Source organism: Zeus faber (assembly GCF_960531495.2).
Source record: "Zeus faber genome assembly, chromosome: 7".
In the NCBI taxonomy this organism is placed as follows: domain Eukaryota; kingdom Metazoa; phylum Chordata; class Actinopteri; order Zeiformes; family Zeidae; genus Zeus; species Zeus faber.
In genome coordinates, this window is record NC_137203.1 from 35,222,781 (window position 1) to 35,294,869 (window position 72,089).

A 72,089-nucleotide genomic window follows, 5' to 3' on the forward strand; every position below is an offset into this window, starting at 1 on the left:
ACGACATCCTCATGGACATCACCACAGTAGAAAATTGCCTCACGGCCACCAAATCCCTGCTACGGCGCATCGCAAAATGTGGCTACAAAATCAGGAAGGAAAAAGCACAGGTCTGCCGCACAGAAGTGGTATTCCTGGGAAAAAGGATCACGGGAGATAAGAGATACATCAACCCGGAAAGACAACAGGCAATGCTCCAGTACCCTAAACCCACCACCGTGCAGCAAATGCTAGCATTCCTGGGACTCACTGGCTATAGCAGACACCACATAGCTGATTATGTGGACCACACTGTTCCCCCACGCGAACCCATTGCGGAAGCTGGCCATCGGAACGTCAAGGCACCGCTCAACTGGACCACAAGTGCGGAGGAAGCGTTCATAAGATTGAAACAACTCATGGGGAAGGCCGAACACCTATGCACCCCAGACATCTCTTCCTCGTTCCATTTGGACGTTACTGAAAAGCACGGAATTGTCAAGCTGTGCTCTGGCAGCCTCGACACGGTGAGCGCGCGATCCTGGCTCACCACAGTTGCAAACTCGACACAGTGGAACATGGACTCTCCGGATGTGGACGACACACGGCTGCCATCGCACACGCCCTACGAGAACCGACCACATTACTTTCTACCACCCCACCATCGTGCATACCACTCATGGAGTCAAATCCTATCTCGATCAAACGGATTTCACCTTTACCACACCAAAACACAAGATGCGCTTGCATGTCACCCTGGAAAGAGACAATGTCTTGTACACAGCCGATGGAATCAACTTGGCCGGCGGACTACAGTATGCAGATGGCACCCATGACTGCGTACAGCTCATGAAACTGGAAGCAAAGGGCCGCACAGACTTGGATGGAACATCTGACCCCGATGCAGAAATTGTCCTGTTTATAGATGGTTGTTGTTTCAAAGAAGAAGAGGGAAATAGAGCATCATACGCAGCCATTCAACAAATTAATGGACACCACGTCACCCTAAGAAGTGGGATGATAGAACAACCAGCATCAGCACAAAAAGCAGAACTCGACGCCTCGGTGAAAGCATTAAAAATCTCAAAAAACAAAAATGCAAACATATTCACCGACTCAGCATACGCACACGCTGCAGCTCACGTGGATGTAGCCATATGGATGAAAAGAGGACTCCAAACGTCAGCAGGAGCCCCGGTAAAACACAAAGACCTCATACTCGCCCTCCTGGAAGCTATACATCTCCCCCGAAAAATCCAGATCATCAAATGCAAAGGACACTCCAAAGGAAATTCAAACGCAGCCGACACAGCAGCAAAAGAAGCAGGAGGGAACCTAAAAGAAAGCGCAGCAATGATGATTGTATTTACTGAAGACAACGCCCTCAATTTGTCAGAGGAACATCTGAAAGAAGTGCAGAAAGAAGCGAAATGGAACGAACACTCGCAGTGGCAGAAGAAAGGAGCCACATGCACCAGCGGCCTATGGAGAAGCCACGATGGGCGCCCAGTAGCACCAGCCGCACTCCTGGTCTACCTCATCAAGGATGCACATGGACAGACTCATGAAGGACCCAAAAGAACCACCAACAGGCTCAAACAGGACTGGTGGCATCCCTACCTGGAGGAAATGGTGGCCAACCATATTGCAGAATGCGTCGTCTGTCACGAGCTAAATAAGAAGACAGTCTACCAAAGACCTTTGGGAACATTCTCAGTGTCCCCCTACCCCTTCAGAGAAATATGCATAGATTACACCGGCATGGGCAGGGACAACAGAGTACAAGGGTACAGATACCTACTCGTGATGGTAGATCGATTCTCCAAATGGGTAGAAGCAGTCCCTTGCAAAAGAGAGGATGCAGTATCTGTGATTAAATGGTTATGGAAAAAACGCATTCCTCGGTGGGGTTACCCCACAGTTATCTGCTCGGACAATGGATCTCATTTTACCAGCGATAAAAAACTCAGCCAGGTAGAACAGGCATTAGGTATCTCCCATAGATCTGGTTCAGTCTATCACCCCCAGTCAAAAGGCCTAGTTGAAAGTGCAAACCAGACGTTGAAAGAAAAAATGGCCAAGGTGCTGATAGAGACAAAACAGCAACTCAGTATGTCTCTACAGAACATCACAAAAACGACTAAACTAACGTGGGTAGATGCCCTACCCCTAGCATTAATGTCCATGCGAGACCTCTCCCCATAGTCAAACACATCTTAGCCCACACGAGATATTAACAGGCCGCCCCATGCCAGGTCCTCACAACCTACCAGCTAAATCACCCGCTTTTGATGATTTCCAGGAAGGTTTACCTGAATATGTCAAAGCACTAACCGCAGTATCTCGAGTTTTGTATTCACAGGTCAAGAACACTGCCCCAGACTGCCCCACACCCTGGTGGTCAGCCCCGGAGACTGGGTCCACATCAAGGTCCACAAACAGAAGTGGCCTGAGCCAAGGTGGACTGGACCTTGGGAGGTAGTGTTGGCCACCTCACATGCAGTAAAGCTCAAAAATAAAACTGGTGCTCCCTGTCACCACCTCTCCCACTGCGCCCCTGTCACCCCACCCGCAAGAACTCTCACAGAAACAAGGATCCAGCTGAAAGACGTAAGCATTCTGTAATTAACCATGTAAAAAAAAATATATATTTTTTTTGTTTACCCTAGGAGAAGTCCTGGACCCTACACAGTATACATATTCTTACCAAGTGGGACCCCAATTATCGTATGACCAGTATATGACAAAGGTCAAAGAGTGGGGCCGAATGAAAGAAACAGTTCTTGTCATTTATGCCTATGAAGGACAAATCCTGGCATTCAATGTTGATTTCTGTTCCATAATAAAGTGTGATTCCACAGGGTAGGAGCAGTACCAGTGGAATGAGAAATATGCGTGGTCCACCAACCCTAGACTAACAAGTGACTGGTGGCTGGACGAGGTTTAAGGTACCCATATTGATTGTGGGGCATGGAGTAATGTGCTTATAAACACAGGAACCAGTAGGAGGAATTGCTACTCCACTCACGGAGCGTAGAACTAAAAGAAAATGCAGGAATGGATGATCACATCACTGGTTGGTTGGACTCTATGTTTTCCAAATGAAAAGGCCTCATTTTATCATGCATAATCAACGTTGCTATCATTGCTGCTCTGTTAATTGTATGTGGATGTTGTTGTATACCATGCATTTGTACTCTAGTGAAAAATGCATCATGACTGCGTTGGGAAAACCAGAAATACAAGCGTACATGGCATTGAGACAGAAGGAATGTGGCGACACCTATGTTGCTATAGGTATGGGCCTCCTTTCCCCAGCACCAGGACCCCGACATCCTCATCCACGATAACTGCATCTAGTTGATCATTTTGACACGCCCATGTATAGGACCCATAGAATATTGAATGCCACACTGGGACTGAAGAGTGTGCAAAGTTTTGCAATAATTTTGTAGTTTCTCAAGGCCCCAAAAGTCACGTAAACTGTTTTTTTTAACATAAAATTCAACGCGTTGCCACACCCGCATCGTGACGAAAAAAAAATGTTTTAATAACTTTTAATCCCCAATGAGTCTCAATCCAAAAAATCCCCCAGGAGAAGTTCACGAAAGTACAAAGCATAAAAAGTGGATAAAATATTACAAAAACACAGCTTTTTTTGGAACACGAAATCCAACGCTTTGCCACGGCCACATCGTGTGACAATTATAATTTTTTTTAATATCTTTTAATCGTGAAGGTGTCTTGTAGACACTCGCCAAGTTTGAAGCCAGATAAATGGCCTCGGAGGAGTTTACGAAAGTACAAAGCGAGAAAATGAACGGAAAGTGACTAAAATTACACATTTAATCCAAGAAGTTACAAAAGTGTCCCGAATTTTGTGAATTTCATGGTAAAAAGTGAATAGGTTTGATGTTTTGGCATTTTCAACAGGGTGTGTCGGGCCATTTTGCCACGCCCATGCAGGCAACTCATACAATATCAATTGCCACACTGGGACTAACAAGTGCGCAAAGTTTCGTGAATTAGTATCTTTGGAACATGAAATTTTACGTGTTGCCACGCCACCCTAGAAAATAAAATAATAATTTTCTGACCTATTCACCTTTTTCCACGTAAACTCCCAAAATTCGGTACACATTTGTAACCTCTCTAGACTTGGAAAAAATATATATTTCCGCCATGACGGAAACCCAACAGGAAGTCGGCCATTTTGAATTTTCCTGACTTTTTAGTCATATTTATGCTTTGTACTTTCGCGAAACTCCTCCTTGGCGATTTATCGGATCGACTTCAAACTTGACGAGTGTCTACAAGACACCTTCACAGCTAAAACTTATTAAAATACATATATATTTTGGCACACGGTGTGGGCGTGGCAACACGTACAATTTCATGTTCCAAAAGATACTTGGAAATTCACAAATCTTTGCACACTCGTCAGTCCCAGTGTGTCATTTGATATTCTAGTGGTGCCATGCATGGGCGTGTCAAAATGGCCGCCTATTATCTCCTACATATTAGACATTGTGATAATATTATTCTGTTGTTACACGAGTGTGCATACATTCATTTTTGTACTGAGCCTGTAGTCTGCTATTCAACTATTTAACGCCCATTTAACAATCTTGGACCTATACCAAACAATGTTGTCAAAATGTGTCTCTCACCCAAGTGTTTAAGTCTATGTGCCCAGGTCAAAGCAGCCCTACCCGTCCCACTTGAAGGACCTCTACACGGCCGCTGACCAGGTGAATGGGTGGTGATCGCGACTTACAGAGGAAAAGCTGGAACTCTGCCAGATTCCTAGGACCTTTCCAGCAGGGTTAGGGACCACTGCAGCAGCAGTTAAGGTGGTAGAACGACCAATATGGATACACGTATCTCATCGCAAGAAAGTTCCTACTCCCCTCTAGGTACTCGTTGAGGAGACAACGTGAGTGTACGCTGAACGCTGCTCACCCTGCAACTGCGATGGAACCACTTCAACCATACCTACATAGGCTACTTGGGTTACTGCCATTCCCCTTACCACAGCCGAAGAAATGTGTGTTTTGGAAGCAGTTATCGAAGGGGCTTTCTACACCAACATTGGCGCCCCACAGACGGCTCCACCGCTGGACTTCTGCTTCACATTTGATTACACCTGGCCACTTCCCACCTTGTTATATGGTCATCATTTTCCTTGGCCCCTCCATCAAAAGGACACAGATAAAACAATATCTCTGTATAAATGTATTGTACTCAATTTATACATCATTTTCTGATCCCTTTGCCTCAATTATATTATACTTAAGCATTATTGCATTTTCCTTTTGTATCATTCCACTGGGAACAACAGAAGGGAGTGTGAGAGAAAAATGATGATCAATGTTAATGAATGATATAATTCTACCACCAAGTGATGTCTGAATGCTGAGGCATATGTTTGTTTGGTGACGCCCGACTCTTTCACAGGAGATCTTACATTCCTGTATATCACTGTCACGAAAGTTTTAGTCGTTATCTCAGTTTTTCTAGATCGTAAAAGGACCATTTGTGTAAACACTCAACGTATGCTTTCCCGGCACTGAAAGTGTTCTACGTTTTTCTTTGTTAAAAAATGTTCTCAGCTATCACCTGTTCCGCTGATAGAAGTGACATCAATTGTTCCCATGACAGAACTGCTAGCGTCAAGCTCTGCTGCAACATCAGAAAACACTGTAGCACTCTCCATATCAGGATAATAAGGAGCAGCATCACTCTGACCTTTGACAAATGTTTGAGAGCGCTGCTATTCCTTCACAAGAACTGGCACATCACTGGCAGGTGTGGCTTTGAAGACACCTCCACAACGGTTGGTGCTGCCTTCCCCTAAAAAAAAGCAAGAGAATGAAATGCATGGACAAAATAAAACTAAAATGAAGTACTACTATCAAAAATGTCATTGAAAAAAGAAGAAAAACAACGAACAAAGCAAACCTGCTCCGTTCCCAGTGTCCTCTTGGAGGCAGTAGCTTTCTGCCAATGTCCCACCGTGGCTTTCCCATGTAAGCAAAGCAAAATTTTCTTGATATAAAATTGATATACAATTGTTGATATAAAAACAATATAAAATTCTCCACACTGGACAGCGCTAGAAAGATGCGATGGAACAAGTTGATAACGGGATGAATCATTCCGGCGACGCTACTGGTGTTGTGTCCACCTGTGAAATCATAGAGCAAAATGTCGATTTAAGACAATGTCTTGACAAAAGGCCAACTACACACATAACAAACATATTAAAATTGTTTAATGAAAATCGGTACACTTTGAGTGAATATCAGAGACTATCACAGTTTCCAGAGGGTCTTACCCCAACAATAACAGTGTGCAACCGATTATCTTTCTGCCCCTTCCAACCAGTCTCCACTCAAAAGGGTTAGGTGAAGGATGAGGCACGATGAGCTCTCCCTTCACAACCACTTTTGGAGAGAATGTTGGAAGTGACCTGCCGGGAGAAACCTTTGACTTTCGTGCTGTTGGCGGCGCTGTTGTCTCCAGTTGGCGATAAGCAGCATTTCACAGCAATGTCACAGGGCCATGGTTTCACAACATAGCAAAGTTATTCATAAAATAGCCATCACGTGACATGACAACAAATTGTACAATTGTACTTACACCATCTCTGCTTCACAGCTCTGGGTGGTTCAATGGGAAGTGGTTGGCTGCAGAAAAGTACTTGATGCCTTAAAACGATTAGGACGAATAGAAATATGCATACATAGATGTCAACTTTGTTCATTAGAAATATTTATTGAATTGGTTTGTCTAAAAATATATACTCCGTTATACATTTAACTGTACTAAAATTAAAATATGCTTCCCATGCATGCCGCCACAGGATGGTATTCCTCACGGAGCAAATAGTCAGACGCGGAAGGAAGTCCAGGACAAACACCTATACAAACACACAAAAAAAAAAAGGTGTTTATTACAGTACATTTGTTTTCAAAATGTAAAATATGTTCTGCAGAGCTCACAAAGCAAAAGTATTAATAGTACCAATACTACCAAAAATGTACTAAACATGAAGCGTAACTTTGGCCAGCGACTGCAGACACTGACCAGGAGGCTGCGAAAGTCTACTGCTGCCTCGTCGATGGTCCTGCTGGCCGTCAAGTCGCTGCTAGGGGCTACAACACAAACTGCGTCAGGTCTCCGAGACAAAAAAGCATTCAGTACCTCGGTCCCCTGGCATCTTCACAAATCCATCCACAATGCTCCGTAGATGGGAGTCACCAACAAGAAGTACAAACTAGAAACATAGAAAGTCTTTTTTTTTCATGAAAATCACAACTTTTGTCTTCAAGTATTGTTCATAAATAATCAAACAAAAATACCTTCTTATCTGGAGACTCTGCTGTAATGACCAGCTTGTGGCTTCGTCCAGTCACGGTGGAAATTGGCTACAGGCGCACTTTCTGGTGATCACCTGTTTCTTAACAGACAAAAACCCAAAATAAATACTACTGACTTTCCACGAGGCTTCTAAAAGTGTTGAGGCACAATAGATAAATAAGAACAGCACAAGACACTAATTCGACAATAACATTTTGAAATGGCTCCATAACTTAGAAACTGATCATTTTCTAGAACAAGTGTACTGCAATTTAAAGCATCCAAAAACCTTACTGCTGGCTGTAAAGGTGAAACTATTTTTTCTATTGATTGGTCTATAGACCATCATATCGGTTAGTCAATTAACTCTACAAGTACCAGCAGAATGTAGAGAAATAGCTGTAGCTTGAATGTTATTCTCCCTTGTAAGTCGCTTTGGATAAAAGCATCTGCTAAATGACTAAATGTAAATGTAAATGTAAATAACAAGAATATAAACAATTAACAAAATGCGGACAAATAATAGACAGGAATACGAAGGTACGCCCCCCATTGCATGCTGGGGTTTTCACGTGGCATAGCCCATGCTAACGCGTCCTTGTGTCTCGTAAAATGTTTAGTGTTGAGTACATAAATCACGGATCATTTTTTGATGATACAAAAACTACTTTAAAAAATGATAACCCTCAAAAAGATTTTAGACCTGAATTTTTGAGCCTCATGGGAACCCCACCTGACTTTTTGATTACACAGGGGACCCACCATGTTATGGTCTATTGACATGCAAACTTTGACACTGAACACTTTTTTTAATCAATAGGTCAGATTCTGATTGAAAAATATAAACCTTCCAAAAGTATAATTATTAATTTGAAAGGATATACAACCAATTTAAGAAATCAGGCCTCAGGCCAACACCACTTAAACATATCAAAAATTGGAAAGTAAAGATTATTTTTCTACCTAAGCACGCTGTAAGTAAATGTAGTAAATTTGAGCATATTATGCAGATCATTTTCGACTTAAATACCGGTTCATCAATTGATTTCCAGATAAGTATGACAAATACCACATATACTTTAAAAGAGAGCACAGAATCAATTGTTATTGAATTTGATGGTTTTGACAGTATAATATTTTCTTCCAAACTTAATCGAACGGGGAATAAACCTACACCCACTGTACAAAAGGTAGATAAAAAATTACAATTATTTATTATAAAATAAAAAGGAGCAGATGGCACAAGAAAACAAACAAGGGCTCACACAGGGCTTAGTAAGTCTCCTGATATGCTTTGTAACAAAGAAAAAGTGCAATGTATTCACGCGGGGGAAGAGTAGTATGGTGGTAAACCCTGACCTTTGGCCTTTGCCTGCACCTAACTATCCATTTTCAATTAATCTGCTGATAAAAACCTACCCTACGGTGGTCGGCACGAAAACTCACTGCAAATAGACAAAACACAAGCAAATTCAGAAAACATCATCATCAATTTGACAACACAGGCAAGAGATGCAAAACAATGGAAACATTTGCACAGAAACAAACTTAAAAGCAATTCACCACGGACACTTCATTTGGGGAATATATCAGATATGATACACAAACATTTCTTGATGTTTTTATTTTAAGTTTGTTCCTTCGTGAACTTTTCCATTGTGTTGTGCCTGTGTTGTCAAATTGATGATGACATTTTCTAAATTTGCTTGCGTTTTGTCTATTTACATGTATTTTCTTTAGTTGCAGAGTTTTCCCGTTGGCCACCGTAGAGTCAGTTGTTATCAGCAGATGAATTGACTTGCGGCCTTTGACTGCACCTAACTACTAATTATCAATGTTTTCGCCTGATAAAATCAATAACTAGTTGAACTCCAGTGTATACCTGGGTACTCAGGATGCCAACGAACAACACAAACATCATCAAAAATGAAGTTGCATCAAATGAACCAACATTTTTGAGCAACGTGAACCAACATGTTTGAGCAAATGCTTTAACAACTCTATTAATAAATTCTTCTCGCACTTTCGCATTGGATGGCAGTGATACGATTTTTTACATAGTACTTCAATGCAGTCCAGCTTCGCTGGTTTAGAGCTTCAGGTGAAGCTCTAATACATGCATCACACTCAGTCCTTCCCGGCACTTTACCACTTTCAATGAAAGCCTTCAGGTTCTTTTCCACCGCATGGACCTCCTCAGGTAACCACCTCCTTCTCTCAGAGATTTCTAAGATAGAAATAGAAATGTAAAAGGACAAATACAATTAGGAGTGTAGACCAGGTCTTTCAATCGCTGTATCTTTTGGTTACTCTATTCTCAATTCAGAATCAGAAATGGAAAAAATGGGGTATGAGTGGTTTTCAAATTTTGCTTTTTTGGAGATACAAAAATCAAAATTGAAAAATTATTTTTCCATTTCATGACCAAAGGATGAGTGAAATTTAAAATCAGGTTTGACTTTCATTTTTTTTTATTTCAATAGAAAAAAATAAAATCACAACAACATCATACAACAACATACACACCGATCAGCCACAACATTAGAACCAGTTACAACTATTTAGGACTCCAAAATTCAGTGGTACATTTCTCATGCTGCTAAATCACCTCCATACAGCAATGTGTATGAACCAGCAAAATGGGATGCTGTGATTGTTCCAGATCTCCCACATGATCGCGACTTTATAAATGTTATCTTTTACTGTTTATCCTTAAAGTCAGGCACTGCCCGAGGATAACAGATATCATTGCAGAAAATATTCTATTTCAGCAGGCAACCACTTGTACAGCCGGCCCACCCAAATGACAGAGAGCACATATTGCTTTCATAAGTTAAAAAACAAAAAAACAAAATGCACAGCACAAACACAGTAAATATGAAAAAAAAATCGATAAGCCACGAACAACGTGCACACACGATGTAGGTCGCCCGCTGACTGACGCCGACGCGCCAACTACAAATTTCCACGGTCGTATCTTGGAGCAGTCAGTCGTAAGACGATGCTAATTTTCACGACTATCGTATCTTGGATTAGTAAGTAGATGCAGTCATAAGTCGAGGTACCATTGTACCTTCAAATAAAGTCTAAACTGGCAAAAAACAGTCCGGACTCTCTCAGCACGCTTTGGTGGAGAACCGATCAAGTGAAACTTAGCTAGCGGGTCCGTCTGTCTGTTTGAAAACCGTCTCTCTCTCACAGTACCGTCTCCCTGCCCCAACACACAGTAAACTAAATCTAAATGCTAGTTAACACTCCACTCCAACACACATTTAACTAAAGCTAGATACTGTGCATGTTAAAAACGGCTTTATAAAATAAAACAAAGTCATTAACTTTTGCATGCATAATCTCTCCGTGTTATATCGTGTTATAACACAAAACCTGCTAGCATTTAACAGCAAAAACGTGTAACAATTGAAAAGTTAACTTTCTAAAACATTTTTTTTTCGTGCACTTACTCTATATCCATTTTATTGCCCCCGTTCTTCTTCTGCTGTTTCAATATTGGGCACAGTCACGGCATGAGGAGATAGGGTAAATATAGTGTGCTTCTCTCAGACGTTCTCCTCCCGCAATGCGGAAGCTTCTCCAAAAAATTACTCCATCCAAATAAATTATTTTAATATATTTTAATAATGCATTCCCAAAATTATTATTACATCATGCTAATGTGATCGTACAAAATATACCATTAAGATATTAAAAAAAACGTCTATAATGACGCATTTTGATAACCAAATTATTATTTATTATTATGAATACGTGGATTATTCTTTGTAAAGAAGAACGATTGGGCATTAATTTAATGAGATTAAGTTTATCGCTGTTCGGCATAATTATTAAAATTACTACTATTCATTGTAGGATAAGATAGTAATCTTTATTAATGAGGGCATCAGACTCCCTGGACTCCTGCCGAAACGCTGACGGAGGGAGAGCGAGGGGTAACGCAGGTAGCCGAGCTCGCTAATGATCCTTCCCCGTAAACACCCCGTGGAGGTGATTTAGCTACGTCGCCTTCAGCCGTGCGCCACATTTCCCGGCCCCGCTCCTTGTAAAGCTCTGAGTCTGCCTACCCCCACCACCCGACTCCACTACCGCCGCCAAGCTTGCACGTCAATGCCGGGCTTCGTCATCGTCGACAGGTGAACCCAACTTGGCCCCTGTAACCCGTGAGATTGTTCCGCCACACACACACTTTGTTTATCCCCCCTATTATAAAAAAAAAACAACACAACGGGCCGTGTCGGCCAGGGGATGTGTGCAGCGGTGGACTCTGGCCACACACAGAAGCAGGATGGCAAGCTCCCTGCTAAAGGGGGGGGGGGGGGGTCAGAAGGACCCTGGATGGCAGGGGAGCTCGGAGGGTGGGGGCAAACGAGCGTCCGCCCGCTGAACGTTGACAGCCTTTAGCAGCAGAACAACTGCACGGCAGCTCTGCTGGGACACGAGGAGCTGCTGGAGAGCTACTGGAGAGCTGAAGGCTGCGGCATGAGAGGAATTCATAACACAAGGCGGCTTCAGCTGTGTTGATATGACTTGCATCATTGTGTGTGTGTGTGTGTGTATGTGTGCCGGGACGGTTTGTTATGTGAATGTGTGTGGTGGGAGAGGATATACACAGTGCTGTGAGTGCATATGGGTAGTACGTAGTCCTGTTTAAACCACAGTGTATAGGTTAACATGACTGTGTGTGTATACATACTGGATGTACTGTCACGACCAGAACAGGGAGGAACCCAAACGCACGACACAGGGACACGGGAGGCAGGCAAATAATAAAGTGATGTTTATTAACCGGGACGGTGGAGCTGGCCGGGGGGACCTGGTCGGGGGGGGATGGAGCAGGGCAGGACAGGGACGATGATGACCAGGAGATGGGGTCCAGGATCCGGGTGGAGAGACGGGGAACCAGGCTGGGTGGAGAGTCCTGGTCGACCAGCGGAGACAGACAGGTGAAGGGAAGGCGAGACAACAAGACATAAACTAGGAACTTGGAACTTGGAACTGGGAACTAGGAACTAGGAAGGGAGCCAATCGCTGATGCGGCTGACGCGGCTGACGCGGCGATGCAACTCGGGGAAAGCTAGTTGCTAACCTCCCGTTAATTAGGGCCTGGAAGACCGCTGGGGCATTTGACAGCCCAAAGGGCATAACAAGGTACTCAAAGTGACCGAGCGGGGTGTTAAAGGCAGTCTTCCACTCGTCCCCTTTGCGGATGCGGACCAGGTGGTAAGCGTTGCGGAGGTCCAGCTTGGAAAAGTGGGTGGCCCCCTGGATGGGGACGAAGACTGAATCCATCAGGGGCAAGGGGTACTTGTCTTTGATCGTGATATCGTTCAGTCCCCTGAAATCGACGCAAGGACGGAGGGTCTTGTCCTTCTCCGCAACAAAGAAGAACCCTGCGCCTAGCGGAGAAAACGAGGGACGAGTAATCCTGGCAGCGAGAGAGTCGCGGATGTGAGTCTCCATGGCCTCCTGTTCAGACCGGGAGACGTTATACAGGCGACTGCAGGGGAGGGGGGCGCCTGGCAGGAGGTTGATTGCGCAGTCATAGGGGCGATGACGTGGTAAGGAGCGGCCGGAGCGTAGCCCTACCGAGGAGTCGCCCTCTCGTGGCCGGACCGGGCAGGTGGCTCAGAGGTGTCCCAGCCGACCGCAATACAGAGAGGCACCGGTCTGTAGGCGGCGTGCTCGCTCCTCTGGGTAGATCAGGGAGCGACCAAGCTGCATTGGCTCGGCATCGGAGAGAGTCGGGGGACTTGTGCGGCGCCCGAGAGTAGCGGGCGCTGGAGACTGGGGCGTGGCCGCCCAGGCGGGAGGCACGGACTGGAGGCTCGCCCCCTCCCTCTCGCGATGGCGCTCCCGTAGCCGGTTGTCCAGGCGGATTGAGGTCTCCACTAGTTGGTCCAGGTCCGTGGGCTCGTCCCGCCGTGCCAGCTCGTCCCGCAACTCGTCGTTCAGGGCACGCTGGAACACGTCCTGCAGGGCTCCGTCATTCCAGCCGCTTTCCGCGGCTAGAGTCCGGAACTCGACGACGAGGGAGGCGACGCTACGGGAACCCTGGCGGAGGGAGAGGAGTCTTCTGGCGGCCTCCTTGCCGCAAACTGGGTGGTCGAAGACTCTCCTCATTTCGCGGGTAAACAGATCGTAGGAGAGACTCACGGGACCCCCCTGACTCCAAACCGCGGAACCCCAGCCGAGAGCCGCCCCTCTCAGGCAGGAGATGAGGAACGCGATGTGGGCACTATCGGAGTCGTACGACGACAGCCGCTGTTGGAAAACCACCGCGCACTGCACAAGGAAGGCGCGGCAGGTGCCGAAATCGCCGTCGTAAGGCGCTGGAGCCGGAACGTGGGGCTCAGGGGGAACGAGAGAGGCGCTGGGAGCCCTGGTGGGGGAAGGAGGGCAGGTCGGAGGAGCAGGGGAGGCCACGGGGGCCGGAGGGCCCTGCAGGCTGCTGACGGCCGCAGAGATGGTCCGGAGGTGTTCCGCGATGTCCCGGAGGACCCGGTCATGTTGCCCAAGCAACACTCCTCTGTCCCGGAGTGCGCGGCGGAGCCCTTCTGTGTCGGCTGGGTCCATGTTTTCCTGGCCAGACCGTACTGTCACGACCCGAACAGGGAGGAACCCAAACGCACGACACAGGGACACGGGAGGCAGGCAAGGGATGTTTATTAACTGGGACGGTGGAGCTGGCCGGGGGGACCTGGTCGGGAGGGGATGGAGCAGGGCAGGGCAGGGACGATGATGACCAGGAGATGGGGTCCAGGATCCAGGTGGAGAGACGGGGAACCAGGCTGGGTGGAGAGTCCTGGTCGACAAGCGGAGACAGACAGGTGAAGGGAAGGCGAGACAACAAGACATAAACTAGGAACTTGGAACTGGGAACTGGGAACTAGGAACTAGGAACTAGGAAGGGAGCCAATCGCGATGCAACTCGGGGAAAGCTAGTTGACGGTCTGGCAAGGAATGGCTAGGAAGCTGGGGCTAAATACAGTGCGGGTAATTGATCCCAGGTGTGTGCAATTGGGTCTGAGTAGGGAGCTGCAGATGGGGCAAGGGCGGCCTCTAGTGGCGCTGGGAGGCCGTGGGCCTAACATGTACGGGTACATTTATTCCTGTGCTAGTGTGTGTGTGTGTGTGTGTGTGTGTGCATGTACGCGTGTGTGTGGGTGTTGGGAGGATTGGTCATGTGAATGTGTGTGGGGTGGGAGGGGAGAGATGCAAGTGTGTATGGCATTTAATCCATAGGACAAATGATTTTTTAAAAGTGACTAGTACTCATTTTTTTTTAATCTTTCTTTCAATCTTTGTTTCTTTCAATCTTATTTTCAATCTTTCTTTCAATCTTATCATAGAACAATAAACACAATGGGGTTGTGCTGATGTTAATGGATCAACCTTTCTTTCGTTCTCCTTTATTTCAATCGTTCTTTCAATCTTTCTTTCAATCTTTCAATCTTTCTTTCAATCTTTCTTTCATTCTTTCTTTCAGTCTTTCAATATTTCTTTCAATCTCTCTTTCAATCTATCTTTCAATCTTTCTTTCATTCTTTCTTTCAGTCGTTCAATCTTTCTTTCAATCTTTCTTTCAATCTTTCTTTTTTCAATCTTTCTTTCAATCTTTCAATCTTTCTTTCATTCTTTCTTTCAATCTTTCTTACTTTCAATCTTTCTTTCTTTCAATATTTCTTTCAATCTTTCTTTCAATCTTTCTTTCATTCTTTCTTTCATTCTTTCATTCCTTCTTTCAATCTTTCATTCTTTCTTTCAATCTTTCTTTCTTTCAATCTTTCTTTCAATCTTTCAATCATTCAATCTTTCTTTCATTCTTTCTTTCAATCTTTCTTACTTTTAATCTTTCTCTCTTTCAATATTTCTTTCAATATTTCAATCTTTCTTTAAATCTTTCTTTCAAACTTTCAATCTTTCTTTCAATCTTTCTTTCAATCTTTCAATCTTTCAATCGATCTTTCAATCTTTCATTCAATCTTTCAATCTCTCTTTCATTCTTTCTTTCAATCTTTCAATCTTTCTTTCAATGTTTCTTTCAATCTTTCATTCTTTCTTTCAATCTTTCAATCGTTCTTTCAATCTTTCTTTTATTCTTTCTTTCAATCTTTCATTTTTTCAATCTTTCTTTCAATCTTTCAATCTTTCTTTCAATCTTTCATTCTTTCTTTCAATCTTTCAATCGTTCTTTCTTTCAATATTTCTTTCAATCTTTCAATCTTTCTTTCATTCTTTCATTCCTTCCTTTAATCTTTGTTTCATTCTTTCTTTCAATCTTTCAATCGTTCTTTCAATCTTTCTTTTATTCTTTCTTTCAATCTTTCATTTTTTCAATCTTTCTTTCAATCTTTCAATCTTTCTTTCAATCTTTCATTCTTTCTTTCAATCTTTCAATTGTTCTTTCTTTCAATATTTCTTTCAATCTTTCTTTCATTCTTTCATTCCTTCTTTCAATCTTTCTTTCATTATTTATTTCAATCTTTCTTTCATTCTTTCAATCTTTCTTTTATTCTTTTTTTCAATCTTTCAATCCTTCTTTCAATATTTCTTTCAATCTTTTTTACTTTCAATCTTTCTTTCTTTAAAACTTTCTTTCAATCTTTCTTTCAAACTTTCATTCTTTATTTCAATATTTCAATCGTCCAATCTTTCTTTCATTCTTTCTTTCAATCTTTCTTTCAATCTTTCAATCTTTCTTTCAATCTTTCATTCTTTCTTTCAATCTTTCAATTGTTCTTTCTTTCAATATTTCTTTCAATCTTTCAATCTTTCTTTCATTCTTTCATTCCTTCTTTCAATCTTTCTTTCATTATTTATTTCAATCTTTCTTTCTTTCTTTAAAACTTTCTTTCAATCTTTCTTTCAAACTTTCATTCTTTATTTCAATATTTCAATCGTTCAATCTTTCTTTCATTCTTTCTTTCAATCTTTCTTTCAATCTTTCAATCTTTCTTTCAATATTTCTTTCAATCTTTCTTTCTTTAAATCTTTCTTTCAATCTTTCTTTCAAACTTTCAATCTTTCTTTCAATCTCTCTTTCTTTCAATATTTCTTTCAATTTTTCAATCTTTCTTTCATTCTTTCTTTCAATATTTCAATCTTTCAATCTTTCAATCTTTCTTTCATTCTTTCTTTCAATCCTTCAATCTTTCTTTAATTCTTTTTTTCAATCTTTCTTTCTTTCAATTTTTCTATCTTTCAATATTTCTTCCAATCTTTCAATCTTTCTTTCATTCTTTCTTTCAATCTTTCAATCTTTCTTTCATTATTTCTTTCAATCTTTCTTACTTTCAATTTTTCTATCTTTCAATATTTCTTCCAATCGTTCAATCTTTCTTTCATTATTTCTTTCAATCTTTCTTTTTTCAATCTTTCTTGCAATCTTTCTTTCAATTGTTTAATCTTTCAATCTTTCTTTCATTCTTTCTTTCAATATTTCTTTCAATCTTTCTTTAATTCTTTTATTCTTTCTTTCAAACTTTCAATCTTTCTTTCATTCTTTCTTTCAGTCTTTCAATCTTTCTTTCAATCTTTCTTTCAAACTTTCAATCTTTCTTTCAATCTCTCTTTCTTTCAATATTTCTTTCAATCTTTCAATCTTTCTTTCATTCTTTCTTTCAATATTTCAATCTTTCAATCTTTCAATCTTTCTTTCATTCTTTCTTTCAATCTTTCAATCTTTCTTTAATTCTTTTTTTCAATCTTTCTTTCTTTCAATTTTTCTATCTTTCAATATTTCTTCCAATCTTTCAATCTTTCTTTCATTCTTTCTTTCAATCTTTCAATCTTTCTTTCATTATTTCTTTCAATCTTTCTTACTTTCAATTTTTCTATCTTTCAATATTTCTTCCAATCGTTCAATCTATCTTTCATTATTTCTTTCAATCTTTCTTTTTTCAATCTTTCTTGCAATCTTTCTTTCAATTGTTTAATCTTTCAATCTTTCTTTCATTCTTTCTTTCAATATTTCTTTCAATCTTTCTTTAATTCTTTTATTCTTTCTTTCAAACTTTCAATCTTTCTTTAATTCTTTCTTTCAGTCTTTCAATCTTTCTTTCAATCTTTCTTTCAATCTTTCTTTCTTTCTTTATTTCAATCTTTGTTTCATTCTTTCTTACAATCTTTCTTTCTTTCAATCTTTCTTTCAATCTTTCTTTCAATCGTTCTTTCTTTCTTTTAGTCTTTCTTTCAATCTTTCAATTTTTCAATCTTTCTTTCATTCTTTCTTTTAATCTTTCAATCTTTCTTTCATTGAATCTTTCAATCTTTCTTTCTTTTTTCAATCTTTCTTGCAATCTTTCTTTCAGTCTTTCAATATTTCTTTCAAACTTTCAATCTTTCTTTCAATCTTTCAATCTTTCAATCTTTCTTTCAATTTTTCTTTCAATATTTCACTCTTTCTTTCATTCTTTCTTTCAATCTTTCAATCTTTCAATCTTTCTTTCATTCTTTCTTTCATTCTTTCTTTCAATCTTTCAATCTTTCTTTCAATATTTCTTTCAATCTTTCTTACTTTCAATCTTTCTTTCATTCAATCTTTCTTTCCATCTTTCTTTCATTCTTTCCTTCAGTCTTTCAGTATTTCTTTCAATCTTTCTTTCAATTTTTCTTTTTGTTCAATCCTTTTTCAATCTTTCTTTCATTCTTTCTTTCAATCTTTCAATATTTCTTTCAATCTTTCTTTCTTTTTTCAATCTTTCTTTCATTCTTTCTATAAATCTTTCTTTCTTTCAACCTTTCTTTCAATCTTTCAATCTTTCAATCTTTCTTTAATTCTTTTATTCATTCTTTCTTTCAGTCTTTCAATCTTTCTTTCAATCTTTCTTTCAATCTTTCTTTCAATCTATCAATCTTTCAATTTTTCTTTCATTCTTTCTTTCAATCTTTATTACTTTCAATCTTTCTTTCAATCTTTCTTACTTTCATTCTCTCTTTCTTTCAATATTTCTTCCAATCTTTCAATCTTTCTTTCATTCTTTCTTTCAATCTTTCAATCTTTCTTTCATTATTTCTTTCAATCTTTCTTACTTTAAATTTTTCTATCTTTCAATATTTCTTCCAATCGTTCAATCTATCTTTCATTATTTCTTTCAATCTTTCTTTTTTCAATCTTTCTTGCAATCTTTCTTTCAATTGTTTAATCTTTCAATCTTTCTTTCATTCTTTCTTTCAATATTTCTTTCAATCTTTCTTTCATTCTTTCTTTCAATATTTCTTTCAATCTTTCTTTAATTCTTTTATTCTTTCTTTCAAACTTTCAATCTTTCTTTAATTCTTTCTTTCAGTCTTTCAATCTTTCTTTCAATCTTTCTTTCAATCTTTCTTTCTTTCTTTATTTCAATCTTTGTTTCATTCTTTCTTACAATCTTTCTTTCTTTCAATCTTTCTTTCAATCTTTCTTTCAATCGTTCTTTCTTTCTTTTAGTCTTTCTTTCAATCTTTCAATTTTTCAATCTTTCTTTCATTCTTTCTTTTAATCTTTCAATCTTTCTTTCATTGAATCTTTCAATCTTTCTTTCTTTTTTCAATCTTTCTTGCAATCTTTCTTTCAGTCTTTCAATATTTCTTTCAAACTTTCAATCTTTCTTTCAATCTTTCAATCTTTCAATCTTTCTTTCAATTTTTCTTTCAATCTTTCACTCTTTCTTTCATTCTTTCTTTCAATCTTTCAATCTTTCAATCTTTCTTTCATTCTTTATTTCATTCTTTCTTTCAATCTTTCAATCTTTCTTTCAATATTTCTTTCAATCTTTCTTACTTTCAATCTTTCTTTCATTCAATCTTTCTTTCCATCTTTCTTTCATTCTTTCCTTCAGTCTTTCAGTATTTCTTTCAATCTTTCTTTCAATTTTTCTTTTTTTCAATCTTTTTTCAATCTTTCTTTCATTCTTTCTTTCAATCTTTCAATATTTCTTTCAATCTTTCTTTCTTTTTTCAATCTTTCTTTCATTCTTTCTATAAATCTTTCTTTCTTTCAACCTTTCTTTAAATCTTTCAATCTTTCAATCTTTCTTTAATTCTTTTATTCATTCTTTCTTTCAGTCTTTCAATCTTTCTTTCAATCTTTCTTTCAATCTTTCTTTCAATCTATCAATCTTTCAATTTTTCTTTCATTCTTTCTTTCAATCTTTATTACTTTCAATCTTTCTTTCAATCTTTCTTACTTTCATTCTCTCTTTCTTTCAATATTTCTTTCAATCTTTCAATCTTTCTTTCATTCTTTCATTCCTTCCTTTAATCTTTCTTTCATTCTTTCTTTCAATCTTTCAATTGTTCTTTCAATCTTTCTTTTATTCTTTCTTTCAATCTTTCATTTTTTCAATCTTTCTTTCAATCTTTCAATCTTTCTTTCAATCTTTCATTCTTTCTTTCAATCTTTCAATCGTTCTTTCTTTCAATATTTCTTTCAATCTTTCAATCTTTCTTTCATTCTTTCATTCCTTCTTTCAATCTTTCTTTCATTCTTTCAATCTTTCTTTTATTCTTTTTTTCAATCTTTCAATCTTTCTTTCAATATTTCTTTCAATCTTTTTTACTTTCAATCTTTCTGTCTTTAAAACTTTCTTTCAATCTTTCTTTCAAACTTTCATTCTTTATTTCAATATTTCAATCGTTCAATCTTTCTTTCATTCTTTCTTTCAATCTTTCTTTCAATCTTTCAATCTTTCTTTCAATATTTCTTTCAATCTTTCTTTCTTTAAATCTTTCTTTCAATCTTTCTTTCAAACTTTCAATCTTTCTTTCAATCTTTCAATCTTTCTTTCATTCTATCTTTCAATATTTCAATCTTTCAATCTTTCTTTCATTCTTTCTTTCAATCTTTCAATCTTTCTTTCATTATTTCTTTCAATCTTTCTTACTTTCAATTTTTCTATCTTTCAATATTTCTTCCAATCGTTCAATCTTTCTTTCATTATTTCTTTCAATCTTTCTTTTTTCAATCTTTCTTGCAATCTTTCTTTCAATTGTTTAATCTTTCAATCTTTCTTTCATTCTTTCTTTCAATATTTCTTTCAATCTTTCTTTAATTCTTTCATTCTTTCTTTCAAACTTTCAATCTTTCTTTCATTCTTTCTTTCAGTCTTTCAATCTTTCTTTCAATATTTCTTTCAATCTTTCTTTCTTTAAATCTTTCTTTCAATCTTTCTTTCAAACTTTCAATCTTTCTTTCAATCTCTCTTTCTTTCAATATTTCTTTCAATTTTTCAATCTTTCTTTCATTCTTTCTTTCAATATTTCAATCTTTCAATCTTTCAATCTTTCTTTCATTCTTTCTTTCAATCCTTCAATCTTTCTTTAATTCTTTTTTTCAATCTTTCTTTCTTTCAATTTTTCTATCTTTCAATATTTCTTCCAATCTTTCAATCTTTCTTTCATTCTTTCTTTCAATCTTTCAATCTTTCTTTCATTATTTCTTTCAATCTTTCTTACTTTCAATTTTTCTATCTTTCAATATTTCTTCCAATCGTTCAATCTTTCTTTCATTATTTCTTTCAATCTTTCTTTTTTCAATCTTTCTTGCAATCTTTCTTTCAATTGTTTAATCTTTCAATCTTTCTTTCATTCTTTCTTTCAATATTTCTTTCAATCTTTCTTTAATTCTTTTATTCTTTCTTTCAAACTTTCAATCTTTCTTTCATTCTTTCTTTCAGTCTTTCAATCTTTCTTTCAATCTTTCTTTCAAACTTTCAATCTTTCTTTCAATCTCTCTTTCTTTCAATATTTCTTTCAATCTTTCAATCTTTCTTTCATTCTTTCTTTCAATATTTCAATCTTTCAATCTTTCAATCTTTCTTTCATTCTTTCTTTCAATCTTTCAATCTTTCTTTAATTCTTTTTTTCAATCTTTCTTTCTTTCAATTTTTCTATCTTTCAATATTTCTTCCAATCTTTCAATCTTTCTTTCATTCTTTCTTTCAATCTTTCAATCTTTCTTTCATTATTTCTTTCAATCTTTCTTACTTTCAATTTTTCTATCTTTCAATATTTCTTCCAATCGTTCAATCTATCTTTCATTATTTCTTTCAATCTTTCTTTTTTCAATCTTTCTTGCAATCTTTCTTTCAATTGTTTAATCTTTCAATCTTTCTTTCATTCTTTCTTTCAATATTTCTTTCAATCTTTCTTTAATTCTTTTATTCTTTCTTTCAAACTTTCAATCTTTCTTTAATTCTTTCTTTCAGTCTTTCAATCTTTCTTTCAATCTTTCTTTCAATCTTTCTTTCTTTCTTTATTTCAATCTTTGTTTCATTCTTTCTTACAATCTTTCTTTCTTTCAATCTTTCTTTCAATCTTTCTTTCAATCGTTCTTTCTTTCTTTTAGTCTTTCTTTCAATCTTTCAATTTTTCAATCTTTCTTTCATTCTTTCTTTTAATCTTTCAATCTTTCTTTCATTGAATCTTTCAATCTTTCTTTCTTTTTTCAATCTTTCTTGCAATCTTTCTTTCAGTCTTTCAATATTTCTTTCAAACTTTCAATCTTTCTTTCAATCTTTCAATCTTTCAATCTTTCTTTCAATTTTTCTTTCAATCTTTCACTCTTTCTTTCATTCTTTCTTTCAATCTTTCAATCTTTCAATCTTTCTTTCATTCTTTCTTTCATTCTTTCTTTCAATCTTTCAATCTTTCTTTCAATATTTCTTTCAATCTTTCTTACTTTCAATCTTTCTTTCATTCAATCTTTCTTTCCATCTTTCTTTCATTCTTTCCTTCAGTCTTTCAGTATTTCTTTCAATCTTTCTTTCAATTTTTCTTTTTGTTCAATCCTTTTTCAATCTTTCTTTCATTCTTTCTTTCAATCTTTCAATATTTCTTTCAATCTTTCTTTCTTTTTTCAATCTTTCTTTCATTCTTTCTATAAATATTTCTTTCTTTCAACCTTTCTTTCAATCTTTCAATCTTTCAATCTTTCTTTAATTCTTTTATTCATTCTTTCTTTCAGTCTTTCAATCTTTCTTTCAATCTTTCTTTCAATCTTTCTTTCAATCTATCAATCTTTCAATTTTTCTTTCATTCTTTCTTTCAATCTTTATTACTTTCAATCTTTCTTTCAATCTTTCTTACTTTCATTCTCTCTTTCTTTCAATATTTCTTCCAATCTTTCAATCTTTCTTTCATTCTTTCTTTCAATCTTTCAATCTTTCTTTCATTATTTCTTTCAATCTTTCTTACTTTAAATTTTTCTATCTTTCAATATTTCTTCCAATCGTTCAATCTATCTTTCATTATTTCTTTCAATCTTTCTTTTTTCAATCTTTCTTGCAATCTTTCTTTCAATTGTTTAATTTTTCAATCTTTCTTTCATTCTTTCTTTCAATATTTCTTTCAATCTTTCTTTCATTCTTTCTTTCAATATTTCTTTCAATCTTTCTTTAGTTCTTTTATTCTTTCTTTCAAACTTTCAATCTTTCTTTAATTCTTTCTTTCAGTCTTTCAATCTTTCTTTCAATCTTTCTTTCAATCTTTCTTTCTTTCTTTATTTCAATCTTTGTTTCATTCTTTCTTACAATCTTTCTTTCTTTCAATCTTTCTTTCAATCTTTCTTTCAATCGTTCTTTCTTTCTTTTAGTCTTTCTTTCAATCTTTCAATTTTTCAATCTTTCTTTCATTCTTTCTTTTAATCTTTCAATCTTTCTTTCATTGAATCTTTCAATCTTTCTTTCTTTTTTCAATCTTTCTTGCAATCTTTCTTTCAGTCTTTCAATATTTCTTTCAAACTTTCAATCTTTCTTTCAATCTTTCATCTTGTTGTTTGTCAAACAGTTTTAGACCCAAATAAAATGTATTTGTCGAGTTATGATCATTTTCATCATAGTGTGCACATGTGGGAAAAAACGCATTTTCAGCCGATTTAAACGTCGAAAAGGCGAATTGGTTATAAGCTACAGTCATTACTCTGTGTGACAGTGACAGACAGTTTAAAAACAATGATGAACTAGTATATGCTGCTAAAGTGTTGTTGGTCAAACAGTAAAATGTATTTTTCGAGTTATGATCATTTTCAGAACTTTGGACGATTTGCGGTCTAGCTGAATTAGAGAAACACCGAACCTTTGTCTCTTTATAGGTGAATGATTCAGAATGCTGCCGTACACCATTGAAATCTAATATGAGGAACTATTATGTGCTTCTTAAGTGTTTCTCACAGACCTCTAGGCCCATCTAACATGTATTTGTGGAGTTTTGATCACGTCAGAACTTTGGACGGTTTGCTGTCTAGCTGAATTAGAGAAACACTGAACCATTGTCTCATCAAAGGTGAATGGTTCGGAATGCTGCAGTACAGCATAGAAATTTGATTAATATGATGAACTATTATGTGGTCCATAAGTGTTTCTCACAGAGTTTTAAGCCCATCTAACATGAATTTTTCGAGTTATGATAATTTTCAGAACTTTGGACGGTTTGCTGTCTAACTGAATTAGAGAAACACCGACCCATTGTCTCTTCAGAGGTGAATGATTCAGAATGCTGCAGTACAGCATAGAAATTAAATTAATATGATGAACTATTATGTGCTTCTTAAATGTTTCTCACAGATTTCTATGCCCATCTAACATGTATTTGTGGAGTTATGATCATTTTCAGAACTTTTGACGGTTTGCTGTCTAGCTGAATTAGAGAAACACCGAACCATTGTCTCTTCAGAGGTGAATGATTCAGAATGCTGCAGTACAGCATAGAAATTTTATTAATATGATGAACCATTATGTGCTTCTTAAGTGTTTCTCACAGACTTCTAGGCCCATCCCACATGTATTTGTGGAGTTATGATCATTTTCATCATAGTGTGCACATGTGGGAAAAAATGCATTTTCAGCCGATTTAAACGTCGAAAAGGCGAATTGGTTAAAAGCTACAGTCATTACTCTGTGTGACAGTGACAGATAGGAATTATGTAGTTTTTGGGATGTTTTTTGGTGTTGTATATTTTGACGTTCTTCGACCTAGTATTATGTAGTTTTTGGGATATTTTTTGGCGTTGTATTTTTTGACGTTTTTCGACATAGTAATAAATTGTTTTTGGGATATTTCTCAGGGTTGTATATTTTGACGTTTTAGGGACATATTTTGGCGTTGTATATTTTGACGTTTTTCGACATAGTATTATGTCGTTTTTGGGATATTTTTTGGTGTTGTATATTTTGACTTTTTTCGACGTAACAAGTATGTCGTTCTTGGGATTTTTATCTGGGTTGTATATTTTGACGTCTTTGGACATATTTTGGCGTTGTATATTTTGACTTTTTTCGACGTAACAAGTATGTCGTTTTTGGAATATTTATCTGGGTTGTATACTTTGAAGTATTTGTGACATTTTTCGGCGTTGTATATTTTGACATTTTTCGACATAGTATTCTCTAGTTTTTGGGATATTTTTTGGAGTTGTATATTTTGACTTTTTTCGACATAGTATAATATGTAGTTTTTGGGATATTTTTCGGCGTTTTATATTTTGACGTTTTTCGACATGGTATTATGTCATTTTTGGGATATTTTTTGGCGTTGTATATATAGACGTTTTTCGACATAGTGTAATAGGTCGTTTTTGGGATATTTTTTGGCCTTGTATATTTTGACTTTTTTTCGACTTTTTTTGGATGTCGTTTTTGGCTTATTTATCTGAGTTGTATAATTTGAAGTATTTGTGATATTTTTCAGCGTTGTATATTTTTACGTTTTTTGACATAGTATTATGTAGTTTTTGGGATATTTATCTGGGTTGTATATTTTGACGTTTTTCGATATAGTATTATGTCGATTTTGGGATATTTTTTGGCGTTGTATGTTTTGACTTTTTTCTACTTTTTCCGTATGTCGTTTTTGGGATATTTATCTGGGTTGTAAATTTTGAAGTATTTGTGATATTTTTCGGCATGGTATATTTTTTTACGTTTTTTGACATAGTATTATGTAGTTTTTGGGATATTTTTTGGTGTTGTGTATGTTGACTTTTTTCGACATAGTATATTATGTCCTTTTTTGGGATATTTATCTGGGTTGTATATTTTGACGTTTTTGGACATATTTTGGCGCTGTATATTTTGGCTTTTTTCGACATAGTTTAGTATGTCATTTTTGGAATATTTATCTGGGTTGTATATTTTTACGTTATTGTGATATTTTTCGACGTGGTATATTTTGACGTTTTTCGACATAGTATTATGCAGTTTTTGGGATATTTTTTGGCGTTGTATATTTTGACGTTTTTCGACATGGTAATAAATCGTTTTTGGGATTTTTATCTGGGTTGTATATTTTGACGTTTTTGGGACATTTTTTGGCGCTGTATATTTTGACTTTTTTTGACAAATATAGTATGTCGTTTTTGGGATATTTTTCGGCATTTTATATTTTGATGTTTTTCGACATGGTATTATGTCATTTTTGGGATATTTTTTGGCGTTGTATATATAGAAGTTTTTTGACATAGTGTCGTACTTTGGGATACATATGACATACTGGTCGTTTTTGGGATATTTTTTGTTCTTGTATATTTGGACTTTTTTCGACTTTTTTTGGATGTCGTTTTTGGATTATTTATCTGAGTTGTATATTTTGAAGTATTTGTGATATTTTTCAGCGTTGTATATTTTGACGTTTTTCGACATAGTAATATATCGTTTTTGGGATTTTTATCTGGGTTGTATATTTTGACGTTTTTGGGCATAGTATCATGTCATTTTTGGAATATTTATCTGGGTTGTAAATTTTGAAGTATTTGTGATATTTTTCGGCGTTGTATATTTTGACGTTTTTCGACAGAGTATTATGTAGTTTTTGGGATATTTTTTGGTGTTGTATATTTTGACGTTCTTCGACATAGTATTATGTAGTTTTTGGGATATTTTTTGGCGTTGTATTTTTTGACGTTTTTCGACATAGTAATATATTGTTTTTGGGATATTTATCTGGGTTGTATATTGTGACGTTTTTGGGACATATTTTGGCGTTGTATATTTTGACGTTTTTCGACATGTAGTTTTTGGGATATTTTTTGGTGTTGTATATTTTGCCTTTTTTCGACATAACAAGTATGTCGTTCTTGGGATATTTATCTGGGTTGTATATTTTGACGTCTTTGGACATATTTTGGCATTGTATATTTTGACTTTTTTCGACGTAACAAGTATGTCGTTTTTGGAATATTTATCTGGGTTGTATATTTTTACGTTATTGTGATATTTTTCGACGTGGTATATTTTGACGTTTTTCAACATAGTATTATGTCGTTTTTGGGAAATTTTTTCGTGTTGTATATTTGGACGTTTTTTGACATAGTATTATGTCGTTTTTGGGATATTTCTCTGGGTTGTATATTTTGACGTTTTTGGGACATATTTGGCGTTGTATATTTTGACTTTTTTCGACATAGTATAATGTAGTTTCTGGGATATTTTTTGGCGTTGTATATTTTGACGTTTTTCGACATAGTAATATATCGTTTTTGGGATTTTTTTTCTGGGTTGTATATTTTGACGTTTTTGGGACATTTTTTGGTGTTGTATATGTTGACTTTTTTCGACATCGTATATTATGTCGTTTTTTGGGATATTTATCTGGGTTGTATATTTTTACGTTATTGTGATATTTTTCGACGTGGTATATTTTGATGTTTTTCGACATAGTATTATGTAGTTTTTGGGATATTTTTTGGCGTTGTATATTTTGACGTTTTTCGACATAGTTTTATATCGTCTTTGGGATATTACCTGGGTTGTATATTTTGACGTTTTTGGGACATTTTTTGGCGTTGTGTATTTTGACGTTTTTCGACATTTTCCGTAAGTCGTTTTTGGGATATTTATCTGGGTTGAAAATTTTGAAGTATTTGTGATATTTTTCGGCGTTGTATATTTTGAAGTTTTTCGACTCGACAAATACATGTTGTATGGGACTAAAACTGTTTGACAAACAACACTTTAGCAGCATATACTAGTTCACCATTGTATTTAAACTGTCTGACACTGTCACACAGAGTAATGACTGAAGCGTTTAACCAATTCCCCTTTTCGACGTTTAAATCGGCTGAAAATGCGTTTTTTCCCACATGTGCACACAATGATGAAAATGATCCTAACTCCACAAATACATGTGAGATGGGCATAGAAATCTGAGAGAAAAACATAGGAAGCACATAATAGTTCATCATATTAATTAAATTTCTATGCTGTACTGCAGCTTTCTCAATCATTCACCTCTGAAGAGACAATGGTTCGGTGTTTCTCTAATTAAGCTAGACAGCAAACCGTCACAAGTTCTGAAAATGATCATAACTCCAGAAATACATGTTAGATGGGCATAGAAATCTGAGAGAAAAACTTAGGAAGCACATAATAGTTCATCATATTAATTAAATTTCAATGCTGTACTGCAGCATTCTGAATCATTCACCTCTGAAGAGACAATGGTTCGGTGTTTCTCTAATTCAGCTAGACAGCAAACCGTCACAAGTTCTGAAAATAATCATAACTCCAGAAATACATGTTAGATGGGCATAGAAATCTGAGAGAAAAACTTAGGAAGCACATAATAGTTCATCATATTAATTAAATTTCAATGCTGTACTGCAGCATTCTGAATCATTCACCTCTGAAGAGACAATGGTTCGGTGTTTCTCTAATTCAGCTAGACAGCAAACCGTCCAATGTTCTGAAAATGCTCATACCTCGACAAATACATGTTGTATGGGCCTAAAACTGTTTGACAAACAACGCTTTAGCAGCATATACTAGTTCACCATTGTATTTAAACTGTCTGACACTGTCACACAGAGTAATGACTGAAGCGTTTAAGCGATTCCCCTTTTCGACGTTTTAAATCGGCTGAAAATGCGTTTTTTCCCACATGTACACATAATGATGAAAATGATCATAACTCGACAAATACATGTTAGATGGGCCTAAAACTGGTTGACAAACAACACTTTAGCAGCATATACTAGTTCACCATTGTATTTAAACTGTCTGACACTGTCACACAGAGTAATGACTGAAGCGTTTAACCAATTCCCCTTTTCGACGTTTAAATCGGCTGAAAATGCGTTTTTTCCCACATGTGCACACAATGATGAAAATAATCATAACTCGACAAATACATTTTACATGGGCCTAAAACTGTTTGACAAACAACACTTTAGCAGCATATACTAGTTCACCATTGTATTTAAACTGTCTGACACTGTCACACAGAGTAATGACTGAAGCGTTTAACCAATTCCCCTTTTCGACGTTTAAATCGGCTGAAAATGCGTTTTTTCCCACATGTACACATAATGATGAAAATGATCATAACTCGACAAATACATGTTAGATGGGCCTAAAGCTTGTTGACAAACAACACTTTAGCAGCATATACTAGTTCACCATTGTATTTAAACTGTCTGACACTGTCACACAGAGTAATGACTGAAGCGTTTAACCAATTCCCCTTTTCGACGTTTAAATCGCCTGAAAATGCGTTTTTTCCCACATGTGCACACAATGATGAAAATAATCATAACTCGACAAATACATTTTACATGGGCCTAAAACTGTTTGACAAACAACACTTTAGCAGCATATACTAGTTCACCATTGTATTTAAACTGTCTGACACTGTCACACAGAGTAATGACTGAAGCGTTTAACCAATTCCCCTTTTCGACGTTTAAATCGCCTGAAAATGCGTTTTTTCCCACATGTGCACACAATGATGAGAATGATCATAACTCCACAAATACATGTTAGATGGGCCTAGAAATCTGTGAGAAACACTTAAGAAGCACATAATAGTTCATCATATTAATTAAATTTCTATGCTGTACTGCAGCATTCTGAATCATTCACCTCTGAAGAGACAATGATTCGGTGTTTCTCTAATTCAGTTAGACACCAAACCGTCACAAGTTCTGAAAATGATCATAACTCCAGAAATACATGTTAGATGGGCATAGTAATCTGAGAGAAAAACTTAGGAAGCACATAATAGTTCATCATATTAATAAAATTTCTATGCTGTACTGCAGCATTCTGAATCATTCACCTCTGAAGAGACAATGGTTCGGTGTTTCTCTAATTCAGCTAGACAGCAAACCGTCCAATGTTCTGAAAATGCTCATACCTCGACAAATACATGTTGTTTGGGCATTAAACTGTTTGACAAACAACACTTTAGCAGCATATACTAGTTCACCATTGTATTTAAACTGTCTGACACTGTCACACAGAGTTATGACTGAAGCGTTTAACCAATTCCCCTTTTCGACGTTTAAATCGGCTGAAAATGCGTTTTTTCCCACATGTGCACACAATGATGAAAATAATCATAACTCGACAAATACATTTTACATGGGCCTAAAACTGTTTGACAAACAACACTTTAGCAGCATATACTAGTTCACCATTGTATTTAAACTGTCTGACACTGTCACACAGAGTAATGACTGAAGCGTTTAACCAATTCCCCTTTTCGACGTTTAAATCGGCTGAAAATGCGTTTTTTCCCACATGTACACATAATGATGAAAATGATCATAACTCGACAAATACATGTTAGATGGGCCTAAAACTTGTTGACAAACAACACTTTAGCAGCATATACTAGTTCACCATTGTATTTAAACTGTCTGACACTGTCACACAGAGTAATGACTGAAGCGTTTAACCAATTCCCCTTTTCGACGTTTAAATCGCCTGAAAATGCGTTTTTTCCCACGTGTGCACACAATGATGAAAATAATCATAACTCGACAAATACATGTTGTTTGGGCCTAAAACTGTTTGACAAACAACACTTTAGCAGCATATACTAGTTCACCATTGTATTTAAACTGTCTGACACTGTCACACAGAGTAATGACTGAAGCGTTTAACCAGTTCCCCTTTTCGACGTTTAAATCGGCTGAAAATGCGTTTTTTCCCACATGTGCACACAATGATGAGAATGATCATAACTCCACAAATACATGTTAGATGGGCCTAGAAATCTGTGAGAAACACTTAAGAAGCACATAATAGTTCATCATATTAATTAAATTTCTATGCTGTACTGCAGCATTCTGAATCATTCACCTCTGAAGAGACAATGGTTCGGTGTTTCTCTAATTCAGCTAGACAGCAAACCGTCCAATGTTCTGAAAATGCTCATACCTCGACAAATACATGTTGTTTGGGCCTAAAACTGTTTGACAAACAACACTTTAGCAGCATATACTAGTTCACCATTGTATTTAAACTGTCTGACACTGTCACACAGAGTTATGACTGAAGCGTTTAACCAATTCCCCTTTTCGACGTTTAAATCGGCTGAAAATGCGTTTTTTCCCACATGTGCACACAATGATGAAAATGATCATAACTCGACAAATACATTTTACATGGGCCTAAAACTTTTTGACAAACAACACTTTAGCAGCATATACTAGTTCACCATTGTATTTAAACTGTCTGACACTGTCACACAGAGTAATGACTGAAGCGTTTAACCAATTCCCCTTTTCGACGTTTAAATCGGCTGAAAATGCGTTTTTTCCCACATGTGCACACTATGATGAAAATGATCATAACTCCAGAAATACATGTTAGATGGGCATAGAAATCTGAGAGAAAAACTTAGGAAGCACATAATAGTTCATCATATTAATTAAATTTCAATGCTCTACTGCAGCATTCTGAATCATTCACCGCTGAAGAGACAATGGTTCGGTGTTTCTCTAATTCAGCTAGACAGCAAACCGTCCAATGTTCTGAAAATGCTCATACCTCGACAAATACATGTTGTATGGGCCTAAAACTGTTTGACAAACAACGCTTTAGCAGCATATACTAGTTCACCATTGTATTTAAACTGTCTGACACTGTCACACAGAGTAATGACTGAAGCGTTTAAGCAATTCCCCTTTTCGACGTTTAAATCGCCTGAAAATGCGTTTTTTCCCACATGTACACATAATGATGAAAATGATCATAACTCGACAAATACATGTTAGATGGGCCTAAAACTGGTTGACAAACAACACCTTAGCAGCATATACTAGTTCACCATTGTATTTAAACTGTCTGACACTGTCACACAGAGTAATGACTGAAGCGTTTAACCAATTCCCCTTTTCGACGTTTAAATCGGCTGAAAATGCGTTTTTTCCCACATGTGCACACAATGATGAGAATGATCATAACTCCACAAATACATGTTAGATGGGCCTAGAAATCTGTGAGAAACACTTAAGAAGCACATAATAGTTCATCATATTAATTAAATTTCTATGCTGTACTGCAGCATTCTGAATCATTCACCTCTGAAGAGACAATGGTTCGGTGTTTCTCAAATTCAGCTAGACAGCAAACCGTCACAAGTTCTGAAAATGATCATAACCCCAGAAATACATGTTAGATGGGCATAGAAATCTGAGAGAAAAACTTAGGAAGCACATAATAGTTCATCATATTAATACAATTTCAATGCTTTACTGCAGCATTCTGAATCATTCACCTCTGAAGAGACAATGGTTCGGTGTTTCTCTAATTCAGCTAGACAGCAAACCGTCCAATGTTCTGAAAATGCTCATACCTCGACAAATACATGTTGTATGGGCCTAAAACTGTTTGACAAACAACGCTTCAGCAGCATATACTAGTTCACCATTGTATTTAAACTGTCTGACACTGTCACACAGAGTACTGACTGAAGCGTTCAAGCAATTCCCCTTTTCGACGTTTAAATCGGCTGAAAATGCGTTTTTTCCCACATGTACACATAATGATGAAAATGATCATAACTCGACAAATACATGTTAGATGGGCCTAAAACTTGTTGACAAACAACACTTTAGCAGCATATACTAGTTCACCATTGTATTTAAACTGTCTGACACTGTCACACAGAGTAATGACTGAAGCGTTTAACCAATTCCCCTTTTCGACGTTTAAATCGGCTGAAAATGCGTTTTTTCCCACATGTGCACACAATGATGAGAATGATCATAACTCCACAAATACATGTTAGATGGGCCTAGAAATCTGTGAGAAACACTTAAGAAGCACATAATAGTTCATCATATTAATTAAATTTCTATGCTGTACTGCAGCATTCTGAATCATTCACCTCTGAAGAGACAATGGTTCGGTGTTTCTCTAATTCAGTTAGACAGCAAACCGTCACAAGTTCTGAAAATGATCATAACTCCAGAAATACATGTTAGATGGGCATAGAAATCTGAGAGAAAAACTTAGGAAGCACATAATAGTTCATCATATTAATAAAATTTCTATGCTGTACTGCAGCATTCTGAATCATTCACCTCTGAAGGGACAATGGTTCGGTGTTTCTCTAATTCAGCTAGACAGCAAACCGTCCAATGTTCTGAAAATGCTCATACATCGACAAATACATGTTGTATGGGCCTAAAACTGTTTGACAAACAACGCTTTAGCGGCATATACTAGTTCACCATTGTATTTAAACTGCCTGACACTGTCACACAGAGTAATGACTGAAGCGTTTAAGCAATTCCCCTTTTCGACGTTTAAATCGGCTGAAAATGCGTTTTTTCCCACACGTACACATAATGATGAAAATGATCATAACTCGACAAATACATGTTAGATGGGCCTAAAACTGGTTGACAAACAACACTTTAGCAGCATATACTAGTTCACCATTGTATTTAAACTGTCTGACACTGTCACACAGAGTAATGACTGAAGCGTTTAACCAATTCCCTTTTCGACGTTTAAATCGGCTGAAAATGCGTTTTTTCCCACATGTGCACACAATGATGAAAATGATCATAACTCAACAAATACATGTTAGATGGGCCTAGAAATCTGTGAGAAACACTTAAGAAGCACATAATAGTTCATCATATTAATTAAATTTCTATGCTGTACTGCAGCATTCTGAATCATTCACCTCTGAAGAGACAATGGTTCGGTGTTTCTCTAATTCAGTTAGACAGCAAACCGTCACAAGTTCTGAAAATGATCATAACTCCAGAAATACATGTTAGATGGGCATAGAAATCTGAGAGAAAAACTTAGGAAGCACATAATAGTTCATCACATTAATTAAATTTCAATGCTGTACTGCAGCATTCTGAATCATTCACCTCTGAAGAGACAATGGTTCGGTGTTTCTCTATTTCAGCTAGACAGCAAACCGTCCAATGTTCTGAAAATGATCATAACTCGACAAATAAATGTTAGATGGGCCTAAAACTGTTTGACAAACAACACTTTAGCAGCATATACTAGTTCACCATTGTATTTAAACTGTCTGACACTGTCACACAGAGTAATGACTGAAGCGTTTAACCAATTCTCCTTCTCGACGTTTAAATCGGCTGAAAATGCGTTTTTTCCCACATGTGCACATAATGATGAAAATGATCATAACTCGACAAATACATGTTAGATGGGCCTAAAACTGTTTGACAAACAACACTTTAGCAGCATATACCAGTTCACCATTGTATTTAAACTGTTTGACACTGTCACACAGAGTAATGACTGAAGCGTTTAACCAATTCCCCTTTTCGACGTTTAAATCGGCTGAAAATGCGTTTTTTCCCACATGTGCACACAATGATGAAAATGATCATAACTCGACAAATACATTTTACATGGGCCTAAAACTGTTTGACAAACAACACTTTAGCAGCATATACTAGTTCACCATTGTATTTAAACTGTCTGACACTGTCACACAGAGTAATGACTGAAGCGTTTAACCAATTCCCCTTTTCGACGTTTAAATCGGCTGAAAATGCGTTTTTTCCCACATGTGCACACTATGATGAAAATGATCATAACTCCACAAATACATGTTAGATGGGCCTAGAAATCTGTGAGAAACACTTAAGAAGCACATAATAGTTCATCATATTAATTAAATTTCTATGCTGTACTGCAGCATTCTGAATCATTCACCTCTGAAGAGACAATGGTTCGGTGTTTCTCAAATTCAGCTAGACAGCAAACCGTCACAAGTTCTGAAAATGATCATAACCCCAGAAATACATGTTAGATGGGCATAGAAATCTGAGAGAAACACTTAAGAAGCACATAATAGTTCATCATATTAATTAAATTTCTATGCTGTACTGCAGCATTCTGAATCATTCACCTCTGAAGAGACAATGGTTCGGTGTTTCTCTAATTCAGCTAGACAGCAAACCGTCCAATGTTCTGAAAATGCTCATACATCGACAAATACATGTTGTATGGGCCTAAAACTGTTTGACAAACAACGCTTTAGCGGCATATACTAGTTCACCATTGTATTTAAACTGCCTGACACTGTCACACAGAGTAATGACTGAAGCGTTTAAGCAATTCCCCTTTTCGACGTTTAAATCGGCTGAAAATGCGTTTTTTCCCACACGTACACATAATGATGAAAATGATCATAACTCGACAAATACATGTTAGATGGGCCTTAAACTGGTTGACAAACAACACTTTAGCAGCATATACTAGTTCACCATTGTATTTAAACTGTCTGACACTGTCACACAGAGTAAATACTGAAGCGTTTAACCAATTCCCTTTTCGACGTTTAAATCGGCTGAAAATGCGTTTTTTCCCACATGTGCACACAATGATGAAAATGATCATAACTCCACAAATACATGTTAGATGGGCCTAGAAATCTGTGAGAAACACTTAAGAAGCACATAATAGTTCATCATATTAATTAAATTTCTATGCTGTACTGCAGCATTCTGAATCATTCACCTCTGAAGAGACAATGGTTCGGTGTTTCTCAAATTCAGCTAGACAGCAAACCGTCACAAGTTCTGAAAATGATCATAACCCCAGAAATACATGTTAGATGGGCATAGAAATCTGAGAGAAAAACTTAGGAAGCACATAATAGTTCATCATATTAATACAATTTCAATGCTTTACTGCAGCATTCTGAATCATTCACCTCTGAAGAGACAATGGTTCGGTGTTTCTCTAATTCAGCTAGACAGCAAACCGTCCAATGTTCTGAAAATGCTCATACCTCGACAAATACATGTTGTTTGGGCCTAAAACTGTTTGACAAACAACGCTTTAGCAGCATATACTAGTTCACCATTGTATTTAAACTGTCTGACACTGTCACACAGAGTTATGACTGAAGCGTTTAACCAATTCCCCTTTTCGACGTTTAAATCGGCTGAAAATGCGTTTTTTCCCACATGTGCACACAATGATGAAAATGATCATAACTCGACAAATACATTTTACATGGGCCTAAAACTGTTTGACAAACAAAACTTTAGCAGCTTATACTAGTTCACCATTGTATTTAAACTGTCTGACACTGTCACACAGAGTAATGACTGAGGCGTTTAACCAATTCCCCTTTTCGACGTTTAAATCGGCTGAAAATGCGTTTTTTCCCACATGTGCACACAATGATGAAAATGATCATAACTCCACAAATACATGTTAGATGGGCCTAGAAATCTGTGAGAAACACTTAAGAAGCACATAATAGTTCATCATATTAATTAAATTTCTATGCTGTACTGCAGCATTCTGAATCATTCACCTCTGAAGAGACAATGGTTCGGTGTTTCTCTAATTCAGTTAGACAGCAAACCGTCACAAGTTCTGAAAATGATCATAACTCCAGAAATACATGTTAGATGGGCATAGAAATCTGAGAGAAAAACTTAGGAAGCACATAATAGTTCATCACATTAATTAAATTTCAATGCTGTACTGCAGCATTCTGAATCATTCAACTCTGAAGAGACAATGGTTCGGTGTTTCTCTAATTCAGCTTGACAGCAAACCGTCCAATGTTCTGAAAATTATCATAACTCGACAAATACATGTTAGATGGGCCTAAAACTGTTTGACAAACAACACTTTAGCAGCATATACTAGTTCACCATTGTATTTAAACTGTCTGACACTGTCACACAGAGTAATGACTGAAGCGTTTAACCAATTCCCCTTTTCGACGTTTAAATCGGCTGAAAATGCGTTTTTTCCCACATGTGCACACAATGATGAGAATGATCATAACTCCACAAATACATGTTAGATGGGCCTAGAAATCTGTGAGAAACACTTAAGAAGCACATAATAGTTCATCATATTAATTAAATTTCTATGCTGTACTGCAGCATTCTGAATCATTCACCTCTGAAGAGACAATGGTTCGGTGTTTCTCTAATTCAGTTAGACAGCAAACCGTCACAAGTTCTGAAAATGATCATAACTCCAGAAATACATGTTAGATGGGCATAGAAATCTGAGAGAAAAACTTAGGAAGCACATAATAGTTCATCACATTAATTAAATTTCAATGCTGTACTGCAGCATTCTGAATCATTCACCTCTGAAGAGACAATGGTTCGGTGTTTCTCTAATTCAGCTAGACAGCAAACCGTCCAATGTTCTGAAAATGATCATAACTCGACAAATACATGTTAGATGGGCCTAAAACTGTTTGACAAACAACACTTTAGCAGCATATACTAGTTCACCATTGTATTTAAACTGTCTGACACTGTCACACAGAGTAATGACTGAAGCGTTTAACCAATTCTCCTTCTCGACGTTTAAATCGGCTGAAAATGCGTTTTTTCCCACATGTGCACATAATGATGAAAATGATCATAACTCGACAAATACATGTTAGATGGGCCTAAAACTGTTTGACAAACAACACTTTAGCAGCATATACCAGTTCACCATTGTATTTAAACTGTTTGACACTGTCACACAGAGTAATGACTGAAGCGTTTAACCAATTCCCCTTTTCGACGTTTAAATCGGCTGAAAATGCGTTTTTTCCCACATGTGCACACAATGATGAAAATGATCATAACTCCACAAATACATGTTAGATGGGCCTAGAAATCTGTGAGAAACACTTAAGAAGCACATAATAGTTCATCATATTAATTAAATTTCTATGCTGTACTGCAGCATTCTGAATCATTCACCTCTGAAGAGACAATGGTTCGGTGTTTCTCTAATTCAGTTAGACAGCAAACCGTCACAAGTTCTGAAAATGATCATAACTCCAGAAATACATGTTAGATGGGCATAGAAATCTGAGAGAAAAACTTAGGAAGCACATAATAGTTCATCACATTAATTAAATTTCAATGCTGTACTGCAGCATTCTGAATCATTCAACTCTGAAGAGACAATGGTTCGGTGTTTCTCTAATTCAGCTAGACAGCAAACCGTCCAATGTTCTGAAAATTATCATAACTCGACAAATACATGTTAGATGGGCCTAAAACTGTTTGACAAACAACACTTTAGCAGCATATACTAGTTCACCATTGTATTTAAACTTTCTGACACTGTCACACAGAGTAATGACTGAAGCGTTTAACCAATTCCCCTTTTCGACGTTTAAATCGGCTGAAAATGCGTTTTTTCCCACATGTGCACACAATGATGAAAATAATCATAACTCGACAAATACATTTTACATGGGCCTAAAACTGTTTGACAAACAACACTTTAGCAGCATATACTAGTTCACCATTGTATTTAAACTGTCTGACACTGTCACACAGAGTAATGACTGAAGCGTTTAACCAATTCCCCTTTTCGACGTTTAAATCGGCTGAAAATGCGTTTTTTCCCACATGTGCACACAATGATGAGAATGATCATAACTCCACAAATACATGTTAGATGGGCCTAGAAATCTGTGAGAAACACTTAAGAAGCACATAATAGTTCATCATATTAATTAAATTTCTATGCTGTACTGCAGCATTCTGAATCATTCACCTCTGAAGAGACAATGGTTCGGTGTTTCTCTAATTCAGTTAGACAGCAAACCGTCACAAGTTCTGAAAATGATCATAACTCCAGAAATACATGTTAGATGGGCATAGAAATCTGAGAGAAAAACTTAGGAAGCACATAATAGTTCATCACATTAATTAAATTTCAATGCTGTACTGCAGCATTCTGAATCATTCACCTCTGAAGAGACAATGGTTCGGTGTTTCTCTAATTCAGCTAGACAGCAAACCGTCCAATGTTCTGAAAATGATCATAACTCGACAAATACATGTTAGATGGGCCTAAAACTGTTTGACAAACAACACTTTAGCAGCATATACTAGTTCACCATTGTATTTAAACTGTCTGACACTGTCACACAGAGTAATGACTGAAGCGTTTAACCAATTCTCCTTCTCGACGTTTAAATCGGCTGAAAATGCGTTTTTTCCCACATGTGCACATAATGATGAAAATGATCATAACTCGACAAATACATGTTAGATGGGCCTAAAACTGTTTGACAAACAACACTTTAGCAGCATATACCAGTTCACCATTGTATTTAAACTGTTTGACACTGTCACACAGAGTAATGACTGAAGCGTTTAACCAATTCCCCTTTTCGACGTTTAAATCGACTGAAAATGCGTTTTTTTCCCACATGTGCACACAATGATGAAAATGATCATAACTCCACAAATACATGTTAGATGGGCCTAGAAATCTGTGAGAAACACTTAAGAAGCACATAATAGTTCATCATATTAATTAAATTTCTATGCTGTACTACAGCATTCTGAATCATTCACCTCTGAAGAGACAATGGTTCGGTGTTTCTCTAATTCAGTTAGACAGCAAACCGTCACAAGTTCTGAAAATGATCATAACTCCAGAAATACATGTTAGATGGGCATAGAAATCTGAGAGAAAAACTTAGGAAGCACATAATAGTTCATCACATTAATTAAATTTCAATGCTGTACTGCAGCATTCTGAATCATTCAACTCTGAAGAGACAATGGTTCGGTGTTTCTCTAATTCAGCTAGACAGCAAACCGTCCAATGTTCTGAAAATTATCATAACTCGACAAATACATGTTAGATGGGCCTAAAACTGTTTGACAAACAACACTTTAGCAGCATATACTAGTTCACCATTGTATTTAAACTGTCTGACACTGTCACACAGAGTAATGACTGAAGCGTTTAACCAATTCCCCTTTTCGACGTTTAAATCGGCTGAAAATGCATTTTTTCCCACATGTGCACACAATGATGAAAATAATCATAACTCGACAAATACATTGTACATGGGCCTAAAACTGTTTGACAAACAACACTTTAGCAGCATATACTAGTTCACCATTGTATTTAAACTGTCTGACACTGTCACACAGAGTAATGACTGAAGCGTTTAACCAATTCCCCTTTTCGACGTTTAAATCGGCTGAAAATGCGTTTTTTCCCACATGCGTTTTTTCCCTATGATGAAAATGATCCTAACTCCACAAATACATGTTAGATGGGCATAGAAATCTGAGAGAAAAACTTAGGAAGCACATAATAGTTCATCATATTAATAAAATTTCTATGCTGTACTGCAGCATTCTGAATTATTCACCTCTGAAGAGACAATGGTTCGGTGTTTCTCTAATTCAGCTAGACAGCAAACCGTCCAATGTTCTGAAAATGCTCATACCTCGACAAATACATGTTGTATGGGCCTAAAACTGGTTGACAAACAACGCTTTAGCAGCATATACTAGTTCACCATTGTATTTAAACTGTCTGACACTGTCACACAGAGTTATGACTGAAGCGTTTAACCAATTCCCCTTTTCGACGTTTAAATCGGCTGAAAATGCGTTTTTTCCCACATGTACACATAATGATGAAAATGATCATAACTCGACAAATACATGTTAGATGGGCCTAAAACTGGTTGACAAACAACACTTTAGCAGCATATACTAGTTCACCATTGTATTTAAACTGTCTGACACTGTCACACAGAGTAATGACTGAAGCGTTTAACCAATTCCCCTTTTCGACGTTTAAATCGGCTGAAAATGCGTTTTTTCCCACATGTGCACACAATGATGAAAATAATCATAACTCGACAAATACATTGTACATGGGCCTAAAACTGTTTGACAAACAACACTTTAGCAGCATATACTAGTTCACCATAGTATTTAAACTGTCTGACACTGTCACACAGAGTAATGACTGAAGCGTTTAACCAATTCCCCTTTTCGACGTTTAAATCGGCTGAAAATGCGTTTTTTCCCACATGTGCACACAATGATGAAAATGATCATAACTCCACAAATACATGTTAGATGGGCCTAGAAATCTGTGAGAAACACTTAAGAAGCACATAATAGTTAATCATATTAATTAAATTTCTATGCTGTACTGCAGCATTCTGAATCATTCACCTCTGAAGAGACAATGGTTCGGTGTTTCTCTAATTCAGCTAGACAGCAAACCGTCAAAAGTTCTGAAAATGATCATAACTCCACAAATACATGTTAGATGGGCATAGAAATCTGAGAGAAACACTTAGGAAGCACATAATAGTTCATCATATTAATTAAATTTCTATGCTGTACAGCAGCATTCTGAATCATTCACCTCTGAAGAGACAATGGTTCGGTGTTTCTCTAATTCAGCTAGACAGCAAACCGTCCAATGTTATGAAAATGCTCATACCTCGACAAATACATTTTATATGGGCCTAAAACTGGTTGACAAACAACACTTTAGCAGCACGTACTAGTTAATCATTGTATTTAAACTGTCTGACACTGTCACACAGAGTAATGACTGAAGTGTTTAACCAATACGCCTTTTCGACGTTTAAATCGGCTGAAAATGCGTTTTTTTCCACATGTGCACACTATGATGAAAATGATCATAACTCGACAAATACATTTTCTATGGGACTAAAACTGTTTGATAAACAACACTTTAGCAGCACATACTAGTTCATCATTGTATTTAAACTGTCTGATACTGTCACACAGAGTAATGACTGAAGCGTTTAACCAATTCGCCTTTTCGACGTTTAAATCGGCTGAAAATGCGTTTTTTCCCTCATGTGCACACTATGATGAAAATGATCATAACTCAACAAATACATTTTTTTTTTTTAATATAAAAATACAGAATCATCAACAGTAACAATTATGCCAAGAAAACATTTTTAAACACTTGGGAAATACATGTTTTCCCTTTTTCTCCCTTCTCTATCCTATCAGAATGCGAAGGAGAGAGAGTGGCATTCAGTTTCCTGGAGTAGGGTAGGTTGTTGCATAAATTGGATTACAAAAAGGTCTTTGTTTCCTCCATTTAGCAACAATAGGTGGGCCTTTAGTGAGTTTCCAAAGAGGCTTTGTATGCTTACGTCTCTACCCTCATATAGTGCCAAGTTCCTTCTTGTCCATGTTGCGCGCCTGGCAAATGCCAGCACAGTGTTTATCAGTAAGTTTACCGTTGGGCTCATTGTTTTGGGGGGGGGGGCAAACATGTAGGCCCAGTCCCATGTAAGCCCTGTTAGTCTCCTAAGGCCACAATGTTCCACCAGTAGGCTCTTGACCCTCTCCCTATAGTTTGTGAGGGCCGTGCACCTAAGGAACAGGTGCTCAATGTCTTCTGCTTCTTCCATGCAGACCACACACTCCCTTTTGTGCAAGTCTTTGTGTTATTGATGCAGGATGATGCCAGTAAAAATCCTCCTGTGCCTTATCTTGAAATCCAGGTGGAAGATGGCTGATGTGGCAAAAGGGATTTCCATGTTGTTCCATATATTTCTAATTGAATAGCCAGGAAATATCCTTGACCAGGCCTTTTCTGAAGCTGGAATTGTCACAATCTTTGAAATGAGTAATCTATACCAGTCTCTGGTTTTCACTGATTGGATGGTGGGGAATTTTCCTCTAAGGCACAGGAGGAAGTTCAGGGCATCATCCTGCACCTTGGTTCCTTTCTCTTTGAGCATGCCTCGCCACTCAGGTAGTAGGCTTTGATCAAATTTTTCCCCGAAAGAGACAATCAGTTTTTCCCTGTATTGCACCTTCCATCTGTCTAATTCCCATAGTACATTCCCTATATCAAAGTTCCCTTTGTGGTCGGTCACCTGTCCCACTCTTGTTAGGCCTGCTGCCGTTAAGTGACTGCTGACGAGGTTTCTCCCATTATAGGTGAAGCATGGATTCGAGAGGAAAGGTAACTGCAGCACATGCTCTTTTTTACTGCACTCGGGTCTGAGGTGGGGGAGTATCCTTCCCCATGCCTCCAGCACCTCCTGGTAGAAGCCCGGCAGGCCACTGTAAGTTTTTCTGGGGTAGTGGGTACAGAGATTGTATTTGCTCCTCTCCCCAAACTCCGCCAGGTAGCCTGCGAGTGCGTCCTCCCAGGGATACTGCCTGGTCGAATCCAAGAATTTCCCTATCAATTTAACCCTCAGTGCGTCTCTTTTGGCACCAATGTCAATCAGCCCTAATCCCCCCTCCCGTTTATTAGCAATTAACGTCCTGTGGGCGAACATATTTCCCTTACCCTTCCAAAGAAAGGAGGAGATCTCACCGTTCAATGAATTTAGTGCCCAATCGGGCAGCTCACAGGTTCCCAAAGCATGATTTATTTTTGACAGCACTAGGGCATTAGATACTATTACCTTTCCTTTTAGACTAAGCCCCCTCGCCCTCCACAGGTTCAAGGTACACTGTATTTTAATTATCACACTCTTCCATGTTTTATCTCTTGCTTCACTCTCGTCTTTCCCAATGTACACACCCCAGATTTCTCTGCACCCTGTGGTCTCTTTAAGGCCCCATTTGTTTATCGTTTTTTGATTCTTACCGCAGAACATTATTGCAGATTTTTCTTTATTGATTCTTGCGCCAGAGGCTTTCTCATAGGCCCCTAGGTGTTTGAAGACATGGTCTATGCTGTCACCATCCGAGACCATGATATTAATGTCGTCTGCATATTGGACTATTTTGGTTTTGCTGCCATTTGGCGTTAAGATACCTTTTATATTTTTGTCTTTCAGTATTAGGAGTGCGAGGGGTTCTGCGACCAGGGTGTATAGCAGAGCTGAGAGGGGGCATCCCTGTCTCACCGACCTCTCGATCCGAATGTCCCTGGTGAGAAGTCCGTTGCATTTCACCCTGCTACTCGCACTTCGATATAAAACCTTGATCCAATCGATGAACTTTGCTCCGAAGCCGAACTTTTCCATTACGGACCAGAGGAACGGATGCTCAACCCTGTCAAAAGCTTTTTCTAGGTCTACTCCAAGCAGCAGGCCCCTCTGCATAGTCATTGTTTTTACTGTATCCCTAATTGTATTGATGGAGTCTGTAATATCTCTGCCTGGGATACTGTAAGTTTGCGTATTGCTGATGATTGAGCCTATTACTGCTTTAAGTCTATTAGCCAGAATTTTTGCCAGAATCTTATAATCTGAATTGAGTAGGCTAATTGGCCTATAGTTTTTCAGTTGGTTCCGGCATCCTTTATTCTTAAATACAATTGTGATGATACCTTTTGTGAGGGAGTCCGGAGTTGTCTGGTTTACTCTAATACTAGTGTAAAGTTTTAGCAGCAAGGGGGCCAGCTGGGCTTTGAAGCACTGGTAGAACTCTGTCGAGATTCCGTCTGGGCCTGGGCTTTTGTTCTTATTTTGTCCATCTATTGCCAGTTCTACTTCCGCTAATGTGATTACCGTGTCGCACTCTTCTTTGTCGATGTGATTGATTTCCCTATCAATACATTCCAGTATTTCTTTAGTCTGTTTTGGATTGGAGCTGTTACTAGTAAAGAGGTTCTCGTAATACCTATGTATTTCGTCCAGTATGTCTTCCTGCTCAGCTATTATTTCCCCCTTACTATTTTCAATCTGACCCATTCTGGCTTTGTTTTGTTTTTGTTTTTCTAGGCCAAGGAAAAAAGCTGTACATTTCTCCCCATCTGTGATATTTTTAAATCTACTTCTAACAGCTGCTCCTATGCATCTTTTCTTTTCAAAAGAGTGAAGTTTAGCTTCATATTCTTCAAATTTTGCACAACTTCTGTCAGGGTTATGGTCAAGTAATGTAATTTCTTTTGCGAGGAGGTGCCTTAATGTTCTCTCCTCCATTCCTTCCCGCCATCCTTTCTCTTTACTATAATTTATACAGGCTCTCTTAATTCGTCTTTTTACATCGTCCCATGATTTAATGTAGTTTTCTTCTACAGCTAATTCATCTGTTATATTGCTCAGTAGATTCCTTGTCTTTTTTTTTAAGGTTTGGTCCTCAAGGAGACTGGCATTGAAGCACCAGATGCCCCCACCTCTGGGCCTTCCATCGTCCCCTAATTGCCAGTATAAAGATGCGTGATCGCTCCAGCTATTGAACTCATATTTAATTTTGTTAATGTCCCTGATAATGCTGGAGGAAGCCAGACAGAGATCGATTCTGGACTGTTTGAGGACCCCCTTTACAATCTGCCTTCTCGAGAAGTCCCGCTTCAAAGGGTTTGAGATTCTCCACATTTCTACTAGGTTATGGTGATTTATCAAATTCATTAGGGTTGTTCGACTGGCGTCACTCTTGAAGGTATTGTTTACTGACACGTCCATTTTTGTTAGAGCCACATTAAAGTCTCCAGTTATTATTACATTGTTTCCGTACCATTTCTTTAATTTAATGAAAAACTGCTTTCTATGATTTTCATTGTTTGGTGCATATATGTTAATTATTCTATATCGTTGTTTATTAAGTGAAAAATCTACAATTAATACTCTGCCTTGATCGTCTTTGTATATCTCTTCAGCACTCATGCCTGAAGCAATCTTAGATATGATTGCTACCCCGCATGATCTTGCTGACCCGTGGTTTGAAAATACCTGCTTGTTTCTCTGGTTCGCCACATAGTCGTGATGCTCCTGGTCCCACCAAGTTTCTTGCAGGCAGACTACATCTGAGTTCAAAGTTTGCAGTACAGAATCTATTTTCGATTTTGTGCGTAGGCCGTTAGCATTTAGAGAAGTGAAGCTAATCATTAGAGTCACACTGAGAAGAGAGTATGATTTCGACATTTAGTTATTAACTCTGTCTTTGTTTCTCTTGCTTCTCCTTCTCATCTGCTTTTCACTTAGCCTTTTCCCAATTCTGTTCATATGAGACAAGTCTATCTCGGATTCGGCCTCACTTGCACTTGAGATCGGATTATCAAGAGGCAGTCGCTGGAGGGGCTGGGACTGAGATGATGACCTATTCATCATTCCCATCTCAGATGCAGGATCTCTGATTTGCTTCAGCAGCAGCGGGGTAGGAGCGGGGGTGGGGCCCACTCCCAAGGCTAGCACCTCCCCTCCCACCTCCGCCTTCAGCCTCGCTCCTCGTCTCGCTCCGCTCTCCTCGTCAGAGCCGGAGCTCAGATCTAGCCTCACCTTGCTTGCTTGGTTCATACTACCCGCCACTGCAGGTTGAGTTTCATCCCTCACATCCGCCTGCCCTGTCTCAGTCTCCATTTTATTTTCATCCTCGCTATGCAGTTCGCCTTGCCTATCGGTTGAAGCGGCCGTCGTGACCAGCGGAGCGCCGCCGTCCTCCTCGCTCTTATTGCAGTCACATTCATTCCAAGTGTTATGACACAGGTCACATTTCTTGGCACTTTTGCACTCTCTCGCAAAGTGTCCTTGCAATCCACATTTGCGACAGAAGAACTCCGGACATTCCCGTAGGATATGTCCAGGCTGTATACAGAGGCGGCAGACCTTTGATTGTCTATCGTGAATGACGCGGAAGTACTCTGGCCCTATGGCAGTGTGAAACTTTGCAGAGTATGGAAGACTCTGAACTAATTTATTGAATTTTACTCTCATAAACCGTGTACCGTCCGCAATACGGGTTCCTGGCCACATTCTGCGCTTAATCGGCGAGGTGGCCGACACGCCCCAACCATGTAGCTTCCCCAGTATTTCGTCGTCAGTAATATAAGCCGGGAGGTTGAGGAAGGAAACGACCATCTCGTCATTCCTCAATTCTCTGGCTATTATTCTTACCTCTCCAATCTTGAATCCCTCCAGCAGGCGATCTTTCCCTCTTTGGTGACTCATTGTAAGTTCGTATCGTCGATCTCCGGTGGTGCGGCAAGCTAGTAAACCGCCGCAGAGCTCTCGCACGTTCTTCATCAATTCCGTCGTCGTATGGCGATGTGTGGCGATAGTGGCGCCGCCCCTAGCGGTCGCCTGCGCCGGCGCTCCGGTTACTTTCTTACTCTTTAGTATTTTTTTCCTTTTTTTATCACGATGTTCGCCAGAAAAACATCAACAATTAACTCATACGGCCGCGATGCACTCATGGATATAAAAATTTCCCTAAACGAACAACTTTGGGACTTTTTATCCGTGGGAGCAGAGTGGCCGGCGGAAATCCTACGCGGGAACACTCGCAACAACAACAAAAATGGAGTCGCTGTTCCACGAGCCGGCCCACGGAGGAAGCACCGAGGTAAACGAGGCGGCATTCGGGTCAGAATGAGGACGCAACCTTACCGTCCACCTCTGCCAAGCATCCTTCTTGCTAACGTCCAGTCCCTGGAGAACAAGATGGATGAACTTCGAGCGAGGATTCAATTCCAGCGTGACACGAGGAACTGTTGCGTCCTCTGCCTGACGGAAACATGGCTGACCCCACTGGTGCCGGATGAAGCCATACGTCCAGCCGAGGCCTTCTCCGTGTTCCGCGGCGACAGAACGGGAGAGTCGGGGAAATCCAAAGGTGGAGGCGTCTGCCTAATGGTAAACAACCGCTGGTGTAATGCCAACAACACCAAATTCCTCTCCCACTCCTGCTCGCCGAACCTGGAACAGCTGACCATACTATGCCGTCCATTTTATCTCCCCCGGGAATTCAGCACGGTCATCATTACAGCCGTTTATATCCCACCGCAAGCGGACACCGACGCAGCTCTGTCGGTTCTGCACGATGTGTTGTGCGGATTTCAGAACAGACATCCCGACGCGGCTGTGGTGGTGACTGGGGACTTTAACAGGGCCAACCTGAAAAAAGTTCTGCCGAATTTCCACCAACACATCACGTGTGCCACCAGGGGAGACAGAACTCTGGACCATTGTTACACTCCTTACAAGAACGGATACAAGCCCGTGTCGCTTCCTGCTTTCGGGAAATCAGATCACGCCGCGATCTCGCTGCTTCCTGTTTACAGGCCTCTGATCGCGCGGGATCTGGTGATGACGAGGGAAGTGAAGCGGTGGACGGACCAATCAGAGGCTGCGCTTCAGGACGCTCTGACTGACGTAGACTGGGACGTGTTCCAAGCGAGCTCAAGTGACGTCAGCGAGTTTACGGAGGTTGTAGTGAGTTTTGTGGCTACGCTCGCGGATGAAATCGTTCCCACGGTGAAAGTTCGGATATTTCCAAACCAGAAACCATGGGTTGATAAATCCATCCGCTGCGCTCTGAATGCGCGCACGGCCGCTTACAACGACGGACTTGTATCTGGCAACATGGACAATTACAAAGCGGCGTCGTACAATCTGCGGAGGGCGGTGAGGGACGCCAAACGGACGTACAGAGACACCGTGGAGCTGCAGATGGAGCGGGGGGACACAAGACGCTTGTGGGAGGGGCTGCGAACAATAACAAACTACAAGAGCAGCTCCTCCCCAGCCACGAGTGTGGACGCCTCCCTGGCCAACCAACTGAACTCCTTTTATGCGCGGTTCGAGTCCGGCAGCAGCACCGCTAGCTCGCCGGCTAATTGGAGTTACACCGCTGGGGACGAGCGCGCACTCTCAGTGTCCGTGCACGAGGTCAGGAGGGCTCTGATGCGTGTCAACACCAGGAAAGCTGCGGGTCCAGATGGCATATCTGGACGAGTACTGAAGACCTGTGCTAACCAGCTAGCTCCGGTGGTCACCACAATATTCAACATCTCCCTGGCTGAATCAGTGGTCCCGTCCTGTTTCAAGAGGTCCACCGTCGTTCCTGTCCCGAAGATCGCCTCTCCAACCTGCCTGAATGACTACCGTCCGGTGGCCCTCACCTCGGTGGTCATGAAGTGTTTCGAGAGGCTGATTAAGGATTACATCTGCGCCTCCCTCCCCCGCACCTTGGACCCGTTGCAGTTCGCGTACCGGCAGAACAGATCCCCGATGACGCGGTCTCCCAGGTACTGCACACCACGCTCACGCACCTGGATGGCAAGAAGGGGGCCTATGTGAGAATGCTGTTCATTGATTATAGTTCAGCTTTCAACACCATAGTCCCCACCAGACTGGCTGTCAAGTTGTTGGAGCTAGGATTGAATGCTCCGCTGTGCACCTGGATCCTGGACTTCCTCACAGGCCGCCCCCAGGTGGTCAAGGTGGGGAAGTACATGTCAAGCTCCCTCACCCTGAATACAGGATCCCCCCAGGGCTGCGTCCTCAGCCCCCTACTGTACTCCCTGTACACACATGACTGTGTGGCCAGGTCCAGCTCCAACACCATCATCAAGTTTGCTGACGACACCGTGGTCGTGGGCCTGATCACCGACTGCGATGAGAAGGCCTACCGCGAGGAGGTGGCTGACCTGTCACTCTGGTGCCAGGACAACAGCCTCCACCTGAACGTCAGCAAAACCAAGGAGCTGATTGTGGACTTAAGGCGTGGATCACAATCGAGGACGCACGCGCCCTTGTGGATTAATGGGACTTCTGTCGATAGGGTGAGCAGCTTCAGATATCTGGGAGTCCACATCACAGAGGACTTAACATGGACTGTTCATACAGACACTCTGGTGAGAAAGGCGAGGCAGCGTCTCTACCACCTCAGGCAGCTGAGGAAATTCCGGGTCTCGGTGAGGATCCTCAAGTCCTTCTACTCTGGAGCAGTGGAGAGCATCCTGACAGGCAACATCACTGCCTGGTTTGGGAACTGTACTGCCCAGGACAGGCGGGCCCTGCAGAGGGTGGTGCGTTCAGCTGAACGTACCACTGGAACTACCCTCCCCCCCTTGCAGGAGTTATACACCAGGAGGTGTAGTAGCAGAGCCCGTAGGATCATGAAGGATCCTCATCACCCCAACAACGGACTGTTTCAGCTGCTGCGGTCAGGCAAGCGCCTCCGCAGTCACGCAGCGAGAACAGAGAGACTGAGACGGAGTTTCTTCCCTCAAGCCATCAGAACTGTCAACGCTGACCTCACCAGGGGTCCTAACTGAGCCATGCACTAGGCTCCACTACCTACTGTACTGTATGAAGCATACTGTACCGCATACTGTATCACTGTTCAGGGTTGTTCGTGATGCCGTATTGCTGCGCCGTACTGTTGTATACTGTGCTGTATTATCCAAAACACTACCTCACACTATTCACATTCACATGCCACTTTAATTCACATGCCACTTTAAATGCACATATCTGTATATACATACCCATATTCCTTCAACCTATTCCATTTTATTTCAATTTATTTTTTATTGTATTTTATTCTATATATTTTTTATCTTATTCTATAAGTATTCCACTTACTGTATTACGTTTTAGGAGTCAGTTAGTCGGTCTATTAGAAAGGAATTTTCTACTTTTTATTTTATTTTATTTTTGTACTTTTTCCTAGGACTTATTGTGTGCTATCACATGCATTACATTTCACTGCATAAATGTATGGAAGTATGTATATGTATGTGACAAATAAAAAATCTTGAATCTTGAATCTTGAATCTTGTAATACTTTCCTCCCCTTGCAGGTCCACACAGACTGTAAGCTCTTTTCCATAGCTTCTGTCTGCTTCGCCGCCACCTTTTGGTGCGTTTGCTTCTTCATTCAGCCGTACGTGATCCATTTTCCCGGTCGCAGAGTTTGTTTCAATGTGATCGGTCATCGCACACCCCAAGAAAAAGGGTGGTTGGGGTGTGTGGGGGGGGGGACCCCCCACGCACTGAAAACAACCACTGCTGGAGGATCAGTCACATAAAAATGAAAAAGATTCCGTAAAGACGTTCTGGAGTCCGGAAAAAACTCCCTTCCGTGTTCCACCCGCGGTGTTCCACTTCCTGGTGTTGTCGGATGCCAGTCGCGCATGCGCACTGGTTGACAAACAACACTTTAGCCGCACATACTAGTTATTCATTGTATTTAAACTGTCTGACACTGTCACACAGAGTAATGACTGAAGCGTTTAACCAATTCGCCTTTTCGACGTTTAAATCGGCTGAAAATGCGTTTTTTCCCACATGTGCACACTATGATGAAAATGATCATAACTCGACAAATACATTTTCTATGGGCCTAAAACTGTTTGCCAACAACACTTTAGCAGCATATACTAGTTCATCATTGTATTTAAACTGTCTGTCACTGTCACACAGAGTAATGACTGAAGCGTTTAACCAATTCGCCTTTTCGACGTTTAAATCGGCTGAAAATGCGTTTTTTCCCACCAGTGCACACTATGATGAAAATGATCATAACTCAACAAATACATTTTAAATGGGCCTAAAACTGTTTGACATACAACACTTTAGCAGCACATACTAGTTATTCATTGTATTGAAACTGTCTGACTCTGTCACTCAAAGTAATGACTAAAGCTTTTGACCAATTCTCCTTTTCGACGTTTAAATCGGCTGAAAATGCATTTTTTCCCACATGTGCACACTATGATGAAAATGATCATAACTCGACAAATACATTTTACATGGGCCTAAAACTGTTTGACAAACAACACTTTAGCAGCATATACTAGTTCACCATTGTATTTAAACTGTCTGACTCTGTCACTCAAAGTAATGACTAAAGCTTTTGACCAATTCTCCTTTTCGACGTTTAAATCGGCTGAAAATGCATTTTTTCCCACATGTGCACACTATGATGAAAATGATCATAACTCCACAAATACATGTTAGATGGGCCTAGAATTCTGTGAGAAACACTTAAGAAGGACATAATAGTTCATCATATTAATTAAATTTCAATGCTGTACTGCAGCATTCTGAATCATTCACCTCTGAAGAGACAATGGTTCGGTGTTTCTCTAAATCAGCTAGACAGCAAACCGTCCAATGTTCTGAAAATGCTCATACGTCGACAAATACATGTTGTATGGGCCTAAAACTTTAGCAGCATATACTAGTTCACCATTGTATTTAAACTGTCTGTCACTGTCACACAGAGTAATGACTGAAGCGTTTAACCAATTCGCCTTTTCGACGTTTAAATCGGCTGAAAATGCGTTTTTTCCCACCAGTGCACACTATGATGAAAATGATCATAACTCAACAAATACATTTTAAATGGGCCTAAAACTGTTTGACATACAACACTTTAGCAGCACATACTAGTTATTCATTGTATTTAAACTGTCTGACTCTGTCACTCAAAGTAATGACTAAAGCTTTTGACCAATTCTCCTTTTCGACGTTTAAATCGGCTGAAAATGCATTTTTTCCCACATGTGCACACTATGATGAAAATGATCATAACTCGACAAATACATTTTACATGGGCCTAAAACTGTTTGACAAACAACACTTTAGCAGCATATACTAGTTCACCATTGTATTTAAACTGTCTGACTCTGTCACTCAAAGTAATGACTAAAGCTTTTGACCAATTCTCCTTTTCGACGTTTAAATCGGCTGAAAATGCATTTTTTCCCACATGTGCACACTATGATGAAAATGATCATAACTCCACAAATACATGTTAGATGGGCCTAGAATTCTGTGAGAAACACTTAAGAAGGACATAATAGTTCATCATATTAATTAAATTTCAATGCTGTACTGCAGCATTCTGAATCATTCACCTCTGAAGAGACAATGGTTCGGTGTTTCTCTAAATCAGCTAGACAGCAAACCGTCCAATGTTCTGAAAATGCTCATACGTCGACAAATACATGTTGTATGGGCCTAAAACTTTAGCAGCATATACTAGTTCACCATTGTATTTAAACTGTCTGACACTGTCGCACAGAGTACTGACTGAAGTGTTTAACCAATACGCCTTTTCGACGTTTAAATCGGCTGAAAATGCGTTTTTTCCCACATGTGCACACTATGATGAAAATGATCATAACTCAACAAATACATTTTAAATGGGCCTAAAACTGTTTGACATACAACACTTTAGCAGCACATACTAGTTATTCATTGTATTTAAACTGTCTGACACTGTCACATAGAGTAATGACTGAAGCGTTCAACCGATTCGCCTTTTCGAAGTTTAAATCGGCTGAAAATGCGTTTTTTCTCACGTGTAGACTTTGATGAAAATTATCAGAACTCGAAAAATACATTTTATTTGGGCCTAAAACTGGTTGACAAACAAGACTTTAGCAGCACATACTAGTTTATCATTGTATTTAAACTGTCTGACACTGTCACATAGAGTAATGACTGAAGTGTTTAACTGTTCCGCCAAATCGACGTTTAAATCGACTGAAAATGCGTTTTTTCCCACGTGTAGACTTTGATGAAAATTATCTGAACTCGAAAAATACATTTTATATGGGCCTAAAACTGGTTGACAAACAAGACGTTAGCAGCACATACTAGTTCATCATTGTATTTAAACTGACTGACACTGTCACATAGAGTAATGACTGAAGCGTTTAACCGTTCCGCCAAATCGACGTTTAAATCGACTGAAAATGCGTTTTTTCCCACGTGTAGACATTGATGAAAATTATCAGAACTCGAAAAACACATTTTATATGGGCCTAAAACTGGTTGACAAACAAGACTTTAGCAGCACATACTAGTTTATCATTGTATTTAAACTGTCTTTGAGAAAGACTTAAGAAGCACATAATAGTTCCTCATATTCATTAAAGTTATATGGTGTACTGCAGCATTCTAAATCATGCGCCTACAAAGAGACAATGGTTCGGTGTTTCTCTAATTCAGCTAGACAGCAAACGGTCCAAAGTTCGGAAAATGATCATAACTCGAAAAATACATTTTATATGGGCCTAAAACTGGTTGACAAACAACACATTAGCAGCACATACTAGTTTATCATTGTATTTACACTTTCTGACACTGTCACATAGAGTAATGACTGAAGCGTTCAACCGATTCGCCTTTTCGACGTTTAAATCGGCTGAAAATGCGTTTTTTCTCACGTGTAGACTTTGATGAAAGTTATCAGAACTCGAAAAATACATTTTATATGGGCCTATAACTGGTTGACAAACAAGACTTTAGCAGCACATACTAGTTTATCATTGTATTTAAACTGTCTGACACTGTCACATAGAGTAATGACTGAAGTGTTTAACTGTTCCGCCAAATCGACGTTTAAATCGACTGAAAATGCGTTTTTTCCCACATGTGTAGACTTTGATGAAAATTATCTGAACTCGAAAAATACATTTTATATGGGCCTAAAACTGGTTGACAAACAAGACGTTAGCAGCACATACTAGTTCATCATTGTATTTAAACTGACTGACACTGTCACATAGAGTAATGACTGAAGCGTTTAACCGTTCCGCCAAATCGACGTTTAAATCGACTGAAAATGCGTTTTTTCCCACGTGTAGACATTGATGAAAATTATCAGAACTCGAAAAATACATTTTATATGGGCCTAAAACTGGTTGACAAACAAGACTTTAGCAGCACATACTAGTTTATCATTGTATTTAAACTGTCTTTGAGAAAGACTTAAGAAGCACATAATTGTTCCTCATATTAATTAAAGTTATATGGTGTACTGCAGCATTCAAAATCATGCACCTACAAAGAGACAATTGTTCGGTGTTTCTCTAATTCAGCTAGACAGCAAATCGTCCAAAGTTCTGAAAATGATCATAACTCGAAAAATACATTTTATATGGGCCTAAAACTGTTTGACAAACAACACTTTAGCAGCACATACTAGTTTATCATTGTATTAAAACTGTCTGACACTGTCACATAGAGTAATGACTGAAGCGTTTAACCGTTCCGCCAAATCGACGTTAAAATCGGCTGAAAATGCGTTTTTTCCCACGTGTAGACTTTGATGAAAATTATCAGAACTCGAAAAATACATTTTATATGGGCCTAAAACTGTTTGACAAACAACACTTTAGCAGCAAATACAATCGACCATTGTATTTAAACTGTCTGACACTGTCACATAGAGTAATGACTGAAGCGTTTAACCGTTCCACCAAATCGACGTTAAAATCGGCTGAAAATGCATTTTTTCCCACATGTGTAGACTTTGATGAAAATTATCAGAACTCGAGAAATACATTTTATATGGGCCTAAAACTGGTTGACAAACAACACTTTAGCAGCACATACTAGTTTATCATTGTATTTAAACTGTCTTTGAGAAAGACTTAAGAAGCAAAATAATTGTTCCTCATATTAATTAAAGTTATATGGTGTACTGCAGCATTCTGAATCATTCACCTACAAAGAGACAATGGTTCGGTGTTTCTCTAATTCAGCTCGACAGCAAATCGTCCAAAGTTCTGAAAATGATCATAACTCCACAAATACATGTTAGATGGGCCTAGAACTCTGTGAGAAACACTTAAGAAGCACATAATAGTTCATCATATTAATTAAAGTTCTATGCTGTATTGCAGTATACTGAATCATGCACCTACAAAGAGACAATTGTTCGGTGTTTCTCTAATTCAGGTAGACAGCAAATCGTCCAAAGTTCTGAAAATGATCATAACTCGAAAAATACATTTTATATGGGCCTAAAACTGGTTGACAAACAACACACAGCAAATCGTCCAAAGTTCTGAAAATGATCATAACTCGAAAAATACATTTTATATGGGCCTAAAACTGTTTGACAAAGAACACTTTAGCAGCACATACTAGTTTATCATTGTATTTAAACTGTCTGACACTGTCACATAGAGTAATGACTGAAGCGTTTAACCGTTCCGCCAAATCGACGTTAAAATCGGCCGAAAATGCGTTTTTTCCCACGTGTAGACTTTGATGAAAATTATCATAACTCGAAAAATACATTTTATATGGGCCTAAAACTGGTTGACAGACAAGACATAAGCAGCACATACTAGTTCATCATTGTATTTAAACTGTCTTTGAGAAAGACTTAAGAAGCAAAATAATTGTTCCTCATATTAATTAAAGTTATATGGTGTACTGCAGCATTCTGAATCATTCACCTACAAAGAGACAATGGTTCGGTGTTTCTCTAATTCAGCTAGACAGCAAATCGTCCAAAGTTCTGAAAATGATCAGAACTCGAAAAATACATTTTATATGGGCCTAAAACTGGTTGACAAACAACACTTTAGCAGCACATACTAGTTCATCATTGTATTTAAACTGTCTGACACTGTCACATGGAGTAATGACTGAAGCGTTTAACCGATTCGCCTTTTCGACGTTAAAATCGACTGAAAATGCGTTTTTTCCCACGTGTAGACTTTGATGAAAATGATCAGAACTCGAAAAATACATTTTATATGGGCCTAAAACTGGTTGACAAACAAGACTTTAGCAGCACATACTAGTTTATCATTGTATTTAAACTGTCTTTGAGAAAGACTTAAGAAGCACATAGTAGTTCCTCATATTCATTAAAGTTATATGGTGTACTGCAGCATTCTAAATCATGCGCCTACAAAGAGACAATGGTTCGGTGTTTCTCTAATTCAGCTAGACAGCAAACGGTCCAAAGTTCGGAAAATGATCATAACTCGAAAAATACATTTTATATGGGCCTAAAACTGGTTGGCAAACAACACATTAGCAGCACATACTAGTTTATCATTGTATTTACACTTTCTGACACTGTCACATAGAGTAATGACTGAAGCGTTTAACCGATTCGCCTTTTCGACGTTTAAATCGGCTGAAAATGCGTTTTTTCTCACGTGTAGACGTTGATGAAAATTATCAGAACTCGAAAAATACATTTTATTTGGGCCTAAAACTGGTTGACAAACAAGACTTTAGCAGCACATACTAGTTTATCATTGTATTTAAACTGACTGACACTGTCACATAGAGTAATGACTGAAGCGTTTAACCGTTCCGCCAAATCGACGTTTAAATCGACTGAAAATGCGTTTTTTCCCACGTGTAGACATTGATGAAAATTATCAGAACTCGAAAAATACATTTTATATGGGCCTAAAACTGGTTGACAAACAAGACTTTAGCTGCACATACTAGTTTATCATTGTATTTAAACTGTCTTTGAGAAAGACTTAAGAAGCAAAATAATTGTTCCTCATATTAATTAAAGTTATATGGTGTACTGCAGCATTCTGAATCATTCACCTACAAAGAGACAATGGTTCGGTGTTTCTCTAATTCAGCTCGACAGCAAACGGTCCAAAGTTCGGAAAATGATCATAACTCGAAAAATACATTTTATATGGGCCTAAAACTGGTTGGCAAACAACACTTTAGCAGCACATACTAGTTCATCATTGTATTTAAACTGTCTGACACTGTCACATGGAGTAATGACTGAAGCGTTTAACCGATTCGCATTTTCGACGTTTAAATCGACTGAAAATGCGTTTTTTCCCACATGTGTAGACTTTGATGAAAATGATCAGAACTCGAAAAACACATTTTATATGGGCCTAAAACTGGTTGACAAACAAGACTTTAGCAGCACATACTAGTTTATCATTGTATTTAAACTGTCTTTGAGAAAGACTTAAGAAGCACATAATAGTTCCTCATATTCATTAAAGTTATATGGTGTACTGCAGCATTCTAAATCATGCGCCTACAAAGAGACAATGGTTCGGTGTTTCTCTAATTCAGCTAGACAGCAAACGGTCCAAAGTTCGGAAAATGATCATAACTCGAAAAATACATTTTATATGGGCCTAAAACTGGTTGGCAAACAACACATTAGCAGCACATACTAGTTTATCATTGTATTTACACTTTCTGACACTGTCACATAGAGTAATGACTGAAGCGTTCAACCGATTCGCCTTTTCGACGTTTAAATCGGCTGAAAATGCGTTTTTTCTCACGTGTAGACTTTGATGAAAATTATCAGAACTCGAAAAATACATTTTATTTGGGCCTAAAACTGGTTGACAAACAAGACTTTAGCAGCACATACTAGTTTATCATTGTATTTAAACTGACTGACACTGTCACATAGAGTAATGACTGAAGCGTTTAACCGTTCCGCCAAATCGACGTTTAAATCGACTGAAAATGCGTTTTTTCCCACGTGTAGACATTGATGAAAATTATCAGAACTTGAAAAATACATTTTATCTGGGCCTAAAACTGGTTGACAAACAAGACTTTAGCTGCACATACTAGTTTATCATTGTATTTAAACTGTCTTTGAGAAAGACTTAAGAAGCAAAATAATTGTTCCTCATATTAATTAAAGTTATATGGTGTACTGCAGCATTCTGAATCATTCACCTACAAAGAGACAATGGTTCGGTGTTTCTCTAATTCAGCTCGACAGCAAATCGTCCAAAGTTCTGAAAATGATCATAACTCCACAAATACATGTTAGATGGGCCTAGAACTCTGTGAGAAACACTTAAGAAGCACATAATAGTTCATCATATTAATTAAATTTCTATGCTGTACTGCAGTATACTGAATCATGCACCTACAAAGAAACAATTGTTCGGTGTTTCTCTAATTCAGCTAGACAGCAAATCGTCCAAGGTTCTGAAAATGATCATAACTCGAAAAATACATTTTATAATGTCCTAAAACTGGCTGACAAACAACACTTTAGCAGCACATACTAGTGTATCATTGTATTTAAACTGTCTGACACTGTCACATAGAGTAATGACTGAAGCGTTTAACCGTTCCACCAAATCGACGTTAAAATCGGCTGAAAATGCATTTTTTCCCACATGTGTAGACTTTGATGAAAATTATCAGAACTCGAAAAATACATTTTATATGGGCCTAAAACTGGTTGACAAACAAGACATAAGCAGCACATACTAGTTCATCATTGTATTTAAACTGTCTTTGAGAAAGACTTAAGAAGCAAAATAATTGTTCCTCATATCAATTAAAGTTATATGGTGTACTGCAGCATTCTGAATCATTCACCTACAAAGAGACAATGGTTCGGTGTTTCTCTAATTCAGCTCGACAGCAAATCGTCCAAAGTTCTGAAAATGATCATAACTCCACAAATACATGTTAGATGGGCCTAGAACTCTGTGAGAAACACTTAAGAAGCACATAATAGTTCATCATATTAATTAAATTTCTATGCTGTACTGCAGTATTCTGAATCATGCGCCTACAAAGAGACAATGGTTCGGTGTTTCTCTAATTCAGCTAGACAGCAAACGGTCCAAAGTTCGGAAAATGATCATAACTCGAAAAATACATTTTATTTGGGCCTAAAACTGGTTGACAAACAAGACTTTAGCAGCACATACTAGTTTATCATTGTATTTAAACTGTCTGACACTGTCACATAGAGTAATGACTGAAGTGTTTAACCATTCCGCCAAATCGACGTTTAAATCGACTGAAAATGCGTTTTTTCCCACGTGTAGACTTTGATGAAAATTATCTGAACTCGAAAAATACATTTTATATGGGCCTAAAACTGGTTGACAAACAAGACTTTAGCAGCACATACTAGTTCATCATTGTATTTAAACTGACTGACACTGTCACATAGAGTAATGACTGAAGCGTTTAACCGTTCCGCCAAATCGACGTTTAAATCGACTGAAAATGCGTTTTTTCCCACGTGTAGACATTAGTGAAAATTATCATAACTCAAAAAATACACTTTATATGGGCCTAAAACTGGTTGACAAACAAGACTTTAGCTGCACATACTAGTTTATCATTGTATTTAAACTGTCTTTGAGAAAGACTTAAGAAGCACATAATTGTTCCTCATATTAATTAAAGTTATATGGTGTACTGCAGCATTCAAAATCATGCACCTACAAAGAGACAATTGTTCGGTGTTTCTCTAATTCAGCTAGACAGCAAATCGTCCAAAGTTCTGAAAATGATCATAACTCGAAAAATACATTTTATATGGACCTAAAACTGTTTGACAAACAACACTTTAGCAGCACATACTAGTTTATCATTGTATTTAAACTGTCTGACACTGTCACATAGAGTAATGACTGAAGCGTTTAACCGTTCCGCCAAATCGACGTTAAAATCGGCTGAAAATGCGTTTTTTCCCACGTGTAGACTTTGATGAAAATTATCAGAACTCGAAAAATACATTTTATATGGGCCTAAAACTGTTTGACAAACAACACTTTAGCAGCACATACTAGTTGATCATTGTATTTAAACTGTCTGACACTGTCACATAGAGTAATGACTGAAGCGTTTAACCGTTCCACCAAATCGACGTTAAAATCGGCTTAAAATGCATTTTTTCCCACATGTGTAGACTTTGATGAAAATTATCAGAACTCGAAAAATACATTTTATATGGACCTAAAACTGGTTGTCAAACAACACTTTAGCAGCACATACTAGTTCATCATTGTATTTAAACTGTATGACACTGTCACATGGAGTAATGACTGAAGCGTTTAACCGATTCGCCTTTTCGACGTTTCAATCGACTGAAAATGCTTTTTTCCCCACATGTGTAGACTTTGATGAAAATTATCAGAACTCGAAAAATACATTTTATATGGGCCTAAAACTGGTTGACAAACAAGACTTTAGCAGCACATACTAGTTTATCATTGTATTTAAACTGTCTGACACTGTCACATAGAGTAATGACTGAAGCGCTTAACCGTTCCGCCAAATCGACGTTAAAATCGGCTGAAAATGCGTTTTTTCCCACGTGTAGACTTTGATGAAAATTATCAGAACTCGAAAAATACATTTTATATGGGCCTAAAACTGGTTGACAAACAAGACTTTAGTAGCACATACTAGTTTATCATTGTATTTAAACTGTCTGACACTGTCACAGAGTAATGGCTGAAGCGTTTAACCGATCCGCCTTTTCGACGTTTAAATCGGCTGAAAATGCGTTTTTTCCCACATGTGTAGACTTTGATGAAAATTATCATAACTCGAAAAATACATTTTATATGGGCCTAAAACTGGTTGACAAACAACACTTTAGCAGCACATACTAGTTTATCATTGTATTTAAACTGTCTTTGCGAAAGACATAAGAAGCACATAATTGTTCCTCATATTAATTAAAGTTATATGGTGTACTGCAGCATTCTAAATCATGCACCTACAAAGAGGCAATGGTTCAGTGTTTCTCAAATTCAGCTAGACAGCAAATCGTCCAAATTTCTGAAAATGATCATAACTCGAAAAATACATTTTATATTGGCCTAAAACTGGTTGACAAACAACACTTTAGCAGCACATACTAGTTCATCATTGTATTTAAACTGTCTGACACTGTCACATGGAGTAATGACTTAAGCGTTTGACCGATTCGCCTTTTCGACGTTTAAATCGACTGAAAATGCGTTTTTTCCCACATGTGTAGACTTTGATGAAAATTATCAGAACTCGAAAAATACATTTTATATGGGCCTAAAACTGGTTGACAAACAAGACTTTAGCAGCACATACTAGTTTATCATTGTATTTAAACTGTCTTTGAGAAAGACATAAGAAGCACATAATAGTTCCTCATATTCATTAAAGTTATATGGTGTACTGCAGCATTCTAAATCATGCGCCTACAAACAGACAATGGTTCGGTGTTTCTCTAATTCAGCTAGACAGCAAACGATCCAAAGTTCTGAAAATGATCATAACTCGAAAAATACATTTTATATGGGCCTAAAACTGGTTGACAAACAACACTTTAGCAGCACATACTAGTTTATCATTGTATTTAAACTGTCTGACACTGTCACATAGAGTAATGACTGAAGCGTTTAACCGTTCCGCCAAATCGACGTTTAAATCGGCTGAAAATGCGTTTTTTCCCACATGTGTAGACTTTGATGAAAATGATCATAACTCGAGAAATACATTTTATATGGGCCTAAAACTGGTTGACAAACAACACTTTAGCAGCACATACTAGTTTATCATTGTATTTAAACTGTCTTTGAGAAAGACTTAAGCACATAATTGTTCCTCATATTAATTAAAATTATATGGTGTACTGCAGCATTCTGAATCATTCACCTATAAAGAGACATTGGTTCGGTGTTTCTCTAATTCAGCAAGGCAGCAAACCGTCCAAAATTCTGAAAATACTCATAACTCGAAAAATACATTTTATATGAGCCTAAAACTCGTTGACAGACAACACTTTAGCAGCACATACTAGTTCATCATAGTATTTAAACTGTCTGACACTGTCGCACAGAGTAATGACTGTAGCGTTTAACCGATCCGCCTTTTCGGCGTTTAAATCGGCTGAAAATGCGTTTTTTCCCACATGTGCAGACGTTGATAAAAATAATCATTACTCGAAAAATAAATGTTAGAAGGACCTACAACTGTTTGACAAACAACACTTTAGCAGCACATACTAGTTCATCATAGTATTTAAACTGCCTGACACTGTCACACAGAGTAATGACTGTAGCGTTTAACCGATCCGCCTTTTCGACGTTTAAATGGGCTGAAAATGCGTTTTTTAACTCGACAAATACATGTTTGACCTTTTGTCTGATCCTGCCACACAGAGTAATTCGTGGAGATTTTATTTTTTATTTATTTATTTTCAACCCATCCTGTCAGCATGCTGGGCATACAACAAAGAGTATTTGCATGCCATTGCATCTAGGACAGAGTTAGTCCGCAAGTGTAGCTCAAGTTCTCCACCTGCAATGCAACACTTTATTAATTCTTAAATCATCAAGAACTGCTGCAATAATTCTGTCCAGTGGATGACCTGTAGGATGACAAGAGCACAGTTTTTGGTCAAAGAGAACCACCACCAACCCCCCTCTTTGGAAAACTATTTATCATGTTTGGGTCTATAAACAACTGATCACTACCCCAAGAGGGAGAGAATCATGGCCGGTGAGACAATTAAACATAGAACCTGAAAACATTTACACAAAAAAATTAACATTGGACGACAACATGTAATGAAAAACAGTTGATTAGGTCCAGGAAAACTGGAATGACAAATGGTCACCTGGCCTCTTCCTGTCATAGTTATGGCAGTAAATGAGGGAGAAAAGGAGAGTAATGCAACCAGAAGGCTGCTGGGGTGCATTCAAAGAAGGTGTGGTGGTGTGTGCATGTGTGTGTGTGTGTGATAGGACCGCCTGTCTGTCCATCCCGGAAAACCCCAGTGCTAAATGTGTACTGTTGCCTATTGCAGTCAAAATTGCGGGGTTGGGGATGCAAGTCCTTCAGGCAAGTCGACCCTGAATCACTCACACCCCTCCTGCCCCGCAGACCCTGGTCTGGTGGAGTGTTGCTTGGAGTAGGATTCGTGTGCGAGTGTATGCATTCTAAGCCAATATGAGTCGGATTAACATTTCGTAACGGACGAGAAGCACGCTGGGGCAGGAGCGTGACAGGCAAGATGGCAGCTGCCCGCTGCATCCCCACCTATATAGCTTGCACCCCACCCATCCCGCAAGCCCTAGGCCTATTGTGTGGTGTATTTGTGAATATAAGTTTTGGCACTGGGAGAGATAGGCGAATCGCGACCAGATCGATGCAGGGGCGCGGCGCCCAAACACACAACCACGCCCCACACCAACACAGTGTGGGGCGCACATACAAGCTTTTAACCTAACCGCCTTTTCAGCATTTTAAATCGTCTGACAATACGTTATCTTCTATCTTCTCTCATCTATCCTCCTTTCCCTCATGAAAATGAGGGAGTGGATGAAGGTAGAGTGTACAGCTCGATCCGGCGTAGTAAGTTGAGTAAGTAAAGGACGTTTATGAAAATGAAAGATGAAGTTGGTTAAAACCCATCCCCCCATCCCCAATTGGTTAAAACCAATTAGGATTTTTATTGGAAGAAAACAAAGAAAATAAAAGGAGTTTATTCCAAAAAATGGGTGGAGCTATGCCCCATAAATTCAGATGTGCCGAGGAGCTAACTTCATTCTGAACCTACAGAAGACCCTGACACAAAGTAGGAACACAAGACACCTCTAAATACTTACCTATTAAACGTAACCTTTTATTTTTTTTTTATAATTTACCATACCAACCTTGACATGGCATAATTGCATGAAGCATTAGTAAATTGGTCATTCAAAATTAATGTTTAGCAAAACTCTTAACATAAATCATTCTAAATTAATGCTTAGCAAAACTCTTTGCCTACCCACAATCGAGCATAACCCAAATTGAACTCCAATTGGCTATGGGACACACTCCGAGGCTTGATCAACCACGGGAGGGCCTTCCTCAGGCGAGGGTGTCTAGTGATAATGGTCAAACACCCCATGGTCCTGGGGTCCACTACTGATGATGTGTCCCAAAAATTCAGACCCAATCCTGATACAGAAATACAGTTTCAAAACTGATTTAAAAGCCAGATTAAAAAAATCAGTTCCAATACAAACACAGAAATACAGTTAAAAACCAACTTAAAAGCCATACTAAAAAATTTAGATGCAACCAAAACACGGTTGTTCTGCCTCCCGGTGCGCCCCCCGCGCAGTCAGTATTGCAACATCATAACATTTGGATGATAGTATAATAATATAATAGTAAAATCAGAACAGGCATAAACAGATCAAGGCACACTCAGCCAATCTGATCATGTCCCAGACCCGGATTAACATCTCTTCCATCAGCCTCTTCACTGCCCTTGAGAAAGCACAATTTGTGAGATAATTCATGTTATTGTTGTATGTATACAATGTGGGAGCTATGACAACGTATTAACACGTTATCTACATCTGCATAGAGATTGATCGTTTATCTGCATATTTCTCTACTGTTCCACAGTTTTACACCGCTTTCATTAACGATACCAAAAGTGCGCTCCTGTCTCTGGGTACTTATTGCAAGAGTGTTTAGCTCGCTGTATAGCCAAGTACAGCTACATGTGGTGAGGGCTTAAGAGTAAAAAGATTGGCCTCACCTCAAGGCATTGCTGAGAGCAATGATGTCAGAACACCCAGGGCCCACGGAACCCTCAGACCCCTCGGAAGGCTGAGGCTCCACAGAACTCGTGGGCCCAAACAGACAGCCAGGCTTGGAGGAACAGGCAAAAGGCCTGGACCGCAGTGGCAGTACAACTTTGAGTGCGCAAAGCGGGCTTGGCAACGCATCCAGCAGGTCCTTCAAGTCGGCCAACAAGGCCATTAAGTCGGGCCAATAAGACCCTTAAATTAGCCAGCAGGTCTATCAAGTCCAGAAGGTGAAACGTCAGTGCAATCACAGTGGCATGCGCTAGAGCCGCAGTTGCACGTATGTAGGCTGTGAGAGAAAAATGCACATGATCAACTATTTGAATGAGGTTTTACATGTTTTATACAGGACAACAGCCTTTTGTATGTTACTTAGTTATAAAACTCATTGTCTATGGGTTTTTATGAGTCACTCAGAGTTAATATAAAGAGACAAAAAAATTGTCTGTGTGTGTCTGTGTGTAAAAACTGTCTAAAACATTTCAGTTGTAGTATTGGAAAAACCAGACCACATTCCATCCTTCACTTAACCTTGTGTGGAGATAAGGATAAGGACAAGAGGGACTTAAAAGAGCGTTGTGTGTTTGTTTTATGGTACAGTAGGATTGTGTCTGTGACCGAAGTTTGACTGTTAAATCACTGTTTGGGGGAACACCCAGGGATATGACTGAGGATCAGAGTTGTAAATGACACCTGACACACAACCTCTCTTTGGTATAAAGCCCTCTTCGTCAGTAATAGGGGTAGACTGATCAGAACACTGCTTTGAAGCATGACGGTATCTTTCTCTTTATTTTGCAGAATAAATATCTTTAATACTCTCAGTTTTGTTTTCCTGTAGCGGGCAGATTAACCTCACCGACCACCTAGGATAATTTATCCAACAATCTGGCGACGATGATGAGACTCTCTTCATGTCCAGGTTGTGTGCCCAGCGGCAGTCAGAGACCGGCCGTAAGATATCCAACAAGGAGTCGTCTGGACAGGTCCAGCAAAGGCAACACAAGATTCCCGAAAAGTGAAGGTGACGACTCACTGAGATATTGTTCCGATCAGGGAAGATCTGAGTAAGCTTAAAGATTGAATCAATCTAGAGCAGGGGTCGGGAACCTATGGCTCGCGAGCCAATTACGACTCTTTTGATGACGGTATATGGCTCGCATACAATTTTGAGCTAAAATTTTTCATCACAATTAACAAGTAATAAATTATTATTCTGTGTCATTTTAAAGTAAAACAGGTAAGAGAAATTACAACTTGAAAATAAAATTCAAAATATAAATGTGGCGGACAAAGTAGTCAAGCACCGGCTGCGGACAACATAAAGACTCCGGGGCGCCATTTACTCGGCGCCCTGCCCCTACCGGGTCTCTGCTCAGGCGCAACTTGTGGAAGTCTCTGCCCACAGGTAAGGGCTTAGGGAAGGAGATGGCTGTGGTGCGCCGACATGGCGAAAGTTTTACTGTTCATTTCAACTTGCGGCACGCAGGCCACAATTATATGTATCACTGAGGATCATTATAATAATTGTGGATAATAATGATCCTCTTGGGAGCAGGAGGAATGGCGTTCCACTGCTGGACTGCTTACGAGCCCATGCGCCGATCCCCTCTGTAAGACAGACAAACATTAAGAAAACTCCCTGCCTCGAGTCGGACCAATCAGCTGAACAAAAGTGGACAGAAGTCGAAAAAACTTCAATATGTATGTGACAAATAATCTCTTGAACTTGAACTTGAACTTGAAACTGAAGACCAGCTGATTCTTAAAACTTGGAACGAGCGTCCCGTCACACAGCACACAATGCAGCGTGTGAGTAATGCCGTATTGACCATGTTTGGCTTTACAAATGCATGTGAGCAGTCTTTCTCGCATCTGAGAAACATTAAGACCATCCTACGCTTAAGTTTAACTGATGGAAGCCTCAACGCCTGCATTAAGCTTAACCTCACAACGTATGATCCAGACTAGAAGGCCATCAGCAAAACGAAGGAGCACCAGAAGTTGCATTAATGGTAAAAAGTATTTCATTTATTATTGGTTAGCTACAGTATAAGAACAATATTATGAAGAAGAATAAAGAGAAATGTATTATATAGAGGGCTTTTTTAAGTACTCAGAGATGTGTTGTACATTAAAAATGTATGCCTTACTTATGAAGTAGCCAATTTTGCATTGATCAAGAGAATCGTGGTTTTTGTCTGTTTATTTGCTTTATGTTATCCAATAATAAAATCGACATTATTAAATACATGATTATTATAGATTATTCTTGACCCATCCTAGCAAAAGCGTTGAATGAATGAATCCTTGGGTGATTGAAATGGTGTTTGAGGCGTGTGACCGCCTGGCCGATGGATCACTCTGGAGCACGTATGGATGAGATGAGTTCGGAGACATTTTATCAGTGTCTCGGGGTATGTTTAGCTACATGGCTGATGAAAATCGCGATTAAAAACAAGCAAATGTATAAATGTGAGATACAGTAAGCATAGTATGTGTGTTGTACACAACATGTCAAACTAGTTTCCCACATGAGTCCTTGGTTTAAAAGTAGCGTTATAATCTAAATATCTGGTAGGATTTCTGGAAAGGATACTGTAAGGCTTTAAATTTATTTGAAAAAAATATAACAAGGCGAGAGAGCTGTAAAGTTAGTTGACAGGCTGAAATGATTATGGAAGTTGATGTGAAAGACAATGAAAGTGGGAAAGTTAGCAAATGATGCATTTGGGATTCTTTGTTAAGGATGGAAGTTGGAGCAAAGAGAGTTGTAAAAGTCATTTTAGTAAAATATTGGTTCAGCAGAGGAAGCTAGCTAACTTATGAGTTAACCCGGACTAACTTCCGGGTGCGCCGTAGTATGGACACACCGGCTCTGCATTCAACTCTTAGTTTTGTGTTTATTACTATTTGTATTGTTCTTATTTTTGCATGCAGTGCACTGTCGCTATTACAATATGAACGACAAGCACTCCTGGACGTCTGTTCGACACCTCATACGGACTTTTTCGCAACTTACCGGAGTACGTACTAAGATCTCTTTGTCCTGCCGCCACTGTGTTTACCAATACGCCGACGGAGGAGAAAGACAAGAGGAAAACCTGCCGGAATTCTATGCAGATCTCGGAGGAGATACTAAAAAAGTGAATAGGTTTGATCTTGAGTGTGTAAAGTTTTGTGATTTTTCGAGTTTCTTAAGGCCCCAAAAGTCAGGTCACCACTTCAATTCAACACAGTGCCATGCCCACATTGTGTGACGAAAACCCAATGTTTTAATAAATTTAATCCCCAAAGTGTCTTGTAGACACTTGCGAACTTTGAAGTCGATCTGATGAATCCCCTAGGAGTTTGCGCACATTAAATCCAATATGGCCACCTTCCTGTTGGTTGGGTGTCGGTCATGGCGGCAATATAATTTTTTTTGAGTCTAGTGATGTTACATTAATATACCCAATTTCATGTTAAAAAGTGAATAGGTTTGATGTTTTGAAATTTTCAACAGGGCGTGTCCGGTCATTTTGCCATGCCCAAGCACGGAACCCATAGAATATCAATTGCCACACTGGGACTGACGAGTGCACAAAGTTTCGTGAATTTCCAAGTATCTTTTGGAACATGAAATTGAACGTGTTGCCACGCCCACACCGTGTGCCAAAAAATATATATATTTTGATAATGTTAAGCTGTGAAGGTGTCTTGTAGACACTCGTCAAGTTTGAAGCCGATCCGATAAATCGCCAAGGAGGAGTTTCGCTAAAGTACAAAACATAAATATGACTAAAAAGTCAGGAAAATTAAAAATGGCCGACTTCCTGTTGGGTTTTGTGAGAAAAAAAAAAAAATATATATATATACATATACTATAACTATTACGTACTACATATAACTATACTACTATAACTATAACATTACAGATTGAACTAATCCTCGATAGCAAAACTATATGTGTGTATACTACAGTATACATTACATAAATTTATTCATGTACATTACTATCATTCATATAGTGGGTAATTATGAAATACAGTTTTATTGATCAGTCAGAGCCAAAATTAAAACATGTCTAAAGACACTGGGTGTAACTACGCAACCAGTTAGAAACCGGCACTGAAACGGTTAATCTGGCGCACACACAGCGGGGAGTCTGAAACTAGATACTCGGGAGATGGGAAATAACAAAGGCGGGACCGCCTCGCAAAGGGGGGTCTGTCGTTTGTAACAAAGTGACGAGGAAACAAAGTTTCTGCAGACTCCTGGGTGAAATGTATGCTAGATGAGACACGCAGCTTAGGACTAACCACGTCGACGTAAAACGTTTTTTATTTTTTGGTAGATTCTCAAACCGTCCTATAAACTCTCCGTAGCTCAAAGTTCCAGTTTCATCCCATCATTCCGGATTTGGAAATTTTGAACACAACAAATTGGTGACCCCGACGTGATCCCATTACAAGACTGCAGAGGAGTTCCGAAAGCCTGAACGGTTGCGATACTTCCATGGGTACCCGCTAAAAGGTGAGCAGAGCCATTTCATGAAGTCTGCATAGATTAGATAGGAATATTTTAGGTGGAAGTGTTGTACTGTTTAAGGCTGGACGAACAACTTTGTGGTTTTGGGGATGTATTGTTGAATGATGCATGAATAATTAAAAAAAAAAAAAAAAAATTAGTCATTTAGCAGACGTTTTAATCCAAAGCGACTTACAATTGTTCAAACACCGACGGACGCAGCCATCAGGAGCAATTAGGGGTTAAGTGTCTTGCTCAAGGACACTACAGCATGCTAGCAGGAGGAGCCTGGGATCGAACCAGCAACCTTTAGATCACTAGACCACCAGCTCTACCGCCTGAGCTACCATCCCCATCCCCATCCCCTGAGCTACCATCCCCATCCCCATCCCCATTATTTAACAATAATAATTGTTAAATATTGTGGAGAGGAGAAATTGGATTGTTTGATGAGAACGGTAGTAAGGTAAGTTAAGGGAACGGGTTAGGAAACCCCCCTTCGAAGCGGCTGTGTGTTTAAATTGCGTAGTAATTCCACGTAACGTTTGGGCCCGTGTGTAGAGAATACATCCAGTATGCCTAAACTGAGCGACGTTTTGGTGATGAACAATGTTTAACTCGTGAAGTAATTCCGAATCCCGTTTAGGCCCGGTTGTTGAAAAGACCTCCGAAATGCCTAAACTAAGTGATGTCTGGCGATGAAAAATGTTAAACTCAGCCTTCAGAAGGGTAGTCGATAGTCGGTAATTTCATTTAAGGGTGAAAGGCCCAGAATCATTTTTAAAGTAAAAAGGAAGCCAAGCATTTAGGGGTTAAAGGCCCGGTTCTTAGAGAAACCAAATATTAAAGGGTTAAAGGCCCAATTCACGTGACTTAGCGTAAAATTGTATTGCCGGCTGTGTGAGTGAGAGTGTGCGCAACGAGGTACCTTGTGTGTGTGGAAAGAGAGGTACCATGCGTGTGTGTGAATGTGAGAGAGACCGCGGGCGTGTGTGTGTTTGAGACAGTCTTTGTGTTTAAGAGAGTGTGTGTTTGATAGAGTCTGTGCATGTGTGCTAGAGGTTTTGTGTGTGTATGTGTATGAACAACCTCCTCAAATTGCCCTAGATAAAAGGGCAATATATAAAAAAAAAATACAAATAAAAAAAAAAGTTGACCTGTAATAACCTAAAAGACCACTAGTGGCGTAGCTGCACCAGAAACACATTGAGATCCGAACATTTGAGGTTTCCCCCTCCCACTTCTTCCCATGTCTTTTGTTCTCCTGCCATTCAAAAACATAATGGAAAAGACCCCATCCCCCAGACCCGGCACCAGTGAGATTCGTATTGAAGCTGTAGCTGAGCTCAAGAACAGAACAGAGCCAAAGTTCCATGCTTGAGAAACTTGGAAATTCCATAAATATGAACAAAAATGGATCAAAGCAGGGTGGTGGTCGAAAGACACTACCCCGACAGCAGAAAACCGCACCAAGGTGATAGAGGAAGAAAAAAGACTGCTGGCTGAAGCAGGAGTGGATGCAAAAAACAACCCTGGATTAATGGGGGCTTGAAAGCGCAAGTTAAACAAGCAGCGTGCACAATGGGCGCTGGTTCAGCACATAATGACGGCATGGATTCGAGCGGAAATGATTGTCGAACGTCGCAATAAAATCAGAAATGCCGCAACCAAGGCAGTGGTAGAAGCCCAGAAGGAACCCTACCCCCCACAAGAAGACAAGTTACCACCCCTCCCCGAACCCATCCCCCAAGGTCACACCCCACTCCAACCACACACCACCCCATCCCTCTACCCCTCCCTGCTGGCCGATGAAGAAACACATCGGCACCCCCCCTCTCCGTACAACCCTAAGACCGAGCACACACCTGAAGCAACAGCGCCCCCTGTGCTGAGCAACCAGAAAATAGCCACCCCACCCCCGCCAGAAATACAAGCACCCGTATTAGTAATGGAAGGCCCGATCCAAATCCATTTCCGAGTACAGCCCTCCCCAAAGCCATCTGACAGTGAGAACAAGGACAATGATCAGACATCGCCCCCTAACGATCAAACAGACACAAAGAGTTTCTCTCCTCTAATACAGAGAACGACGAATGCACTTGCCAGTCCTACAAACCACAAAAAGACATCAAGAAAGGAAAAAGAAATGTACCACAAGGGTTAGCCACGCAACTGTCACACTGACTGGACAATGTGGCCCACTACCAGAGGATGCCAGCACAACCCATGTTCATCTCATAGCACCTCCTGCAGACGCTACAGCCAAACAACAACCCAAAGAAAAACAAAAGACCCGAAGCCAGCCCACACCTTCACCTACCCCTGTAGTCCCCAAATACACCTTTAAGAAAACAAAACAAAGACACCCCACCCCCTCCGCTCCTGGGAAGAAGAACCCATGTCAGACCACGAGACTAAGACAAAAAAGTGGTCATTCAAAAACAGTGGCAGCTCCCGGGGAGAGTACACAAACGACAACAGAAGAAAAGGAACCCTTATAGCATCATCCAAAAGCCAGGCCAGAAGATCGTCAGCAATAGGGATAGTTACCCGCTCGAAAATTAGACAACGAGAGGAGGAACAAAAGCAGTCCGCCAAAAGAGAAACATTTGTTCCCTGGTACCACCGCGACATGCAGGCCCTCAAAGGCAACCTATCAGCGTTGGACAAAGGAGCTGCAGCATGGATCCGAATCTTCGAAAACCACACAGCGGCTGACACACTAGCCCTAAGAGATGTGCGAGCCATTCTCCGCGCCACAGCAGGAAACATCACCCTGACCTCCCTGGAAAGAGAAGTTAGAACCCTCACCATGGCACACGAGCACCCATTCGACCACATGCGAAATGACATATGGACAGCCATGAGAGAAACCTGGCCGACCAGACGCAACACAGTGGCCCTGGCAGGCCTGAGATTTAAAAATGGGGAAGAACCACACGCCTATCTCACATGAGCAAAGGAGCTCTGGAGTGATAGCACTGTAGAACGTCATGACCCCTGCCTAGTGGGTCTCCCCATGTACATGCAGATGCCAAATGCCAAAATGGCCTCCCAGGAGATGTCAGGCTGTAGCTCGCAGACACAGTTTGACTGTCAGACATGACCGAGAGACAGTGGGAGAGCCATCTCATCCATCACCTGGAAAGACACATCAAAAAGCAAGAAGACGAATTCCTGGAGAAAGATTCCATACAAACCAGACTACTAAAAATGCAGGTAAAAAAACTGGAAGATGAAGTCAATACGGACAAAAAGAAGAAAGCAACTGTGCAAGCAGTAGTCACCACCCCTGAAGCACAGGCCCCGCCCCAAACCGCGCCACTACAATGGACAGGACCACAGCCCCTAACTGTAACCCCCGCCTACCCACCAGCCCAGCACCTACCCCAATGGCAGCAGGCCTGGACTCCCTATGAATATCCCCAGCGG